This window comes from Salvelinus sp. IW2-2015, linkage group LG9 (assembly GCF_002910315.2).
Source record: "Salvelinus sp. IW2-2015 linkage group LG9, ASM291031v2, whole genome shotgun sequence".
NCBI lineage: Eukaryota > Metazoa > Chordata > Actinopteri > Salmoniformes > Salmonidae > Salvelinus > Salvelinus sp. IW2-2015.
In genome coordinates this window covers 21,557,357-21,628,970 of record NC_036849.1, presented here as the reverse complement: position 1 = coordinate 21,628,970, position 71,614 = coordinate 21,557,357, and the positions used below count along the sequence as shown (strand labels likewise).

General features: G+C 43.8%; 5 protein-coding genes across 6 annotated transcripts; 4 read left to right on the top strand and 1 right to left on the bottom strand.

Moving 5' to 3' along the window:
- Positions 1–11,570: 11,570 nt before the first annotated feature.
- LOC111968822 (C-type lectin domain family 4 member A-like) lies at positions 11,571–27,098 on the top strand. The gene is made up of 6 exons (XM_023994710.2): positions 11,571–11,760; positions 12,327–12,416; positions 12,810–12,893; positions 15,177–15,301; positions 21,756–21,858; positions 22,001–27,098. Exons 1-5 carry the CDS (start codon positions 11,628–11,630, stop codon positions 21,798–21,800), a joined length of 477 nt encoding a protein of 158 aa, XP_023850478.1. The 5' UTR covers positions 11,571–11,627; the 3' UTR covers positions 21,801–21,858; positions 22,001–27,098.
- A 9,638-nt stretch (positions 27,099–36,736) lies between these two features.
- Positions 36,737–42,394, top strand: gale (UDP-galactose-4-epimerase). Its single transcript, XM_023994709.2, has 11 exons — positions 36,737–36,901; positions 38,382–38,515; positions 38,695–38,810; positions 39,003–39,116; positions 39,422–39,598; positions 39,749–39,862; positions 40,786–40,852; positions 41,022–41,107; positions 41,246–41,323; positions 41,542–41,656; positions 42,014–42,394. Exons 2-11 carry the CDS (start codon positions 38,395–38,397, stop codon positions 42,079–42,081), a joined length of 1,056 nt encoding a protein of 351 aa, XP_023850477.1. The 5' UTR covers positions 36,737–36,901; positions 38,382–38,394; the 3' UTR covers positions 42,082–42,394.
- Positions 42,395–42,498: 104 nt separating this feature from the next.
- zbtb8a (zinc finger and BTB domain containing 8A) lies at positions 42,499–47,092 on the top strand. Its single transcript, XM_023994708.2, has 4 exons — positions 42,499–42,984; positions 44,702–45,561; positions 45,656–45,825; positions 45,936–47,092. The coding sequence occupies exons 1-4, from the start codon at positions 42,929–42,931 to the stop codon at positions 46,254–46,256; spliced, it is 1,407 nt and encodes a 468-aa protein (XP_023850476.1). The 5' UTR covers positions 42,499–42,928; the 3' UTR covers positions 46,257–47,092.
- A 714-nt stretch (positions 47,093–47,806) lies between these two features.
- Positions 47,807–51,130, top strand: LOC111968819 (hydroxymethylglutaryl-CoA lyase, mitochondrial). 2 transcript variants are annotated; one of them, XM_023994705.2, is made up of 9 exons: positions 47,807–47,944; positions 48,327–48,416; positions 48,645–48,752; positions 48,953–49,048; positions 49,266–49,414; positions 49,583–49,646; positions 49,815–50,003; positions 50,123–50,248; positions 50,512–51,130. In XM_023994705.2, exons 1-9 carry the CDS (start codon positions 47,846–47,848, stop codon positions 50,611–50,613), a joined length of 1,023 nt encoding a protein of 340 aa, XP_023850473.1. In that variant the 5' UTR covers positions 47,807–47,845; the 3' UTR covers positions 50,614–51,130. The 2 variants fall into 2 exon arrangements, with proteins under 2 accessions (XP_023850473.1, XP_023850475.1); XM_023994707.2 differs by having other exon boundaries at positions 49,815–50,013.
- Positions 51,131–52,798: 1,668 nt separating this feature from the next.
- Positions 52,799–58,715, bottom strand: gjb3 (gap junction protein beta 3). The gene is made up of 2 exons (XM_023994704.2): positions 58,551–58,715; positions 52,799–56,667 (listed from the first exon to the last, which is right to left on the bottom strand). The coding sequence occupies exon 2, from the start codon at positions 56,587–56,589 to the stop codon at positions 55,753–55,755; it is 837 nt and encodes a 278-aa protein (XP_023850472.1). The 5' UTR covers positions 56,590–56,667; positions 58,551–58,715; the 3' UTR covers positions 52,799–55,752.
- Positions 58,716–71,614: the final 12,899 nt, after the last annotated feature.

The following is a 71,614-nucleotide window of genomic DNA, read 5'->3' as shown; positions in this document are numbered from 1 at the left end:
GTCAGGGAGCTGAAAGTGGTGTTGAACTCTGGTATTACCAGGGCGCTTACCCGTTCAGCTAGTTGGGATTCTGCTAGTATTAGGTAGGGTCAAAGAACCTGGAAGATAGTATAGTTTAGTTTACATATGTATGTGTTTCAATTTATCTTGTGGCTTGAGGTCCTCCTTTAAAAACAATGCACTGTTCTGGGCACATGGTAGTGGGCCTTTTTGTCCTACCTAACTACAAACAACCTGCATGCATTTGGCAGAGGATTAAAAGACCCAAATCACCTCCCACTTAAACCCTTCTGATGTTAACAGTTATTGTTAAGAGATTGTTGCCCTATGTTGAGTGCACTAGGGATCGGATTTGGCTGAAATAAACTCTGTGTCTGTTAATTGTGTGGTTCATCAACACTATTCTGTAGTGTAGTGTATGGATTTAGGTTCCTTGAGCTGATTTGCCCCATACTAATCATGTGTTGTGTGATTGGAGTCCACAGCCATGCGTTGCACTCCATGGCCGAGTGGGATTACAAAGAATATGATTAGTTAATCAAATCAAGATCCTCCACTCTCTAGTTTTCTATCCTTTCTATGTTTGTGTGCATACACCTTATCTACATGGAAATGAAACTGCATTGTACTTCAGGGAGGATTCATTTGATGTGAATGATGATTTTTAGTAGACAACATAGTGGTGAATATATAATGGAATCTTTCACTTTTAATCAGTGTTACATCTTTACATGTTAGTCATTGAGCAGACACTAATTTAGCAGACTTACAGTGCTTTCATCTTAGATATCTAGGTGAGACCACCACATATCAGTCATAATAAGTACATTTCTTCTCAATAAAGTAGCTATCAGCAAACAGTGTTATGGCATCAGGAAGTTTAACTACCACAATTATCCATATCATTCTCAACTGAGGACACAATCACTAACTCAATGGTGAAATAAATCCTAGTTTACTAGAAAGCCGCTCTTCAAATGTATGTAATGACAATAATAGTGTCATTCAAGAAACATAGAATAGAGTGAAAGACAGAGACAATAGTGCAGCACAGAAAATCCTGTTAAGGCTGTTGTATTGGTGTGTTCCCCTGATGTTCAGGACAGCCTGTGGTTTCCAGGAGGACAGATAGCTATCCCAACAGAGAAGTGGGGTTCCGTGCAGTGCCTTCTGATACTTCCTTCCAGGGCCAGCCAACTTGACCTGAGCACCATGCCTGGGACCACCTCTATTATCTGCCAATGACAGAAGCCCATTGTTAGAGTGACATTACCAAGAAAATGCAGGGTCCAGGATGCCCCCCATCCATCTCTGTCTGGGGGCCGATTGATTTTGACTTGGGGTAGGAGGGATTCCATTCTTAYGACTGATGGAGGGGACCCCTTTGACTGTCAGCACATGATGAGCATAGGCAGMGGTATGATGAGGGGTCAGGGCAGCTGGTGGGGGTAACAGGGGTTGGATGGGGGGGTTGCCAGTATCACAAGATTGAGGGGTGCCTGGACAAAGCGCCCCAACCAACCCCCTGAGTCTATCAGCTACCCTATCCATCACCCGCTTGCCTTGTGATTAGCCTAGCGTCCGCTAATCATTTCATCATCAGAGGGATATAATGGTTGTGACAATAGATGCAGGCTGACTGTGAGGTCCCGCTAGGAGTGTCAGCCCACGGGGCTAAGTGCCAGCAGTGAGCCGTATGCCAGCTGTATAGCGTATGTGCCCCTGTGTGCTTTCTGCCTGGGGTTTCTGACTACTTGAGAGTCTGACGGCGCATGCATGGCCAGATGCTAGGTAATATTTGTGTTTGAACAGTGGTTAACGGTCACACAAGGAAGAGGTCTATTGAGTTTGGGTATTCTGAAATGAACAGCTGCCTTGCTCAGTCCATGTAATCACTGCATTGCAATGGTGTTTTTGTGTTTCACAATAATATTTTTTTTATTGAACATCTATTGCCATACACAACTTTAGAGGATTTTAAGAAAATTATATAAAGAAGATCTCTAAATCTCATTACACATGGCAGTGTTCCAGTTTGTCTCCTCGTCCTCCAGTGCTCCAAGAGTCTGCCAGTGAGAGTATGACATTAGTGTTAACCGGAGGAGAGAGGCTGCCCGGCCTACTCCAGCAGCTTAGCACCCTAATCAGCCTGAGATGCCTCATTATAACCAGCTCTGGAGCTCCACACGGAATATGGTGTTGCTGTTCGGAATATGGTGTGGCTGTTCGGAATATGGTGTGGCTGTTCGGAATATGGTGTGGCTGTTCGATATGGTGTGGCTGTTCGGAATATGTGTAGGCTGTTCGGAATATGGTGGGGCTGTTCAGTATATGGTGCGGCTGTTCGGAATATGGTGCGGCTGTTCGGAATATGGTGCGGCTGTTCGGAATATGGTGGGGCTGTTCGGATAATATGGTCGGCTGTTCGGAATATGGTGGGCTGTTCGGAATATGGTGTGCTGTTCGGAATATGGTGTTGCTGTGGAATATTGTGGATAGGCTTGTTCGGAATATGGTGCGGCTGGTCGGAATATGGTGGCGGCTGTTCGGAATATGGTGCGGTCTGTTCGGAATATGGTGGGCGGCTGTTCGGAATATGGTGTGGCTGTTCGGATATGGTGCGAGCTGTTCGGAATATGGTGCGGCTGTTCGGAATATGGTGTGCTGTTCGGAATATGGTGTGCGCTGTTCGGAATATGGTGTTGCTGTTCGGTATATGGTGTTTTTGCTGTTCGGAATATGGTGTTGCTGTTCGGAATATGGTGTGACTTTGTTCGGAATATGGTGTGGCTGTTCGGAATATGGCGTCTCTGTTCGGAATATGGCGTCTCTGTTCGGAATATGGCGTCTCTGTTCGGAATATGGTGTGGTCTGTTTCGGAATATGGTGTGGCTGGTCGATACATGGTGTGGCTGGTCGATACATGGTGTGGCTGTTCGGAATATGGCGTGGCTGGTCGGAATATGGTGTGGCTGTTCGGAATATGGTGTGGCTGTTCGGAATATGGTGTGGCTGGTCGATACATGGTGTGGCTGGTTGGAATATGTTGTTGCTGGTCGGGAATATGGTGTTGCTGGAAGGATGTAGTGAGATGACCTTTGGGCTAGGAGTTTTTCGGTACAACATGACTTACCTGACTAGAACAAACTCTGGGCTCTAGTCACAAATCAAGTGTGATTAATCTGTCTATAGTTGTGATATTATTGTTATATAATAAACACACAAGTAAATATCTTTCAGTATATGTAATTATATCACAGTCAATTATGTATTAAATTGATGCTAGTACAGGTAAACAATGAGTCAGTGAATGCAATTGTGGTATGAAGGCACTACCAAACAGGGACAGTCTATTGCAGTGCTTGACTTGGGCAGGAGCTCACCGGAACTGAGTACCAGCACCACCAATTTTCTACTGCTTTAATTCCTACACCTCTTATAGAATATTAGCTAAAACGTATTGCAGCTAAATATAAATAGTACCAGCACTCAAAATGAGTACTGGCACCTATTTCAGTCCAAGTCCAGCACTGGTCTATTGTAATAACAGGAAATGGTGTAACCTTTTGAGAGGTTACCCAGCCAGCCAGGTGAGAGAAGGGTGAGGTTAGGAGCTCCAGGATCAGGATGGAGCAGGTAACCTGATCTGATGTTGACACAGAGTGGACAGGTGCTCTGAGTCTGACTGAACCCAATTCATATGTGCTGCTAGTAGACACAGGTCAGCCATTTGGCAACTAATTCAGACCTCTCCCCTCTGCCCTCCCTTACCAGTCTGGTTGCCATGATACCACATTACAGTAATGCAGGATGGCCTGGCTTAAAAGGAAAGCTCCATGTTTATTTACCTTATGTTCACAGTGGAGATTTCTCTGAAACATGAATAAGCAGAAAGACTGGACTAGACGGGCACAACAACATAGGTTGAAACTGAAAATGGCTTTTTAGTCTCATGTTTCTAATAACTATTGAATTAACTTGATTCACTTATTTTGGGACAGTTAAAGGGACAACCTCCCAGCACTTTATTATGTTTTGTTTGCTGCTCAATAGGCCTACAAATCATTTATCATCATCCAATCATATTCAGAGCCATCAAAAAAGCAACCTGGTCTCAGAGCATTTCGTATTCTTCTGTACGTAAAACCTAGACACGCCATTTAGTATGGTATGTTACGTTTGGTACGTTTGGTTACATTAGACAGATGGTTGCTTAAGGCAAAAACGAAAGTAGGATGGTTGGTCGGGGTCGATGGGTATACGTTTAAACCATCCATAGACACCCAAAGGTTGTGAGTTTGAATCTCATCACGGACAACTTTAGCATTTTAACTAATTATCAACTTTTTAACTACTTACTACTTTTAGTTACTTTGCAACTACTTAGCATGTTAACTCTTCCCCTAACTCTTTTAGCTAACCCTTCCTCTAACCCTTTAACCTAACTTGTAAACTTAACCTTAACCCGAACCCTAACCCCTAGCCTAGCTAACGCTAGCGTGCTGGATAACATTAGCCACCTAGCTAGAATTCGTAGTATACCATATGTTTTGCAAATTCGTAGCATATTGTACGTTTTGAAAATTTGTAACATATAATACAAATTGTAATTCGTAAAACATATCATACAAAATGGCCGATTGACATCCACAAATTATAACATACTATGCGAAATGGAACATATCATATTAAATAGAGTGTCTCGGATTTACGTAAAGAATAGTCCGAAATGCTCTGAGACCAGGTTGCAAAAAAAGATTTAGTCTTGATGGCATAAATAGTTGATGGGATAAACCTTGACAATTGTCCTGATCAAATGTCCTTCCCTCTCCTTCCAGCCCCATGCTGGAATAGCCAGCCCCATGCCAAATAAAGGTTAACAGGCAGAGACGTGACATCTGCTGAGTCCTGATTGGCTGATGGGGATGCCATATGCTCACCTGTTATCCCCACACCAGTGCATGGTAAACACTCCCAGTCCGACCTGTAGGAGAGCCCATCTGGTGCAGCGCATTAAAACCACCTTTTTAACAATGGCATCTGGGAAGGGATTGTGCCACAACGCCCAATAAAAACAGGCTATGCATAACATTTCGCTCCTAATACAGGGCTGTAGCTCCTCACAGGTTACTCCCTGTACACTGTCCTTTACCAATAAAAGACTGGCAATTTCAGAGAGTGTGGATTACTTTGTGTAAAACAGTCTGTTTTAGGCATGGATATCATATTTGTCTTTGTGGGGATGGGAGAGGTTATATGATTAAAGGCACTGAAGGGGATGATTCTCATGTTGTTGTCAAATAAATTTCATGTGAACTAATAGCCAATAGCCTTTGTTACAAGAAGGAGAATATCATCCTATTCTTCATTTAGAGTTGACCCATTCAGAAAATCTTATGGTACAATAAAGTCAAACATTACTTTTAAGGGTGTAATGACGGGCATTTACCCAGGTGCACAGTGTGTGTTTTGTTGACAACTGAATTGTAAATAATGTGGTCCTATAGGTTGAATGTGGGCTCTAATTTACCAAATCGAATGCAAATCTAAGCGCTGGCGGCAGCGCTTTTGGTCCAGGGGTGTGTCAGAAATATTTTTGCTATTTTCACAGCGGTTATTATGAGCGCAATAACTGGCGATGGTGCGAAACGGACGAGTTTTGAATAATAAACAATTTGTAGGTGTGAGGAGGGCTTGGCCACGCACTGGCCAATCAAGGCGTTCCATGGCTAGTGCCACTTTCAAGACAACTGGGAACTCGTGGAAAAAAACATGCTCGGACTGGGAAAATCGCTTTTAATGGTCATCCAACTCGGAATTCCAAGTCAGAAACCAACTTTCCGACCTGAAGATCACTGCCGTCATGATTTGAGCACCATACTACTGCCTGTAAGCGTTTGTCCCAAGTTCTGTAGGTTATGGACAGTCTTTGCTTTGTCATCAACTCCAATTCAGCTGGGGGCACGGAATATTGCAACCTGGACTCAGAGGTAGACATAACATAGTAAATATAAATCCGGGACACTCCAATTAGTATGATATGTTACATTTCATATGGTATGTATTAATTTGTGGATGTCCATCATCCATTCATATGATATGTTACGAATTACAATTGTTATGATATGTTACTAATTGCAATGTGTACAACATCTTACAAATTGAAATTAGTACAATATTAAAATGTATGATATGTTACGAATTCCGATATGTTGTGGCTGACATTAGCTAGGTGGCTAACACTAATGTTAGCTAGTTGGCTAACCTTAGCTAGGCTAGGGGTTAGGAGTTAAGGTTAGGGTTAAGGTTAGGGTTAAGGGAAGGGTTAGCTAACATGCTAACTACAGTGCATTTGGAAAGTATTCAGACCCCTTGACTTTTTCCACATTTTGTTACATTAAAGCCTTATTCTAAAATTGATCAAATAGTTTTTTTCCTCATCAATCTACACACAATACCCCATAATGACAAAGCAAAAACAGTTTTTTCAAAATGTTTGCTAATGTATTAAAAATAGAAAACAGAAATACTTTATTTACATAAGTATTCAGACCATTTGCTATGAGACTCAAAATTGAGCTCAGGTGAGTCCTGTTTCCGTTTATCATCCTTGAGATTTTTCTACAACTTGTGTAAATTCAATTGATTGGACATGATTCGGAAAGGCACACACCTGTCTATATAAGGTCCCACAGTTGACAGTGCATGTCAGAGCAAAAACCAAGCCATGAGGTCAAAGGAATTGTCCATAGAGTTTCGAGACAGGATTGTGTCGAGGTACAGATCTGGGAAAGGGTACCAAAACATTTCTGCAGCACTGAAGGTCCCAAGAACACAGTGGCCTCCATCATTCTTAAATGGAAGAAGTTTGGAACCACCAAGATTCTTCCTAGAGCTGGCCGCCCGGCCAAACTGAGCTCCTCTGTGGAGATGGGAGTACCTTCCAGAAGGACAACCATCTCTGCAGCACTCCACCAATCAGGCCTTTATGGTAGAGTGGCCAGACGGAAGACACTCCTCAGTAAAAGGCACATGACAGCCCGCTTGGAGTTTGCCAAAAGGCACCTAAGGACTCTCAGACCATGAGAAACAAGATTCTCTGGTCTGATGAAACCAAGATTGAACTCTTTGGCCTGAATGCCAAGCGTCACGTTTGGAGGAAACCTGGTACCATCCCTACGGTGATAGCTTGTAGCTTGGCACATCTGAGAGTGTAATCACCTGAGAGTGTAATCGCTGCCAAAGGTGCTTCAACAAAGTACTGAGTAAAGGGTCTGAATAATTATGTAAATGTGATATTTCAGTTTTTGAATAGATTTGCAAACATTTCTAAACATTTCTTTTTGCTTTATCATTATGGGGTATTGTGTGTAGATTGATGTGGGAAAAAAAACAATTTAATCCATTTTAGAATAAGGCTGTAACGTAACAAAATGTGGAAAAAGTCAAAGGTTCTGAATACTTTCCGAATGCACTGTAGTTGCAAAGTAGCTAATTAGTTAAAATGCTAAAGTTATTTGAGATGAGATTCGATTCATTCAACTTTTGGGTTACTAGACGTTTGTGTTATATTCATTGAGAGGCTATGCTTGGTTGTTAATCAAATTAAAAGAAGTGGGAAAACACATTTGTTTTATATGTTTCTAAATACGAGGTTTACGGGCACAAAAACACATCTCTCTTGTTGCATGTCCATATGGGCACTGTGCCTCACAGCTGGATAGGCTACACTTCCGTTGTCAAAATCCATGCCATAACCAACCATAAGACCAGCTTCCGGTTGGTCTTAAAAACTTCTTATGGCTGCATCCCGCTACCGGGATCATATGACAGCAGCCAGATAAAGTGCAGGGCGCCAAATTCAAAAAACAGAAATCTCATCATTAAAATTCCTCAAACATACATGTCTCTTATATAATTTTAAAGGTATTCTTGTTGTTAATCCCACCAAAGTGTCCGATTTCAAATATGCTTTTCAGCAAAAGCACTACAAATGATTATGTTAGGTCACCATCAAACCACAATAAGCACAGCCATTTTTCCAGCGAAAGATAGCAGTCAGAAAAAGCAGAAATAGAGATAAAATTAATCACTAACCTTTGATTATCTTCATCAGATGACACTCATAGGACTTCATGTTACACAATACATGTATGTTTTGTTTGATAAAGTTCATATTTATATTAAAAAATCTGAGTTTACATTGGCGAGTTAGATTCACTAGTTCCAAAACATCCAGTGATAGTGCATAGCCACATCGTTTCAACAGAAATACTCATCATAAATGTAGATGATAATACAAGTTATACACATGGAATTATAGATATACCTCTCCTTAATGCAGCCGCTGTGTCAGATTTGAAAAAAACTTTACGGAAAAAGAAAATCATGCAATAATCTGAGACGGAGCTCAGAACAATAGCCAAATTAGCCGCCATGTTGGACTCAACAGAAACCAGAAAATACATGATAAATGTTTCCTTACCTTTGATGAACTGCATCAGAATGCAGTCCTAGGAATCCCAGGTCCACAATAAATGCTTGATTTGTTCGATAATGTCCGTTATTTATGTCCAATTAGCTACTTTGGTTCACGCCTTCGGTAATCAATTCCAAAGTCAGAAAGCGCCTCCACTATAACAGGACGAAATGTCMAAAAGTTCCGTAACAGTCAGTAGAAACATGTCAAACGATGTACTGAATCAATCTTTAGAATGTTGTTAACATACATATTGAATAACGTTCCAACCGGAAAATTAAATTGACTTCAGAAGAGTGGTGGAACGGACGTCCTCCTCATGTGAAGGCGCATGGTGAATGCGTGATCAGCCCGTGGAAGTGATTACTCATTCCTGTCTCCTTCGGCCCCCCTTCACATTAGAGTCATCAGACAAAGTTCTGTTGACTGGTGACATCTAGTGTAAGCCGTAGGAAGTGAAAACTCATCTATATCTCGCTGTCATTTCAATTGAGAGGATGGTTGAAAATCTGACACCTCAGAAACAATTCAAACAGGAAGTGGAACCTCTCAGGTTTTTTCCTGCCATATGAGTTCTGTTATACTCACAGACATAATTCAAACAGTTTTAGAAACTTCAGAGTGTTTTCTATCCAATATGAATAATAATATGCATATACAGTGGGGAGAACAAGTATTTGATACACTGCCGATTTTGCAGGTTTTCCTACTTACAAAGCATGTAGAGGTCTGTAATTTTTATCATAGGTACACTTCAACTGTGAGAGACGGAATCTAAAACAAAAATCCAGAAAATCACATTGTATGATTTTTAAGTAATTAATTTGCATTTTATTGCATGACATAAGTATTTGATCACCTACCAACCAGTAAGAATTCCGGCTCTCACAGACCTGTTAGTTTTTCTTTAAGAAGCCTCCTGTTCTCCACTCATTACCTGTATTAACTGCACCTGTTTGAACTCGTTACCTGTATAAAAGACACCTGTCCACACACTCAATCAAACAGACTCCAACCTCTCCACAATGGCCAAGACCAGAGAGCTGTGTAAGGACATCAGGGATAAAATTGTAGACCTGCACAAGGCTGGGATGGGCTACAGGACAATAGGCAAGCAGCTTGGTGAGAAGGCAACAACTGTTGGCCGAATTATTAGAAAATAGAAGAAAATAGAAGAAGTTCAAGATGATGGTCAATCACCTCGTCTGGGGCTCCATGCAAGATCTCACCTCGTGGGGCATCAATGATCATGAGGAAGGTGAGGGATCAGCCCAGAACTCACGGCAGGACCTGGTCAATGACCTGAAGAGAGCTGGGACCACAGTCTCAAAGAAAACCATTAGTAACACACTACGCCGTCATGGATTAAAATCCTGCAGCGCACACAAGGTCCCCCTGCTCAAGCAGGCGCATGTCCAGGCCCGTCTGAAGTTTGCCAATGACCATCTGGATGATCCAGAGGAGGAATGGGAGAAGGGTCAGTGTGGTCTGATGATTCAAAAAATAGAGCTTTTTGGTCTAAACTCCACTCGCCGTGTTTGAGGAAGAGAAGGATGAGTACAACCCCAAGAACACCATCCCAACCGTGAAGCATGGAGGTGGAAACATCATTCTTTGGGGATGCTTTTCTGCAAAGGGGACAGGACGACTGCACCGTATTGAGGGGAGGATGGATGGGGCCATGTATTGCGAGATCTTAGCCAACAACCTCCTTCCCTCAGTAGAGCATTGATGATGGGTCGTGGCTGGGTCTTCCAGCATGACAACGACCCGAAACACACAGCCAGGGCAACTAAGGAGTGGCTCCGTAAGAAGTATCTCAAGGTCCTGGAGTGGCCTAGCCAGTCTCCAGACCTGAACCCAATAGAAAATCTTGGAGGGAGCTCATGCCAGGTAGTCCTGAGGCATGGTCATAGGGCTCAGGTCCTCCGAGAGAGAGAGAGAGAAAGAAAGAAAGAAAGAAAGAAGAAAGAAAGAAAGAAAAGAAAGAAAGAAGAAAGAAAGAAAGACAGAAAGAAAGAGAGAATTAGAGAGAGCATACTTAAATTCACACAGGACACCGGATAAGACAGGAGAAATACTCCAGATATAACATACTGACCCTAGCCCCCCGACACATAAACTAGTGCAGCATAAATACAGGAGGCTGAGACAGGAGGGGTCAGGAGACACTGTGGCCCCATCCGATGATACCCCCGGACAGGGCCAAACTGGCAGGATATAACCCCACCCACTTTGCCAAAGCACAGCCCCCACACCACTAGAGGGATAHCTTCAACCACCAACTTACCATCCTGAGACAAGACAAGTATAGCCCACAAAGATCTCCGCCACGGCACACCTAAGGGGGGGCGCCAACCCAGACAGGAAGACCACGTCAGTTACTCAACCCACTCAAGTGACACACCCCTCCTAGGGACGGCATGGAAGAGCACCAGTAAGCCAGTGACTCAGCCCCTGTAATAGGGTCAGAGGCAGAGAATCCCAGTGGAGAGAGTGGAACCGGCCAGGCAGAGACAGCAAGGGCGGGTCGTAAAGAACAGGAAATGTAAAAATAGCGGCCATAGAACAGATCTACCACTTCTTAGGCTTGCTTTCAATGAGAATGACAGATCTATAACTCACATTTCAATGTGAATTTGGTCCTGTCACCCAAAAAGTTACATATTGCAGCTTTAACAGTTCGAGATTGTAAACTAGCATGCATTTGACAATTGCGCTGGATTAACACCAGCCGAAAATAGAGCACTTTATGTCAAATAGAAGTCTGTGGAATTGTACCAAAGAATTGTCAAGATGTTGCCATTGCAGAACTGTGTCCTCTTGTGTTAGATTTTTTTTCTCAGAATAAGTAAAGGTTCAATGTGTGTAGATGTTGGACAAAATGATGATCACTGTTCAGTCAGTATACTTTGTACAATCAAATTCTAAAGTTAAATATCACACAACTCATTTCAGCCTCATCTCATGGTAAATCTAAGCCTAAACCTTTGCATGTAGGCTAAGCCTACGTGCACTTAGTTCCCCCCGTCTGATATGACAGCTTCCTGCATTTAGATGGGTTAAAACTCCCACACACAGAGCGGTACATTTCAGTGTAGAGAAACACACTGTAACATTCAGATACACACAAACCAAGATAACAAAGATGGCCGTGTCTGTCAGTGCAGGGGATTCTGAAATCATTGAGGTTGAAACAAACCTTTCTGAGGATTCGGCAAACTATGTCAATAGGAAGACAAACACAGCAAAAAAAGAGGCAGAGGCAGTCCAAAAATCGGGTAAGAGAGCAATTGCACTGTAGCCTACACAATTGTGTTTGTTGGCTGCTAAAATGGGAAGGTGAAATATTTGAACCACAGTCCTTGCATCCCCAAAACTTTCTTGCTATAGAAGGTCCAGATTCCCTAGCATTGTAAAATGGATGTAGGTTGTAATATTTTCCAATACATTGCTGTTCTTTCTTCTTTTCCTTGTATTTGTGAAGTCAGTATTGAATTCATTGTCAAAAAATAAATGAAGACTAAAAACCATGGGCTGGTKGCCCAGACACAGATTAAAAATCCTGGATTAAAAATGTATATCCTTTGTTTTTTAGGTGAAATACTAAAGCATAATCTGGGTCTGATAAACCGGCCCTATGAGTTTTTGAAGTCAGTAACTCCACTCCAACCATGTTCACTGATGCAGGGGCTGTGTCCCCAAATGCAACCATATCCCCTATGTGGTGCATTAATTTTGACCCAAGCCCTATGTGCCCTGGTAAAAAGTAGTGCACTACATAGAGAATAGGGTGCAGTTTGGGGCACAACCAGGTTAAATGTTTGTTGGTCTTCATTTCTTGCAGGTAAAATGCTATATATACTGTTTGGTGTCAGCTTTGGGCTGATGTGTGTTCTGCAAGTCACTCTGAACATCTCCTTGCGTCTTGCCCACTGTGAGTTTAATGACTTCTGTTTATAGTGTGCTTTTAGAATTATATACTCTATAGCTAGATAGCAAAATTAAGACATTAAAATATACAGATTCATTAATTAACTTCTTCAGGCTAGGGTCTATTTTTCTCCACTTCCTGTCTGACGTGCCCAAAGTAAACTTCCTGTTACTCAGGCCCATTCTGTTTATAGTGTGCTTTTAGAATTATAAACTCTATAGCTAGATAGCAAAATTAAGACATTAAAAGATACAGATTCATTAAGCAGGACAGTAATGTGGAATGTAACCTTTCTGAAGTTCTCAAATAATAAGCATATGTTCTGTCCACTGATGAAATAAGAAACACACAGCTTCTTTCAGCAAACTCAACCACAGCTTCTCTGTATTATTCCAGCTAACTTCTTGGAGGAACAGATAAAATGGTTAGAGACCAGTTACAACAACCTGACTAAAGAGAGAGACAAGTTCCCCGAGCTAAGTGAGTAATAAAGTGTCAAGTGTGTGCGTGTCAGTGTTAAAGACCTTTCTTCTGAAACTCGTCAGTCTATTCTTATTCAGAGAAATGAATGCTATTCCATGCGAGAAATTACCAAGAAACTGAAGATCTCGCACAACACTGGGTACTACTCCCATCACAGAACAGCGCAAACTGGCTCTAACCAGAATAGAAGGAGGAGTTGGAGGCCCCAGTGCACAACTGAGCAAGAGGACAAGTACATTAGAGTGTCTAGTTTGAGAAACAGACACCTCACAAGTCCTCAACTGGCAGCTTCATTAAAATGTACCCGCAAAACACCAGTCTCAACGTCAACAGTGAAGAGGCGACTCCAGGACGCTGCCCTTCTAGGCAGAGTTGCAAAGAAAAAGCCGTATATTTGTCATTATGGGGTATTTTGTGTAGATGGCTGAGAATTTTTTATTTTATTCAGGCAACAAAATGGGGAACAAATCAATGGGTATGAATACTTTGGACACAACTACTATTGTTCTCAACTTTCTGTGCGTTTGCTTTTTATTTGTCATCTGTTAATATTGAAGTCAATAGTTWAAAAAATTATGAATATACAGTTGAAGTCGGAAGTTTACATACACTTAGGTTGGAATCATTAAAAATACATTTTCAACCACTCCGCAAATGTCTTGTTAACAAGCTATAGTTTTGACAAGTCAGTTAGGACATCTACTTTGTGCATGACACAAGGAATTTTTCCAACAATTGTTTACTGACAGATTATTTCACTGTATCACAATTCCAGTGGGTCAGAAGTACATACACTAAGTTGACTGTGCCTTTCAACAGCTTGGAAAATTCCGGAAAATTATGTTATGGCTTTAGAAGCTTCTGATAGGCTAATTGACATAATTTGAGTAAATTAGAGGTGTACCTGTGGATTTATTTCAAGGCCTACCTTCAAACGCAGTGCCTCTTTGCTTGACATCATGGGAAAATCAAAAGAAATTAGCCAAGACCTCAGAAAATTAATTGTAGACCTTTACAAGTCTGGTTCATCCTTGGGAGCAATTTCCAAATGCCTGAAGGTATATGTTCATCTGTACAAACAATAGTACGCAAGTATAAACACCATGGGACCACGCAGCCATCATACCGCTCAGGAAGGAGACGCATTTCTGTCTCCTAGAGATGAACTTACTTTGGTGCAAAAAGTGCAAATCAATCCCAGAACAACAGCAAAGGACCTTGTGAAGATGCTGGAGGAAACAGGTACAAAAGTATCTATATCCACAGTAAAACGAGTCCTATATCGACATAACCTGAAAGGCCGCTCAGCAAGGAAGAAGCCACTGCTCCAAAACTGCCATGAAAAAGCCAGACTACGGTTTGCAACTGCACATGTGGATAAAGATCGTACGTTTTGGCCATAATGAATATCATTATGTTTGGAGGAAAAAGGGGGAGGCTTGCAAGCCAAATAACACCATCCCAACCGTGAAGCACGGGGGTGGCAGCATCATGCTGTGGGGGTGCTTTGCTGCAGGAGGGACTGGTGCACTTCACAAAATAGATGGCATCATGAGGGAGGAAAATTATGTGGATATATTGAAGCAACATCTCAAGAGATCAGTCAGGAAGTTAAAGCTTGGTCGCAAATGGGTCTTCCAAATGGACAATGACCYCAAGCATACTTCCAAAGTTGTGGCAAAATGGCTTAAGGACAACAAAGTCAAGGTATTGGAGTGGCCATCACAAAGCCCTGACCTCAATCCCATAGAACATTTGTTGGCAGAACTGAAAAAGTGTGTGCGAGCAAGGAGGCCTACAAACCTGACTCAGTTACACCAGCTCTGTCAGGAGGAATGGGCCAAAATTCACCCAACTTATTGTGGGAAGCTTGTGGAAGGCTACCCGAAATGTTTGACCCAAGTTAAACAATTTAAAGGCTTTGCTATCAAATACTAATTGAGTGTATGTAAACTTCTTACCCACTGGGAATGTGATGTAAGAAATAAAAGCTGAAAGAAATAATTCTCTCTACTATTATTCTGACATTTCACATTCTTAAAATAAAGTGAGGATCCTAACTGACCTAAGACAGGGAATTTTTACTCTGATTAAACGTCAGTAATTGTGAAAAACTGAGTTTAAATGTATTTGGCTAAGGTGTATGTAAACTTCCTACTTCAACTGTATATATTTTTTTTACTTTTTACCCATTTTTCTACCCAATTGGTAGTTAGAGTCTGTCATATTGTAGAAAGCACTTTCATGTTTTCATGTTTTCTCCTGGTCTCTGTGTGAAAGAATGGAGGAAGTTTAACTCCAGCTTGTACTACATCTCCAACGAGTATAAAACTTGGGAAGACAGCAGACAGGACTGTCTGAAAAGAGGAGCGGACCTGGCAGTCATAAACAGCGAAGAGGAACAGGTGAGTGAGAGAGAGCGAAAGAGAGAGAGAGAGAGAGACAGAGACAGAGACAGAGACAGAGACAGAGACAGAGACAGAGACAGAGACAGAGAGACAGAGAGACAGAGAGAGACAGACACAGAGAGACAGAGAGAGAGAGACAGAGAGAGAGAGAAACACAGAAAGACAGAGAGAGAGACACAGAAAGACAGAGAGAGAGACAGAGAGAGAGAGAGACAGAGACAAAGAGAGACACAGAGACACAGAGAGACTTTGACTTTTTGTCTTTCTTTATTGAAACATTCTCATTTCATTTAACACTCACCCCCCCCTAAAAATAAAAAAAATAAAATATATCCTGTACTGCATACATGTACCATACTCACCTTTCCATCTACCACATGATACAAACCAACATCACCATACACAAAAACAATACCCTCTCCTACAACCGTATATCCAAAACATCTTCCCCAGCAATACAGACAGCCCCCCCAACACACCATATCTCCTCAAACATCTCCACACATTTGATCAGTTTATAGAACTCAAACTCAACCCTAAGGCGCGCAGAGACCATCCCATTAAACAATAGTAAAGGGTCTGTTATCCCCCCACCTTTGACCCTGTTTCTCCTTGTTAGCCAAATAGCTAATTTTGCCTGAGCCAAACAGGAAAAATCAACAAAACCATTTTTCTTTCTCCTTACTCGAATACCTGTATCCCATTATAAACATCCCAACAGCAAAAACCACCCCCAACCTCTCACACAGACATTCCAACAGAGACATTAATGGCATTAACCTGGTTGCAACACAGAAAACACATGAATCACAGTTTCATTCATTTGACAGAAAGGCACCCCTGCCCAATTCCCGGATCAACACGTGCCAACCAGCTGTTAGTGGCCAGGGCTCCATGAAGAACCCTCCAGCTGGAGGTCCCCTGACCTCTTTGGTACTGGGGGTTTGTAGAGCCGCCCTCCATCCTAAAACCCACCATACTCTCCGCCCCACATACCCCCTGCCACTGATGTGCCTTCACTCCTGTTAGACTTCTAATGTTCCTAACCTTAACGCAGAGTTGTAGAGAGCTTTACCCCCACCCCCTCAAATTCCCCCAGGCTCGGAGTGTTAAAATCTAACAAGTCCTCCAGACCCCCTTGCCAGTCTCCAGTCTTCTTGCCGTCACACTGCAGTGGCGGAAACATTGGTGGCCCCTCTCCCTTTGGCCTCTCAAACACCCCCTACCTGCTCAGACAGTGCCTCCTGGACCTCCTCCAGGAATCTCTCCAACAGTCTTAGAGACGTTATTCCTGTTTGTTGCGCCAAGACCTCCGGGGTTTTCCACCCCTCCTCTCCCAGCAGTCTCAGGTCACCTAGCCTTCGTAAACCCCCTGCCATCAGTTGCCTCTGCAGGTGGCAGACTGAACCGATCTCAAAGGGATGGCTGGGTTGTGGAAAATAGGCTCCTCCCACACCCACTGCCCAGGCTCCCACCCCCTTCTCGTATGGGCCTTAGCAGCTGCCAGGCCCTCAGCACCGCAGAGTAAAACTCTGAGAGACCTGCTGTACTCAGCCTCTCCCAGCTTCATGAGGAACAGCTGCCGGTCCAACCCTAATCCACCAGCTCTCCTCAGCATTGCGCATGCTGGTTCCTCCAGCCAACATCGGTATGATACAGCAGTCTCTGCACCGCCTTAGCCGGAAAGCAGCCATCCTGCTCTCCAGTTCCACCAGGCCCTGTCCTCCTTCGTGGACGGTCATGTACAACACTGCTGCCTTCAGCCAGTGATGTCCCGACCAAAAGAAATCCACCAGCTTGCGTTGCAGGTCTGCAAGCAGACCGGCGGGGGGGTTGAGGACAGCCAGTTTATGCCACAAGGAAGATGCCACCAGGTGTGTTAATTATCAGCACCCTCCCTCCTATATGACACTTGGGATAGGAGCCACCTCCACCTGGCCAGTCTTGACACCACTGCCTGTGACAGCCCCTCCCAGTTCTTCCTGACCCACCTCTCCGAGCCAGGTACACCCCCAACACTTTAAGCCCTTCACAACCCCACTGCAAACCCCCTGGAAGCAGAGGAGGAGCCTATCCCCCCATGCCCCACATAACAGAGCTTTGCTCTTTCCCCAGTTTACTTAGCTGATGAAGCTCCCCTGTACACCTTCAGACTGGTCTCTAGTTCCTGCATATCTTGCCCATCCCTGACCATCACAGAAACATCATCTGCGTATGCTGAGACTGCTATTCCTGTCACCACACCCATGCCTGTCCAGCACACTCCCTGCAGTCTCCTGCGTAGCAGTCCTAAAAAAGGCTCAATGGCTAGTGTGTATAGCTGCCCAGATAGAGGGCATCCTTGTCTAATGCCCCGTCTCACCCAGACTGGCCTACTGAGCCCCCCTCCCACCTTAACCATACATGACACCCCAGCATACAACAGCTTCACACAGGTCACAAAACTCTTCCCAAACCCAAACACAGACATCACATTAAACAGATACTCATGATTCCACTCTATCAAAAGCCTTCTCTTGATCTAAAGAGACCAGTCCAAAGTTCACATTAGAACCTCTCGACAAGTCCAACATGTCCCTAATCAAGAACAAGTTGTCCGTGATTGAGCGTCCGGTACACAATATGTCTGGTCCTTGTGTATTATAGAGTCCAGATGGGACTTCAGCGTGTTAGAGAGGACCTTGGCAAAATCTTGTAGTCCGCACAGAGTAATGCCACAGGCCTCCAGTTCTTAAGTTCACAAAGTCCCCTTTTTTGGGCAGGAGAGTCAGAGCCGCCCGACGGCAGCTCATCGGCAACTCTCCTACCCCGATGCATTCACGCAAGACGCAAAAGAAGTCCTGTCCAATTATTCCCCAGAATTTTTTTGTAAAACTCCACTGGGAGTCCATCGACCCCCGGTGCACGACCGGGGGACATCTGGGTTACGGCCTCTGCCAGTTCATGTGACAACAGAGGAATGTCCATTTCATCCCTCTGTTGCCCGAGAGAGCTTAGGGAGTCCGCGAACAAGACCTGAGCACACATAGGATCACACAGTTTCTGCCCTATACAATTCAGTATAAAACTCCACAGTCCGCTCCCGCATCTCCCCCACCACAGAGGTCACCGCCCATCAGACAGCCGTAGGACAATGCATTACCCTTGGCTTCACTGCTCTGTCTTTCCAAACCAAAGAAGAAGGAGCTGGGAGCATCCATCTCCTGAGCATGGAGAACCTAGCTCTTACAAGTGCTCCCTTTGCTTTAACCTGGAAAAAAACTGCCCAGGTCCCTACGTTAATTCGGCTAAATTAGCCTGGAGGCCTACATTGCCTTGCCCCACCATCTCTACCTCCATCCCACTAATACACCGCTCTAGTTCCCCCAATACTCTCCTAGCCTCTGATGATAGGAGAGCTGTGTACTGTTGACAGAAAAGCCGAATAATCTGCACTTTCCCCACATCCCACCATTGACTCAGAGACTCATACTCCTCTCTTCGCTGCCCCCACCTTTCCCAAAAGGTCTTGGAAAACTGAGCAAAAAGTGGCATCTTGTAAGAGCTTTACATTGAACTTCCAATAAGATGCCTGCCGGGGCCCTGGTGAAATAGACAGCCGAGCCATGGTTATTGATGGTTCCGAAAACCCCACTGGGAGAATGTAGCGCCCAGCAGCCTATTGCTCTGATTCCTAGATATGTAAAAACGATCAAGTCGGGCTGCACTCACCTAGCCCCAAAAAACCTTCACCCATGTATACTGTCTTGTGTTTGGATGTTTAGTTCTCCAAACATCCACTAGGTCAAACTGATTAATGATGTCCCCTAACACTCCCACTGACACTGAATGAGGCTCTTCCCCATTTCTGTCTTTTGTAAAATCCATTGTACAGTTCCCGTCACCTCCGATCACCAGCGTCTCCTCAGGCGCTACTTGTGAGAGTTCCTGTCTAAGACTCCCAAATAGAACCCCTCTTTCTCTCCCTGTGTTAGGCGCATACACATTTATAAAAACAAAACCCATGCTGTTAATTTCTGCTTTAACAACAAGCAACCTACCCTTACACACTTCCTTTGAGGAGCAAATTTTTACAGACAGACCCGGTGCAAAAAGGACTGCCACCCTGCACTAAGATTTGTCCCATGGCTCAACACACTTGCCCCTTTCCACCAGAGCCCCCAATCAACTTCATTCACCACATCACTATGCGTCTCCTGCAGAAATAACACATGTACTTTTTTTGTTTTACATATTCACCCAACACACTCCTCTTTCCCGCATCTCTGGCGCCATTTTATATAAGCGAGCCTACCGAAGAGTCTCCATAACAAGTGGGAGAAAAGCCAGCAGAGAAATAGACCAATAGCAAAGCTCAAAAAGCCCCAGTGTCAGAAAGAAATTAAACATTTTAACAGTGTCTGAAGGTAAACCTTTACGCACTGTTGTGACCCACTTCCTCAACCTAACCGTTTCTTGGGTGAGAGGACACCATGCCCCTCATTTCTCATAGCATGTTGTACTGATCTTACAAACTTTCTAGGATCAGGAAAAAAAGCCTCAAGATTAACTTTTTCCCCTTAGTCTCATTCAGGAACCTTGTCAGTTCTCTCAACGTTACTTAGACCCCTCTGGTTGACTGGCTGTCAGCTCCGGCCAATTGAAGAGGAGTCTGAAAAAAATAACTCCTCATCCTCTTCCTCAGACTCACTTTCCTCCTCTTCTCTATCTCCCACCCTGACCACCTGCTCTTTCTCTCTGGTTAGGGCCTCACCCACAGCAACAGGCAACATTTCCATGGTGCCTTTTCCACACCCTTTTTCCTTTTCCGCTTGACACCCTCCTCCTCCCCCCCTAATCTCTTACACTTCCCCACTATACTCTCCTCATCCACTAGAATAACCTGACTAGACCCAGTATCATCTACACCACCCTCCATAGCATGACTAGGGCCAGCCTCAGCTACCCACCCTCCATAGCATGACTAGGGCCAGCCTCAGCTACCCCACCATCCATAGCCTGACTAGACTCAGCCCTCTGCTATACCACCATCCATATCCTGCCTAGACCCAGCACCCTCCATAGCATAACTAGGCCCAGCCTCAGCTACCCCACCATCTCTAGCCTGACTAGACCCGGCCTCTGCTTCCCCACCATCTCTAGCCTGACTAGACCCATCCTCCACTACCCCACCATCTCTAGCCTGACTAAACTCAGCTACAGCTACCCCACCATCTCTAGCCTGACTAGGCCCAGCCTCATCTACCCCACCATCTCTAACCTGACTAGGTCCAGCCTCTGCTGTCTGCATCTCCTTACCCCTGCACTTTGACCTCGATTCCCCCACTGGCGCTTGTACCCTCACCTTTTCTACGGCCTTTGTGTGGGCACGCAAAACTCTTGTGCCCCAAATCCCCACATTCAAAACACCGTAGACTATCTGTGCTGGCAAAACCTGCATAGAGCCTCCCCCATGTCTCACTTTAAAGTGCACATTTAGCTGTTGCTCGTTGTTGTTCAGAAACATAAACACTTGCCTCCGGAACGAAACACGTGTTTAACGGCATCTGCCTGAAACCCTGCTGACAGTACACGGAAACCGCTAGCAAACTTACCAAAACGACTCAGCTCTTTCCTAATTTGATCATCCCTAATAAACGGAGGCAAATTTGCCACTACAAACTCTTGTTGAAGGGGTAGAGAGAGGTGAAATTGACACCAACACATCCCTTACAAATATTCCGCTAGCAATTAGCCTACCAACCAAATTAGCCCTTTTCATGAACACAACCACAGCTTTGTTCATTCTAGAAGCAGAATGTATAAACTCAGCTCCTACCTGTTCACCGACCGCGAGCAGAACCTCCTCCACCTTAACTCCGTTCTCAGGAACACACCTGAATCCATGCTGTATAGACAGCGTCTCCTCCGCGCTAGGCTGAGAAGCCATCGCGCACACCACAACTTCCAAACCCCAGGAAAGTTTCTCTGTCCTCTTCCACCCTAACTTTGAAAAAAAACTTTGGATACCGCTAAAACAAATATTGCATTAACCCTCCACCATAGAAAATAACATGTAAAGAAAGGAATCAAGAAAGTTAGTTAGGATAGAGCTTTCCACACCAAACACTCAAACTCCAAAAACACCCAGCATGCACTGCGAGAGAGAGGAGAGAGAAGAGAGAGAGAGAGAGAGAGAGGAGAGAGAGAGAGGGAAGAGAGAGGGAGACGACAAGAGAGAGAGAGAGCGACACAGAGAGAGAGAGAGACACAGAGAGAGAGAGAGAGAGAGAGAGACACAGAGAGAGAGAGAGAGAGAGAGAGGAGAGAGAGACAGAGAGAGGAGAGAGAGAGAAGAGAAGAGAAGAGAGAGAGAGAGAGAGAGAAGAGAGAGAGAGAGAGAGAGAGAGAGAGAGAGATTGCCTGCCTGCCTGCCTGTTGTATCATGATGTAACTGTTGCTTTCTTCCAAGGTGTTTATCAGTCAAACTGAAACAACAAGCCCTGGATTGGTCTGACCGACAAGGATTCTGAGGGGACCTGGAAATGGGTGGACGGAACCCCACTGACCACAGCGTAAGAGATAGTAACGTTTTCTCATAACATCATTTTTTAAATGTATTATTAAACCATCTCTTGACCAGCCTCCGGCACAGTCAAAGTATTTTTAACACATGATTTGGGATGAGTTGAAATGTAACATCAGTATGGTTTGTAGGTTTTGGTTTACTGAAGAGCCTAATGATGGAGCTGTGAATGGAGAGGACTGTGTCAACCTTTATTACCATACCCAGTCTGTGTTGAAGAACTGGAATGACCTAGCATGCAACACAGAGTCGATATGGATCTGTGAGATTGTAAATGGCTGATCCACAGACAAACAGACACACAGATTCTGTAAATACACACATGCAGGGAGACACACACACACACACACACACACTCACTCACACACACAGCTTTGACTTTTTAGGTGGTAAGAATGTATACACACCCTTAGAGATAGCTTTTTACATGTATTCTTATTTCTTGTTTATAATACATTAATTACAAATGTTATTTGGCATTTTAATTATTTGCTTTACTGTTATTAGCCGTTATTGGATTGCATTATATATTTTTTCACTGTGGTACTATTTTCACAAGTATGTGGTACATTTCCATAACTCTTATTACAAAACTCCAAACTGGTCACACTTGTAACGGAGCCGGTCTTTCATTCAAAACCTGTCATTGTGCATTCATTTGGATTGTAAACATCTCTCACCACATAACCATTGATTCAACATATGTTTATTGTGAAATGTAATGAGAACATTGGTTTAATCACCAAAACAACATAATGATATCTTTTCAATTGAGTCGTTTTAACTACCAGTTAATCCAATTGCAAACAATGCGAGATACGTGTTTCAAATCACCCTYAGAAGTGCTGAAAGTAATATGCTACAGTACTGTAAATTACARTAGMTTACAYAGTTTTCACATTAGGCAATACWCTTACATTACCCAAAAAAATTGACAGAAATGTGTAGTCAAAGGTGTGATCAATGAAGACATCCTCAATAATCAGTCATGCAAAAAAACATAGGTGTACTGTCTGTAATTAAAAACATAGGTGTACTGTCTGTAATCAAAAACATAGGTGTACTGTCTGTAATCAAAAACATAGGTGTACTGTCTGTAATCAAAAACATAGGTGTACTGTCTGTAATCAAAAACATAGGTGTACTGTCTGTAATCAAAAWCATAGGWGTACTGTCTGTAATCAAAAACATAGGTGTACYGTCTGTAATCAAAAGGAAGAAATTAAATGCAACAAATTAAATGAATGAAAATGAAACATAACGTTTAGCAAGCGTTAATTTGCATCAAGCCTGTTTTGTGCATTTGGCCATAAATTCTCATCCACATCACAGTGAATTGTTCATGCACCTCGGGAACAATATTTTGGCATGGTGAATCCAAGCTTGACATTGGTCTGCATTGATGTTGTCGCATGCCTCATCCATTGTCAATAGAAAGGGTGGCACGCTCATGGGGATGGTGATCGTACACCTTCCACCTCCATGCTGAAAAGAAATCCTCAATACGGTTGAGGAAGGAGAGTTTTGGGGCATGTACTGTATAGGGTCACGAATTGGGGATGGGCCCGTAACCATGCGTGTACCACGTCTGCATTGTGGAACCTGACATTCTACCACACAATAACATAAGTTAATCCTTCCCCTTGTTAGGCCTGCTCATTGGGAAACACAATGAGGTGTGCAGTTTTGTAGGATACAAGTAATGGCCTACGTACTACCACACCATCTTCAGAGATAGCTGCACGCATGGATGTGTGTCCAGGCACTTGAACTTTGTCCAGGCACTTGGACAATCGCCCGTTGGCCAATGAGGTTCCGCCCACGGCGCCGAGTATTCATCTTCATCAACAAAGACATACAGTGCATTCGGGAAGGATTCAGACCCCTTGACTTTTCCCACATTTTGTTAGTTCACAGCCTTATTCTAAAAATGATGAAATAAAAACATTTCCTCATCAATCTACACACAATACTGTAATGGGTGCGTGCTGGTGGCAGGGAAGTCAGGCGCAGGAGAACGAACTTGGTATAAACGGATCGTGGTGTTACCCTGTGAAGGAGGAAGATCGATCAGGAAATCTACCGACAGGTGCGACCACGGCCGTTGTGGAACGGGTAAGGGTTGTAACTTACCTCTGGGCAGGTGCCTAGGAGCCTTACACTGGGCGCACACTGAGCAGGAGGAAACATAAACCCTCACATCCTTAGCCAAAGTGGGCCACCAGTACTTCCCACTAAGACAGCGCACCGTCCGACCGATCCCAGGATGACCAGAGGAGGGTGACGTGTGGGCCCAATAGATCAGCCGGTCGCAGACAGCAGACGGAATGTACAGATGCGCAGCTGGACACTGGAGGGGAGCGGGCTCTGCACGTAACGCCTGCTCAACTCCCACACTACCGGCGCCACCAAAGCAGGATCCATGGACCGCTCCTCTGTGTCATACAGCCGGGACAATGCGTCTGCCTTAACGTTCTGGGAGCCTGGTTTGTAAGAAAGGGTAAACACAAAACGGCTGAAAAACATGGCCCACCTTGCCTGGCGAGGGTTCAGTCCCSTCGCCGTCCGGATGTACTCCAGATTGCGATGGTCAGTCCAGATGAGAAAAGGGTGTCTAGCCCCCTCAAGCCAATGTCTCCACGACTTCAAGGCCTTGACGACAGCCAACAGCTCCCGGCCCCCTACATCATAGTTTCGCTCCGCCGGGCTGAGCTTCTTCGTGAAGAAGGCACAGGGGCGGAGCTTCGATGGCATACCCGAGCGCTGAGAGAGCACAGCTCCTATCCCAGCCTCGGACGCGTCCACCTCCACTATGAACGCCAAAGAGGGATCCGGATGGGCCAACACGGGAGCCGAGGTAAACAGAGCCCTCAGTTGACTAAAAGCCCTGTCTGCCTCAGCTGACCACGGCAAGTGCACCGGGCCCCCTTCAGCAGTGAGGTAGTAATACTACTCCGGTAGTAGTTGGAAAACCCTAAGAACCGCTGCACCTCCTTTACCGTGGTGGGAGTCGGCCAATTACGCACGGCTGCAATGAGGTCACTCTCCATCTCCACCCCTGTAGTGGAAATACGATACCCTCAGAAGGAGACGGACTGTTGGAAGAACAGGCATTTCTCAGCCTTGACTTACAGGTCATGCTCCAACAGGTGACCAAACACTCTGCGCACCAGGGACACATGCTCAGCGTGTGTAGCGTATATCAAAATGTCATCAATACACCACTACACCCTGCCCGTGCAGGTCCCTGAAAATCTTGTCTACAAAGGCTTGGAAGACTGATGGTGCATTCATCAACCCGTGCTCAGAGGTGGTACTGAAAGCCGTCTTCCACTCGTCTCCCTGTCGGATACGCACCAGGTTGTAAGCGCTCCTGAGATCTAATTTGGTGAAGAAGCGCGCCCCGTGCATTGACTCTATCGCTGTAGCTATGAGCGGTAGCGGGGAACTATACCTCACAGTGATCTGATTCAGACCCCGATAGTCAATACACGGGCGCAGACCTCCCTCCTTCTTCTTCACAAAAAATAAACTCGAGGAGGCGGGTGAAGTGGAGGACCGAATGTACCCCTGACGCAGGAATTCGGAGACATATGTTTCCATAGCCTCCATCTCCGCCTGTGAGAGGGGATACACGTGACTCCTGGGAAGTGCAGCGTCTACCAGGAGATCTATCGCACAATCGCCCCGTCGATGAGGTGGTAATTGAGTCGCCTTCTTTTTGGAGAAGGCGAGAGCCAAATCGGCATATTCAGGGGGAATGCGCACGGTGGAGACCTGGTCTGGACTCTCCACCGTAGTAGCACCAACGGAAACCCTTAAACACCTACCTGAGCACTCTCGCGACCACCCCATGCGACCCCTCTGTGGCCAAGAAACAGTGGGGTTATGACAAGCTAACCAGGGTAGGCCCAGCACCACGGGAAACGCAGGAGAGTCAATAAGGAAGAGACTAATTCTCTCCGTATGACCCCCCTGCGTCACCATGCCCAACGGCGCGGTTACCTCCCTAATCAACCCTGACCCTAAACTATAGGCTAAAGCTCTATCAATAAAAATCCCAGCCGCGCCTGAATCGACGAGCGCCTTATGCTGGGAATGCGGGGAGAACTCAGGGAAAGTGACAGATAAACATATGTGCAACAGAGGGCTCTGGGTGAGAATGGTGCCGGCTCACCTGGGGTGACACCAGAGCACCCTGCCTGCTGCCTCGATTCCCAGAGGAACCGACCGGCAGTATGACCTCTGCGGCCACAGATGGTGCACGAACGGGAACCACCTCCGGTCTCCCTGCGCACCGCCCCTCACAGCTCCATGGGTATCAGAGAGGGGGTGCGGGAGGATGGAACYACCAGACCCCGATCAGAACGTCCGCGAGTAGCCAGCAGGTTGTCCAGCCGGATGGACAGGTCCACCAGCTGGTCAAACGTGAGGGTGGTGTCTCTGCAGGCCAGCTCCCGACGGACGTCCTCGTGCAGACTTGCAGCGGTAATGGTCGATCAGGGCTCTGCTGTTCCATCCCGCGCCGGCAGCCGGGTACCTTCTCCTGCTGACTCCATAGTTTGGGTCGGTGATTCTGTAATGGGTGCGTGCTGGTGGCAGGGAAGTCAAGCGCAGGAGAATGAACTTGGTATAAACAGAGTCGTTTAACCTCTCTGGGATATTCGGAACGCAAGCGTCCCACCTCAACAACGGCCAGTGAAAATGCAGGCGCCAAATTCAAAACAACAGAAATCCCATAATTAAAATTCCTCAAACATACAAGTATTTTACACCATTTTAAAGATAAACTTATTGTAAATCCAGCAACAGTGTTCGATTTCAAAAAGGCTTTACGATGAAAGCACACCAAATGATTATGTTAGGTCAGTACCTAGTCACAGAAAAACATTTTCCAGACAAAGAGAGGAGTCACAAAAAGCAGAAATAGAGATAAAATGAATCACTAACCTTTGATGATCTTCATCAGATGACACTCACAAAACTTCATTTTACACAATACATGTATGTTTTGTTCGATAAAGTTCATATTTATATCCAAAAATCTCAGTTTACATTGGCGCGTTATGTTCAGTTGTTCCAAAACATCCGGTGGATTTTGCAGAGAGGCACATCAATTTACAGAAATACTCATAATAAACATTGCTAAAAGATACAAGTGTTATGCATGGAATTTTAGATTCACTTCTCCTTAATGCAACCGCTGTGTCAGATTTCAAAAAAGCTTTACCGAAAAAGCACACCATGCAATAATCTGAGTACAGCRCTCAGACAACAAAACAAGCCATACAGATATCCGCAATGTTGTGGAGTCAACAGAAGTCAGAAATAGCATTATAAATATTCACTTACCTTTGATGATCTTCATCAGAATGCATTCCCAAGAATCCCAGTTCCACAATAAATGTTTGATTTGTTCGATAAAGTCCATCATTTATGTCCAAATACCTCCTTTTTGTTCCCGCGTTTAGTACACATTCCAAACTCACGAGGCGCGGGCAAGTCCAGGCSAAAGTTCAGACGAAAAGTCATATTACAGTTCGTAGAAACATGTCAAACGAAGTGTAGAATCAAACTTTAGGATGTTTTTAACATAAATCTTCAATAATGTTTCAACCGGAGAATTCCTTTGTCTGTAGAAATGTGCTGGAACGCAGCTAACTCTCACATGAGCGCGCGTGATCAGCTCATGCCAGACTCCTGACTCAATCAGCTCTTATTCCCTCATCCTTCACAGTAGAAGCATCAAACAAGGTTCTAAAGACTGTTGAAATCTAGTGGAAGCCTTAGGAAGTGCAATATGACCCCATAGACACTGTATATTCGATAGGCAATGACTTGAAAAACTACAAACCTCAGATTTCCCACTTCCTGGTTGGATTTTTTCTCAGGTTTTTGCCTGCCATATGAGTTCTGTTATACTCACAGACATCATTCAAACAGTTTTAGAAACGTCAGAGTGTTTTCTATCCAAATCTACTAATTATATGCATATTCTAGCTTTTAGGACAGAGTAGCAGGCAGTTTACTCTGGGCACCTTTTTATCCAAGCTACCCAATACTGCCCCCCAGTCCCAAAGAAGTTAATAAGTGCTCACAAGACCCCGAAACACAAAATATACAAAATAATAAAAGTGGGTACAAAACCCGTCGCACACCAGAACATAACTTGCACATAACATACAATCAAACAATCCCCAACAAGGACATGAGGGGAAACAGAGGGTTAAATACACAACATGTAATTGATGGGATTGGAACCAGGTGTGAAGGAAGACATGACAAAACCAATGTAAAATGAAAAATGGATCAGCGATGCCTAGAAGGTCGGTGACGTCGACCGCGGAAAACAGCCCGAACAAGGAGAGGGACCGACTTCGGCAGAAGTCATGACAAATACCCCATAATGACAAAGCACAAACAGGTTTTTAGACTTTTTAGTAAATGTATAAAAAAACTAATAACAGAAATACCTTATATACATAAGTATTCGAACCATTTGCTATGAGACTCAAAATTGAGCTCAGGTGCATCCTGTTTCTATTCTATATCATCCTTGAGATGTTTCTAAGTCCACCTGTGGTAAATTCAATTTATTGGAGATGATTTGGAGAGGCACACACCTGTCTATATWWKGTCCCACAGTTGACAGTGAATGTCAGAGCAAATACCATGCCATGAGGTCAAAGGAATTGAAAACATTTCTGCAGCGTTGAAGGTCCCCAAGAACACAGTGGCCTCCATCAATCTTAAATGGAAGAAGTTTGGAACCACTCTTCCTAGAGCTGGCCGCCCGGCAAAACTGAGCAGTCGGGGGAGAAGGGCCTTGGTCAGGGAGGTGACCAAGAACCCAGTGGTTACTCTGACAGAGCTCCAGAGTTTCTCTGTGAAGATGGGAGAACCTTTCAGAAGGACAACCATCTCTGCAGCACTCCACCAATCAGGTATTTTTGGTAGAGTGGCCAGATGGAAGACACACCTCAGTAAAAGGCACATGACAGCCCTCTTGGAGTTTGCCAAAAGGCACCTAAAGGACTCAGACCATGAGAAACAAGATTCTCTGGTCTGATGAAACCAAGATTGAACTCTTTGACCTCAATACCAAGCGCCACGTCTGGAAGAAACCTGACACCATCCCTACGGTGAAGCATGGTGGTGGCAGCATCATGCTGTGGGGATGTTTTTCAACGACAGGGACTGGGAGACTAGTCAGGATCGAGGGAAAGACAATGAAAAAAATATATAATTTTGCATGAATGATTGTAGAGGATTCTTCATTGATTACACCTTCGATTACACATTGGATTGACATTATGGAAATTATACATTTTCTGTAAATTTTTTGGGGTAATGTAAGAGTATTGCCTAATGTGAAAACTATGTAAGCTATTGTAATTTACAGTACTGTAGCATATTACTTTCAGCACTTCTRAGGGYGATTTGAAACACGTATCTYGCATTGTTTGCTATTGGATTAACTGGTAGTTAAAACGACTCAATTGAAAAGATATGATGTTGTGTTTTGGTGATTAAACCAATGTTGCCATTACATTTCACAATAAACTTAGATTTTGAATCAATGATTGTGTTTCCAATCCAAATTAATGCACAATGACAGGTTTTGACTGAAAGACATACAAGTGTGACCAGTTTGGAGTTTTGTACTAAGAGTTGTGAAAATGTACCACATACTTGTGAAAATAGTACCACAGCGATTAAAACAAACTGTACCCACTACACCACTTCCTCTTCTGCTACCACTGTTTCCTCTCAGACCACTCCTTTTCCACACCAAGCTTCATTAAACAGAAGGGCATTCAGGCCGATGGTTAAAGGCATCAAAAACATTACAGTTGTTGGGTGTAGATATATTAGTTCAATTCAAAGATATTCATCCCATAATATGCAATTCTGCTGGCCAACTAGCTCTATGAGTGTATTACTATAAGTTAAATGGCACAGATGAGTATTATTGTACATCAGTCAAGGGAGATCTAATGAGAGAGATGGTTGGGGTGGGGTCTTGAAGACTAGCCACACTGAGCTCTACTGCTGCTGCCACTAATGAGGATAATTACCACAAGTAATGACATTACCGTATCTGAGGGAATGGATGTGTGTGTGTGTGTGTGTGTGTGTGTGTGTGTGTGTGTGTGTGTGTGTGTGTGTGTGTGTGTGTGTGTGTGTGTGTGTGTGTGTGTGTGTGTGTGTGTGTGTGTGTGTGTGTGTGTGGTGTGTGTGTGTGTGTGTGTGTGTGTGAAGTTTTGTCCTGCTTTGAATGAATTACAGTAAATTGACAACTATCTTCAAATAAAAGTTATTTGTCACATCGCCGTATGCAACAGTGAAATGCTCACTCTCTCTCTCTCTTTTCTCAGTTTTTTCTTGCTCTCATTCTGTCACTCATCCTCTGCATCTCAATCTGTATTTGTTAGCCCATAATAATTGTATTTGTGACTCATATCCGTTATATCAGATTCTAGTTTGTACAAGGTAATTAGCAGAGGAAGGGAAGCCTCCACACCATGAGGAAATGTCCATGACATCCTCAATTAGCATGCCAAATGAAAGGAACTTTTAGTTCCGGTTGGTCCCTTCAGAGATGAGTGTCAATAAAGGTTAGGAGAATGGAGGCGGTAATGGGAAGACAAAGAGAGGGAAGGAATACATGTGTGAGAAATAGAGGGGATGAGAGAGAGAAAGGAATGAGAGATGGAGGGAAAGAGAGAGATTAAGATTGGATAGACTGTGCCTCCCCACAGGTTTCTAATCTCTAATCAGCATTGACTAACACAGACTGCTGTGAAAGGTTCTCAGTGCTAATGCAGGCTGCCATTCATATTGAGCCTCTATATCCAGCAGGGACCAGTGGATGAGCTGAAGAGAGGAGAGGATTAAACAAGCACTCGGGCAGAGAGACCACACACACACCACACCACACACACACACACACACACACACACACACACACACACACACACACACACACACACACCACACACACACACACACACACACACACACACACACACACACACACACACACACAGTCCCTCTGGATGGTCACCTTTTTCAGTCTTTCAGAAAGACTCTCTCTCTCGCTCTCTTATTCTCTCTGTATGGGAAGGGACCAGTGATTTCTTTTGGACCATGCAAGTATTTACACACTCTCAGTGGGTATTGCACCCTCTACTGCTGTGATTTGAACAACATGCAGAGTGCAAGCAAATTGAAAATGTTGCAATTCAACGGCATGTTGCAAATAATGACATAAAAACATACAAAACGTTAACAACAGTGTTTTATTCTCTTTGTGCCATAAAATACAAACTAGTCTATTGATATGTGGTATTCTACTAAGTATGATAACATTTTGTTAAGAAATGTCATGCTCTAGACTACGTGCTCCTCCTAACACTTCCCCTTTGGTCAGTTTGTTACATTTTTCTGTAAGTTAAACACTGTTGTTGTTGTATAGACCCACAGCTCACCAGGTAGTCTCCAGATTCTGGCCGCCTGTCATCGCTGCCTTCCACAGTATCATCATAGTAATACCCTCATCCTCCTCTTCGTCCAGACGGCCTTCAGAACCCTCAGGTCTGATGGAGAGACATATCAAAAAATGTCAAAGGTCAGTGTTTGACTGGAAAAACATAATTTCTTACATATTGAGTCCCTTATGGTTAATATCTGCAGCTCTGACTCACACTGTCTGAGCGTGTTGAGACGGGTGGACGCAGATGTCTCCCACAGTGCATGGGGAGATGCAGAAGTAGATCCCTGCGTCTGAGGGTGAAGATTCTGTATCTGCAGCCAGTAGAGACTGTGTACACTACCGGTCAAAAGTTTTAGAACACCTACTCATTCAAAGGTTTTTCTTTATTTTTACTATTTTCTACATTGTAGAATAATAGTGAAGACATCGAAACTATGAAATAACACACATGGAATCATGTAGTAACCAAAAAAGTGTAAAACAAATCAAAATATATTTTATATTTGAGATTCTTCAAATAGCCACCGTTTGCCCTGATGACAGCTTTGCACACTCTTGGCATTCTCTCAACCAGATTCACCTGGAACGCTTTTCCAAATCTCTTAGTTCCGGTTGGTCCCTTCAGAGATGAGAGTGTCAATAAAGGTTGGTAGAATGGAGGCGGTAATGGGAAGACAGATCTCTGAGGGCTCTAACACTCCTGGCTGTAATGCAGAACCCTTACAGCCAAACACAATGTCGTTCCCAAGTGTAGTTGGACAGGTCTCTGGGGCCTCTAACAAGATGTTGTTCCCAAGTGTAGTTGGACAGGTCTCTGGGGGCTCTAACACAATATTGTTCCCAAGTGTAGTTGGACAGGTCTCTGGGGGCTCTAACAAGATGTCGTTCCCAGTGTAGTTGGACAGGTCTCTGGGGGCTTCTAACACAATGTCGTTCCCAGTGTAGTTGGACAGGTCTCTGGAGGCTCTAACACGATGTCGTTCCCAGTGTAGTTGGACAGGTCTCTGGGGGCTCTAACGCAATGTCGTTCCCAGTGTAGTTGGACAGGTCTCTGGGGGCTCTAACGCAAATGTCGTTCCACAGTTGTAGTTTGGGACAGTCTCTGGGTGGCTACTAACGCAAATATGTCGTTCCCAGATTAGTTGGAACAGTCATTCTGGGGGCTCTAACCAAATGTCGTTCCCAGTGTAGATTGGACAGTCTCCGAGGGCTCTAACGCGATGATACATGTTTCCCAGATGTGTTGGACAGGTCTCTGGGGCTCTAACGCGATGTCGTTCCCAGTGTAGTTGGACAGGTCTCTGGGGGCTCTGGAGATGCGAGGGGCTGTGCGAGTGTAACGCTCGTCGGAAGAAGACCAAGGTGCAGCGTGGTACGTGTTCATGCTTCTTTATTTWAAAAAAAACGAATACCGAACAACGAACGTAACGTCTTGAAGGCTCATCAGAGCTAACAAAAACAACACCTCACAACCTAAAGTGGCAAAACAGCCTGCGTAAGTATGATTCCCAATCAGAGACAACGATAGACAGCTGTCCCTGATTGAGAACCATACCCGGCCAAAACATAGAAAACCAAAACCTAGAAATAAAGAACATAGAATGCCCACCCAAATCACACCCTGACCAAACCAAAAAGAGACATAAAAAAGGCTCTCTAAGGTCAGGGCGTGACAGTAAGCTTACATTCTGTCTGTTTTGACACAAATATCCACATGGCTTTTCAGAAATGTAATAATGTAGTGAATTTAAAAAATATAATCTATAGTTAAGCACTAAGTTATAAACCTATAAACCATGTAAAAGCAACAATCTCTCTACTGTATTCATGGTCCAATAGCTTCTACCTGACTGATGCTATAATAAGAATTGATTATAGTCACCAGAGTAGCATGGTCCCTGTCCAGTGAGCCTCAGAGTGGTCCCTTTCCGGCTGGCTGCCTCTCTCAGCTGACACAGGTTGGGGTAGGTACATCCATCAGAGCCACACACAGAACCATGTGCCTCAGGTTCTCCCCTCCCATGGCCCCTCCCCCGCCGTCCTCTCCTGGTTCTCCTCTAGACGCAGCCAGCTAAGGTGCTGGAGGGGCACCCCAAGGATCAGACTAACACACACACACTCACACAGACACACACAAGCACACCCCAGCCCAAGCCATAGCACCTGCATCCCACAGCAAACACACACACACACAAATGCTCCCTGAGTCAAACACAGACAGAGCAATTTCTTATTAGAAACTTACAGAGAGAGGAGACACCAAAGTATATCCAGCACCAAACGGCAGAAGGGTTGTTTCTGTAGAGTCAAATCCCCTGACTCAGTCCAAAGCTCGTGAAAGTTGATCCGGCTGTTAATCTGTGAAAGCATGTGGTTCATGGGACGGCAGGTAGCCTAGTGGTTAGAGTGTTGGGCCAGTAACTGAAAGGTTGCTGGATCGAATGCCTGAGCTGACAAGGTACAAATCTGTCGTTCTGCCTCTGAACAAGGCAGTTAACCCACTGTTCCCAGGTAGGCCGTCATTGTAAATAAGAATTTGTTCTTAACTGACTTGCCTAGTTAAATAAATAAAAACATGTGTTGCTCTTCTCTGAGCTGAATAATAATGTTCCCTTTTGTATTTAGTGCCACGCTTTGTTTGGGCCTCCTGGATTGTTGGATTTTTATTTCTGTTTATCTGTGCTTGTTCCAAAAGTATTTTGTTTACCTTTCTCATATATTTCCCCTCAGTTCATGTTTCCTGTCACGTTCTGACCATAGTTCTTTTGTGTTTTCTTTGTTTTAGTGTTGGTCAGGACGTGAGCTGAGTGGGCATTCTATGTTGTGTGTCTAGTTTTCCCGTTTCTATGTTTGGCCTGATATCGTTCTCAATCAGAGGCAGGTGTTAGTCATTGTCTCTGATTGGGAACCATATTTAGGTAGCCTGTTTTGTGTTGGGTTTTGTGGGTGGTTGTCTTCATGTCTTCGTGTGTCTGCACCAGACAGAACTGTTTCGTTTTTTTTCAAGTTTTGTATTTTGTAGTGTTCACGTTTATTGGCTTTAATTAAACATGATGAACACTAACCACACTGCGCTTTGGTCCGATCCTTCGTCCACAGAAGAAAGCCGTTACATTTCCCCAGGTTTAGAGAAAGCAATTGAGGTGTGAGGAAATTGTACCCCCCAAATACTCATCTCTTCTTTTCTCCCTCTTCTCTCCTCCGTCACAGTGTCTGCCTCCGTCACAGTGTCTGCCTCCATCACAGTGTCTGCCTCCATCACAGTGTCTGCCTCTGTCACAGTGTCTGCCTTGCTTCATGTGCCAGTGTTCCTTGGCAAGGCAGGACTGCCGCAAGGGTTTCAAAAATGGCACAACATATAAAAGAATGCCACTCAATGTTTTATTTCATATAGGCATTCATGTGGGGATGCCTCCACTCCTTTATATCTGTCAACTGCACAGACCATAAGGACCTTACAGATGACACACTGAAACACACATGTACAATAATATGACATCTAGATTTTATGATGAAATCCTTTCGGTTGTATCATCCCTCTCTCTCCCCTTGTCTCAGAGCCACACTCTCTAGTGGGGCAGTGGGACATTGCTGGGTCTGGCAACACTTCGTGTTCGTCAGTGAATCTGTCTGCATTTTGGGAATAGACGGGAAAGAGTGTTATTTAATATCAGTTGTACTGTGCAATTTTGAAACATGTTTTTTATTCTTATTTGTTAAAGAAATTGTTTTAGGCCTACAAACAAAGAGGCATTGTTCTGCCTTGAGGGTTCGTGTTTCATTAGCGAAGACCCACTGGGCACAGATGTCAATTTAATGTCTATTCCACATTGGTTCAATGTAATTTCATGGAAATTACGTGGAAACAACATTGATTCTATCAGTGTGTACCCATTGGGGAGAGCATCAACAGCTTATAAATGTATTGTGTGTGTGTGTGTGTGTGTGGTGTGTGTGTGTGTGTGTGTGTGTGTGTGTGTGTGTGTGTGTGTGTGTGTGTGTGTGTGTGTGTGTGTGTGTGTGTGTGTGTGTGTGTGTGTGTGTGTGTGTGTGTGTGGTGCGTGCATGCATGTGTGTGTGAGAAAAATAGAGAGAGAGACTAGAGATCTGTCGACAAAGGCAAGAAGGGTCTTTGATGCCATCAAATGGAACATCAAATTTGACATACCAATTAGGATCTGGCTTGGAATACTTGAATCAGTTGTAGAACCTATGGTCTTTACGGTTGTGAGGTCTGGGGTCCGCTCACCAAACAAGAATTCACTAAATGGGACAAACACCAAATTGAGAATTCTGAAAAAATATCCTCAGTGTACAACGTAGAACACCACATAATGCATGCAGAGCAGATTAAGGCTGATACCCGCTAGTTATAAAAATCCAGTAAAGAGCTGTTGAACACTACAACCACCTAAAACTAAGCGATTCCCAAACCTTCAATAACAAAGCCATCACGTACAGAGAGATGAACCTGTAAACTCCCATATCTATTGGGTGAAATACCACAGTGTGCAATCACAGCAGCAAGATTTGTGACCTGATGCCACAAGAAAACGGCAACAAGTGAAGAACAACCCATATTTATTTGTATTTATTTTCCATTTTGAACTTTAACTATTTGCATATCGTTACAACACTGTATATCAACATAATATGACATTTGAAATGTCTTTATTCTGTTGGAACTTTATGAGTGTGATGTTTACAGTTCATTTTGTATTGTTTATTTCACTTCTGTTTATTCTCTACTTCACTTGCTTTGGCAATGCCAATAAAGCCCCTTAAATTGAAATTGAGAGAGAGAGAGAGAGAGAGAGAGAGAGAGAGAGAGAGGAAGGGTTGAATTGTTTAACTTTTTTTCTGAAGTTTCCATGCCTTAAATGTGGGCATAGATAGGTACATCTGGCCACTGGCCAGTAGTGCCCCAAGCTCTCTGCCACCACAGTCACTGTACTGTCTAATTGTCAAAGGCGTGGTTTCCATCGAGTGATTTCTGACGTCAGAGCATGTGAGGCTTCCTTGTTTGATGCCATTCGCGTATCAGTGCCAGGAAGTTAGCGCAAGTGGTCCGTAGATTTTCTAACTGAACCGGGTGACTTTACAAAAATAAAAGTCCTCTCTGATAAATAGAAAATAGACAGTATTTCTGTAAGTCAAATATTATAATTTCTGATAATAGAATTATAACATCTTAAGTCTCCACGAAGAGAAAGCTCTACTGCAGGAATATCTGCTTAAATAGTCAGGAGGAGGCACAAAAAAGTGAATATTATTCATTACAGAAAACATGGCTTTTATTTTGAGAAAAAAAACAGACATACGCTACCGGATGTAGTATCTGTTTGTTTTGACTTAACACAGCTCCACGTAGCTCTCTGAACAGGAAGCAAGAAATATGTCCAAACAGGACAGGGAGAGACGTCCCTTGTTTCAGGTGATAGCTTAATTCTGTCTAAGCAGTCCTTTACACACTCCTATATTCTTCGGACGTCTTCCTTCCCGCGAATACAATTCATTTGGTGTAAAGGACTTACAAGTAAGTATTTTCATTCATGAAGGATTTTCTGGGTGAATGACAGTGTTAGAATTTATCCAGTGATGACAGCTTAGCAATAACTAAAATCAGAAGAGTTGAATGAATGTTTACTTGTTTACTGCCGCTATAAGCTGTATAATGGACTTAAGACTTTAATGGCTGATGACTTATTACAGACAGGATTGAGAGAGTCAAGCATAACATAGCAGTCCAATGACATTTTATAACTGACTGATTATGCTGATGTGTCTCCTTGATGTCAGGAAATGCACAAAAAAAAGGCCAGGAATCAGTCATATTGCAGATAATGTTCAATGCAACTACAGTGTAATCTGATATTAGGGACACTGGCAGTGTTCAAGAGGATCTAAACCGTAATGTCTCATGGGTAAATTGTGACTGACGGATCTACAAATAATAATGAGTAGTTATTTATGATGTAAAGTTATAAATAGGTTTGTAGATTGGTCAGTCAGTCACAATTTACCCATGATACATTACGTTTTTTATCCTCTCGAACACAGCCTCTCTTTACTGCACCAATGTTATCTTTTCATCCTCTATATCCTGGTCAAACAGGTGCACTGACTGGTGACGTGGGACTGGGTGGGGTGGGGGACTGAAATTGAATAGTCAAACCGCATACCTCTTTAAAAAATCCTAGCTTGACAAGCCCTCCAGGTTTTATGGGTTGCTCTCTTAGACAAAAGGTAACCTGGGCTGTTCCTGAAATACTATTACAGTCTAATGAAAGTTAGATCAAATCAAAGTTTATTGGTTGTGTACACAGTTTGTGTTACAGCACAAACAAAAATATAAACGCAACATGCAACAATTTCAAAGATCTTGAGTTACAGTTCATATAAGGAAATCAGTCAATTTAAATAAATAAATTAGACCCGACTCTATGGATTTCCCATGACTGGGCAGGGGTTCCGCCATAGGTGGGCCTTGAAGGGCATAGGCCCAGCACTTGGCAGCCAGGCCAACCCACTGGGGAGCCAGGCCCAGCCAATCATGAGTTTTTCCCATGAAAGGGCTTTGTTACAGACAGAAATACTCCTCTGTCTGTAATACCAACACTTTACGTTGGGTTTATATTTTTGTTCAGTGTAGCTCCTAACAATGCATTAAAATGTCAAACAATTCAAATGTATGGGAAAAAATACAAGAAATTAAGAATGGTGGGTCAAATCTGATTTAGGAAACCAAATAGCACTGTAGCATTAATCAAATGCAATCTATACATATGTACACCGGGAGAAATGACACAAGATAAGCAGGGAACATAAACTCTTAAGGGTTTGTTCATTCCTATAATCACACCATGAGTTGTTCATCATAAAACATGCTCCTCCGCATTTGTTTTTCCTTAGGAATTCAATAAGGTAGATCTGAGCACGTCTCTAGTATGTTGCTGTGTCCACTAATGTTGTTGTCATGTGTGTTGCTGTTGTGTGATGTGTTCTGTCTTTGTAAGGCAGGCATTCAGGATGGCACAGAAGGTCCTGGTGACTGGGGGAGGAGGCTACATCGGCAGCCACTGTGTGGTGGAACTGATTGACGCAGGATTCTGCCCTGTGGTCATAGATAACTTCAGCAATGCTGTCCGAGGTAAGTGTCCTTAGTTTGCCCGGCGTAACTTTGAGAGTGAAAGTGATGTAACGCACGTTATCTGTTTGACAGTTACTGTTTGTTTTGGGTGAGAACAGTTAGAGTAAAGGTGTGTTTCTGTGTGTGTGTGCACATGCATGTGTGTTGATCATTGTTCCACATTCTGATGTTTTATGGAGGAGAAGGAGATGTCCCTGAGAGCCTGCGGAGGATAGAGAAGATCCTGAACACCAGCATTGAGTTCCATGAGCTGGACCTGCTGGACCGCCCAGGCTTGGAGAAGCTTTTCAAACAGGTTAGAAACTACACTCATCCCTGCTGAACAGTGTTCCAATGCATTTGCTTTAACTAGGCACCAGAGTTTTACTCTTCAGGTCATGTGGTCCGTGACAGCTCCTGGTCCTATGATGAGTTTTGCTCAAGACATCACTCACCTTTGTCTTTATTAAGTGTTTATTTGTTTGTCTCTGTCTTAATCTCTTAACAGCATTCATTCAGTGCTGTAATGCATTTTGCTGGTCTGAAAGCGGTGGGTGAGTCAGTTGATCAGCCATTGAGGTACTATCAGGTTAACCTCACTGCAACCATGAACTTGCTTGAGGTAAGTTAGAACACCTCAATCTCAGCTTGCCTTGCATCATTTAATGTGACCTATTCTGTAATGGCTGCTTTCCGAGAACTGCTACCTAAGTGCATGGGTGCCGGTGTGTATTGATTTTATAACTTTGTAGCACTGTTCTTGTGTCTTACTTTATGACCAGCTACTAATGTTTACATGTTGCTTGCAATAATCTCAACCAACCTCGGGATGTTAGTCTGTATGCTGAAGCGTGTGTGCTTTAGATTGCTGTCTCAACGGCTGCTGTCCGTGTGTGTGTGTCGTGTGTGCATCTGCATGTCTCCCAGGTGATGCAGACTCATGGCGTGCGCAATCTGGTCTTCAGCAGCTCAGCCACAGTGTATGGAGACCCCCAGCGGCTTCCCATAGATGAACAGCACCCTGTTGGGGGGTGCACCAACCCCTAYGGCAAGACCAAGTACTTCATAGAGGAGATGATTATGGACCAGTGTAAGGCAGAGAAGGTACTGTACCTACCCCAGGCTCTCTATTCTTCAACACACACCCTGACCATCTGTCACATACATCCCATGCATGATAGATGTCATGAATAACAGTTTGTATAACAATGTGTATAATGATAATAATGCCCATACTACTTAATGTATTCCCAGGACTGGAACGCGGTGCTGCTGCGGTATTTCAACCCTATTGGGGCTCACTCCTCTGGGCTCATCGGAGAAGACCCTCAGGGCATCCCCAACAACCTGCTGCCCTATGTCGCCCAGGTAACCACAAATAATGTTTATCCACCATGAATTATGTGGTATCCCACTTCCAACTATTGCTTTTCTAATTTCTGTTCTTTTCACCGGGATGTAGTTTTGTACTCTGAACAAAAAATATAAACGCAACATGTAAAGTGTTGGCCCCATGTTTCATGAGCTGAAATAAAAGAACCCAGAAATGTTCCATATGCACAAAAAGCTTATTTCTCTCAAATGTTGTGCACAAATTCGTTTACATCCCTGTTAATGAGCATTTCTCCTTTGCCAAGATAATCAATCCACCTGACAGGTGTGGCATATCAAGAAGCTGATTAAACAGCATGATCATTACACATGTGTACGCAATGCCACAGATGTCTCAAGTTGAGGGAGCATGCAATTGTCATGCTGACTTCAGCAATGTCCACCAGAGCTGTTGCCAGATAATTGAATGTTCATTTCTCTACCATATGCCGCCTCCAACCTCGTTTTAGAGAATTTGGCAGTACATCCAACCAGCCTCGCAACCGCAGACCACGTGTATGGCGTCGTGTTTTGCGAGTGGTTTGCTGATGTCAAGGTTGTGAACAGAGTGCCCCATGGTATCGGGGGTTATGGTATGGGCAGGCATAAGCTACGGACAACAAACACAGTGCATTTTATCAATGGCAATTTGAATGCACAGAGATACCATGACGAGATCCTGAGGCCCATTGTGAGGCCCATTTCTTTTAAGGTATCGGTGACCAACAGATGCATATCTGTATTCCCAGTCATGTGAAATCCATAGATTAGGGGCTAATGAATTTAATTAAATTGACTGATTTCCTTATGAACTGTAACTCGGTAAAATCTTTGAAATTGTTGCATGTTGCATTTTTATATTTTTGTTGAGTATAATTGACTTAACTTTAGGTGCTGTGGCTCTCTCTTCTCTAACCCAGGTTGCCATTGGGAGAAGAAAACACCTCAATGTGTTTGGGAATGACTACGACACTATTGATGGAACAGGTAATGATGACTGACTTTATGCTTAAAGTAAAAAGAGGTTTGATTGACATTGAATTCTATTCAATGCTGTTTTAAATCAATCAGTCATAACCTTGTCTGATGGTAAATGTCAAATCATATTTATTTTACAGAAATGCATCCAATTGTGAATAATCCTTCTTCTCTTTAGGGGTGCGAGATTACATCCATGTTGTGGATTTGGCCAAAGGACACATAGCTGCTCTCAAGAAACTGAAGGACAATTGTGGATGCAAAGTACAGTATATAGGCTGGCTTACCTGACCCCACTGTTACATGTTTCATGTGTCCTGTCTTTCCTCATTCATTCACAATTGCTCTTTTCTCATCCATTGTCTTATAGAAACGTGACATTTTCCCCTTATCTCCTTCTAGGTGTATAACTTAGGAACAGGAACAGGTTACTCTGTGCTCCAGATGGTAAAGGCTATGGAGAAGGCCTCAGGGATAAAGGTGAGTGACTTAACCCTCTTTTAAAAACTTCAGAGCCTTCATCCATCAGTATTCCTGTATTTTATATTTATTACTTCTTAATTACTGGGAATGGAATCCTTTTTAGGTCTTCATGTGTAGAAAGCAGCTACTTCAAGCGATACCTATCTGACCGCTAATTTCAGACCAAACAGTTTCATGTGGGGGTGGTTGTACTGTTGTGATTGTCTTTGCCACAGATCATGTACCTGATTTCCCCCCGACGAGGAGGAGATGTAGCGTCCTGCTATGCTGACCCCTRTCTGGCTGAGAAAGAGCTGGGCTGGAAAGCTGACTTCAACCTGGAGAGAATGTGTAAGTAAACCTTTATTGAACTACCTACCACTTACTGTAACTGTTAATCTGACTTGATACATCATTTGTCAACACAACATGACAGCCCCAGTCCTCAGCACAATCCTGATTCCATAGAGCATAATGTATAATAATAATACGGGGCGTCAGGTAGCCTAGCTGTTTAGAGCGTTGGGCCAGTAACCGAAAAGTTGCTGGTTCTAATCTCCGAGCCGACTAGGTGAAAAACTGTCAATGTGCCCTTGAGCAAGGCACTTAACCCTAATTGCTCCTGTAAGTTACTCTGGATAAGATAAATTATCTTCTGCTAAATGACTAAACTGTAATAATGTCATGCCTCTGGTAATGTCTTCCAAGGTAAGGACCTGTGGCGCTGGCAGTCCAAAAACCCAACTGGATTCACCAATAACGGCCCGTCTTCATGAGATGTTCATCTCATTGAGTACCTTCTTCACTTCCTCCTAAATTACTGGGCCAAAGCACATTTTTTCTATCACATTCACACATGAAGAGACCTCAAGACAAAATGAATGATTTATATTTCATAATGATTTAATATTATGTTGTTGATTCCTTACAGCTACTTTCACTAAGATGATTCTCTAATGCTTAGATAAAAAAATGCCATGTCTTATCTCTGTTTGTCTTGTCATTTATACTATTGTCATAGATATGTTCTGTAATTATTTAATAGTTGAGTCTATAGCCATAAAATGGGGAAATAAAGAAATTGTGTTGATTTCATTGACCTCATTGATGACCCTGGTAAGAGTTGGTTTGTTGGGGGGGATTATTTGAAGAGTATTTTCTTGCTAATACAGGAGTAATAAAGGCCAGGTTCAACATTTTTGTTGAACAATATTTATTTCTGTTATTTTTATTGATTATTTGTTTTAAATTTCGATTTATCAGGGGGCGCTACAGCACCATACTTCCTGCGGCTATGGGATTGGCTATGTTTTTGAAACAAATAATCTGTTCAAATTGTGTTTTAAACAAAAACGAGGAGGATCAGGTATTTTAGGAATGTTACTATTTCAATACTTTCCCATTTCAAGGCCGAAAAAGGCGAGTATAGTCTCTAAAAGGGGCACTTGTACTTTAAGTGGCTCCTTGGCCCTCGGGCGCTCAGTTAAACACCCACGTCAGCACTGCCGTTTTTTCTCGGTCTATAAACGGGTTTCGGTCTTTAGGGCTGAGCAGGAAGTGGAGCGAATGTGTACCCCGAACCAGTAAAAGAAGGAGTAAAATTGCCAACTAAAAATAAAAAAAATGGCAATGGTGACAGAGATGGGGGCATATCGGGCAACGGGCGAACCAAATCACCTGTGAGTATCGATACCTTTGTCGTGGGTAGAGCATTGGCAGAAGCAGGGAGCGCGGGTAAGCAGTCTAGCCTATAGGGCGTAAGCGGGTCCTGCGGACATCGCTCGCCTGAGGAAAATGCACTAGGTTCCGCAGCACGGAAATTCTCCTCGCTGCTCGCAGCCTACTGAGGTCTGGAGTTTGGGCATGAAAGGGGTGATCAATGGATCCAAAATCGGGTGTGAAGGTGATGCGGTCCGTTGGCACCTGGGATATAACTATGATTCGTATTTGTTTGTGCTTGATCGAATGAAGTCTACCATAATATCTCTGTTTTACTGTAATTCCATTGTGCGGGAGCTGTAAGTGGGCGTCTCTCCTGCGCTCGCGCACAGGCACTGAAGCTACCCGATTTTATTTCGATGCGCTGTAGTAGCCTATTATTGTTCACAGTAATTTTAAGATATGGATGCGTAAATGCTTTTGAATTAAATGGTATATTGATTTATATATATTGGGGGGAATTAGTTCGTTGTTTTGATTTATAGGGTATCCACTCCAACCGGGCGTTAAGTGGGCGCAGTGCTGCATGCAGCTCTTCGTGTATTCCATTTATTTATTACGAAATGCTGATATTTTTTWAAATCGTTATCAGCTAATTAGATATAAGTAATTAGGGATAAATACATGGCTAAACGAGAAAATTTTGACATGGTTTTAAATAACCAAAACCTCCAATAAATCCACAAAGCAAATATACCCTCTGTGTATGAGAGCAGCACACATTCATAATCTCTCATTACTGTCATTTTCTATTTGTGAAGGGTTTTCTGGTGAGGGTTTATATTCTCCTGTGGGATGGTTGCAGGGTTTCGTTACCCGATGGTGTCAGTGAGTCGGGTGTAGCCCCTCAGATAATAAAGCGCTTGATTGACGGCTGAGGCAACCACTCACGGTGCAGGTTGGGGACTAGTAGGCTGACTCTCGGAAGAGTTGGATCAATGACGTATATAAACCCTGGATTGTAAATGTATGTATTGGCCATTGAGAGGCTTTGAAGCCATGAGTCGGCCATATTGGCACTCCCTAGTAGGCCTAGTCCTCCATAGGAATGAATGGAATACTGCAGTATTTCAATTAAATGTTTCAAAGACTTAAATACATGTACTTTTGTCCATCTTTTTTTTGCTGTGGTGGGGACAGTAACATTAGTAATCAAAAAAATATATAATACTTAAATTAATTTTTTATAATATCGTTTACAGTTATTTTATTTGTATGTTTAGCTCACATAATAGAGTTTAAAAGTATGGATTAAAATTTATGTTGCAAAAATGAATGTGGACATTAATAAAGTAATTATTATAGCTTTCAAATATTTTTTACAACGTGGGGGAGTGCCAAGATAGAGGCACAGTGGCTTCAACACAGCGCCCCACTAGTCATCTAGTGTTTATATAAATCACTGAGTTGGATTGGCTCCACCTAGAAATCAAAAGGCAGTCAGTGATGGTTACACAAGAGGATGAAAATTGCACATTTTGGGGTGTATAATTGTTTTCATAAATAATTAATTGAATTCACTTTTATTTCAGTTTATCTTGGTGGTGTGAATTCATATTTGCATGTTGAATGATTTTACAATCCAGATCATGTGATCAGTCTCAACAATTTTCCTCTTATTATAATTTTTGTGTGACATTATATTCACCTGTCACATATGTCTGTTGTGTGTTGCAGACAGGCCCAGCGGTGGTACCATACGGACATCACAGCCGATCACCAGAGCTATCTGCTGAAGCAGTTGGATAATCAGAGGCGTCAGGAGCTGTTCTGTGACTGCAACGTTCTGGTGGAGGGCCAGCTTTTCAAGGCCCACCGCAATGTCCTTTTCGGCAGCAGCGGCTACTTCCGTATGCTGCTTTCCCATGGGGCCGATGACAACGCAGAGCCGGTCAGCACCTCCTTCGAGGTCTTTAGCCCCGACACGTTCACCGTCATCCTGGACTTCATCTACTCTGGACAGCTGGACCTCTCCAGCCACAATGTGATCGAGGTGATGTCCGCTGCCAGCTACCTGCAGATGAACAACGTCATCAGCTACTGCAAGGACTTCATCAAGTCCTCCCTGGAGATCAGTGCCAAAGAGGATGATGTCCGCTACCTCAGCTTGTCTGAGAACAGCTATCCTCAGGGGGGTAGGGAGGACAACGCCATAGACCACCAAGCAGCCACCTCCATCAGCCCTCCCTCTGCCCTCTGGACCCACGACAGCTCCAGGCCCCAGTCCTCCAGGTACCTGGTGAAGGAGTTGGACCTGGATGCTGCAGTCCTAAAGCAGGATCTCAGCTCGCCTCCGCCCAGCCAGCAGCACAGCCCTGAGGTGGAGGTGTTGCCGGATGCAGAGGAGCCCCAGTTTGCCCGGCCTCGTGCGGAGCGCAGACGGAAAGGGGCTGGCAAGAGGAAACCCTACTGCATGCGCTCCTCAACAGATGAGGCCCTGGCCATACAAGAGGCCCGGTCACAAACGGCACAGAAGGCAGATGAACTGTATGCCACTCTACCTACCATTGTGGGTGTTGTGGGACTCTTTAACAAAGGTGAGTGCGGTGATATTATTATTGACCCTTATTAATTATTAGGTTCTTAGGGTTAACACAGGTTYTAATTAATGTCCCCCTAATCTCACTTTAGACCCTAACCCCTCCATGCGCTTCAAGTGCCCGTTCTGCACTCACACGGTCAAGAGGAAGGCAGACCTGAAGAGGCACCTGCGCTGTCACACGGGCGAGCGGCCGTATCCCTGCCAGGCCTGCAACAAACGCTTCACCCGCCTGGAGCACCTTCGCAGCCACTTCGAGACGGTAGGTCATCTAGGGCTAAAACATGGTGGGCAGATTTACATGTGTAGACATTCTATTAGTGTTTTTCCTGTATAATTTCTCAATTTGTTTCCCTGATTGATGCTCTACAGATCCATCAGGCCAGGAAGCTGGTGTGCAGGAAGTGTAAGCGTCAGGTGACAGAGCAGAGTGGGCGGGTAGTGTGTGAGGGCTTGCGGCGCTACCGAATGTGTACTGAGTGTATCCAGGAGACGGGCTGTGAGGATCTGCCTATCGATGGCCTGGAGGGGGCTAGCGAGGAGCCTACCCTGCTGCTGGGGGTGGACGGGGAGGAGGAGGATGGAGACACACAGAGGAGTTGGCTGGTAACCGATGATGACGACCTGGCAGAAGACTCAGGAGCTGACCTTATCATACAGGAAGTGGAAGACAGCGATGAGGAGCTTCAGTGAAAATGTGCCGTGTGTGTGTGTGTGTGTGTGTGTGTGTGTGTGTGTGTGTGTGTGTGTGTGTGTGTGTGTGTGTGTGTGTGTGTGTGTGTGTGTGTGTTTGCTTGACTGGGCACTTTTGTGTATAAGTGTCTGTGATATTTCTCAACGTTTATTGTCAGTGATTATATATAAGCATCCACATTTTTCATTTTTAATGACTATTCATTGGAGAAAGTTATGTTGAATAATAATTGTTTATAACTGTAAATATTAGAATTTGTAATATAATAGACTGCTTTTATTCTTAACGAGACGTTTTCAAGCTTGTATTTTCAGTTTAATATGAAAAGAAAAAGTGTTTGATATTCAATGTACAATGTATAATGTTACCATTTTGTTTGTCAGCTTTCGTCTTTCTTTGCATCAAGAATATTAACACTTATTTCCAGCCAAATACTCTTCACAACTTTGATGTTAGTGAGGATTTTAAGGGACGTCAAAGGGAAGTCAATGGTGTTTATATATGTTTGCCAATGCCTTTCATGTTAAGTCAACTACTGTGGACAGTGTTTGCACGTTTTTGTGTAGAGAATGTTTTACTCTGTTAATTGTTTACTATTAATTGTTTGTTTTTATTTACAAATTAATTACTACACATTATTTTGACCATGATTATTATTGATGTATCATTCATGTTTATTTATTATCTTTTCTACTTATTTTACACACATAAAATGTATATTTTTATAAGAATTCCAAGTTGACTTTGTTTTATTGATTCATCAGGAAATGTCTTTCAAGTTAAGTTTGATTATCTATGGTGGGGTCTAGGGCCATATTGCGGCTGTTCTTTGCTCACAAATGGTTTATAATGTTGTAAACCATTTGAACCAAAGTCAAAATAAAGGTTATGAGATAGAATAAAACATTAAAGTTAAAGACACTACAGTCAGTCACGTTCATGATGTAACTTCGCTTTCCAATATCATTTTCAAAACATTTTGAGGTGTTTCAAGTCAACTTTACACCTGGTGCAAATGTAGGCTATATCTGGGCTGGTCAGTAGGTGGCGGTAATGTACTACTTTTTTTGTGGAGTAGAGGACCAGCAGAAGAAATTGTTGTATGTTGAGGCAGTGAAGAAAGTACAGTAGGATGGGTCAAGGGGGAGGAATCCTGAGAGTATACGAGATTTGACTTCAGAAGAGTTACAGGGTGTGTTGAGTGGTGGTGTCCCGTCCTCCCAKGCCGTTGGCATGGTGCAGGAGCAGATAGGATCAAAGTAGTGGAATGGGGTAGTGGGTTTTTAATGAGTGTAGGTGTTAACTGTAGAGAATAACCTGGGTGTATGAGATGTTACTGCAGAAGACTTAATGGGGTGGTGATTTGAAATTTTAGGAAATAGTGGTATATAGGGGTAGGGTTAGTTGGTGGTGCAATTTTTTCCTAAGAACAGGAATAATGAAGATAATTTAACGTAGGTAGGCCGTGGCTGGCCTCACACTTCAGTACAGTAGGTGGCGGTGTATGCACCTTAACGTTGGATGCTATCTGCCAACCCAATCCCAAAGAAGAAGAAGAAATTTACGTCACTGCTAAGGCTGGACGAACATGGCGGCTGTCATGAGATTTGTCAACCGAAGCACCTTTGGTTCTAGAATGGGTCATCAATGTTTATTCTTCAGTTGTTCAGCAGCAGTGGCGAAATCAGTAAGTCCGTGTGTTTTCTTTCTTCAACATCTCTCCAGTGCAGTGGCTTTTTTTTAAATACATTTTTTATTTGATTAAACAAGTGCCTGTTATTAGCCTAACTTAGCTAGCTAAGGTTACTAGAGTACTAACTAACTTTTGGTTAAAATTAATGCTAAGGACCGCTTTTAAAATGTGTGTGAAATACTATATTTTGGTATAACGAGCAATGCCATAGCCATAATTGTGTGTGTGTGTGTGTGTGTGTGTGTGTGTGTGTGTGTGTGTGTGTGTGTGTGTGTGTGTGTGTGTGTGTGTGTGTGTGTGTGTGTGTGTGTGTGTGTGTGTGTTTACTTGTAGTTAGCTACGTGTACTGTCTCACACTTACCTCTGTTGTTGACAGGTTCAGGTTGGTGCATCTGCTGGGAAGGCTCTCCCAGAGAGGGTAAAGATAGTGGAGGTTGGACCCAGAGATGGTCTTCAGAATGAAAAGGTATAGTAGTATTCCACTTTATTAGGATTTTATGCTTTTTTTTCTGAGTCCACCGGTGAATTACATATTTTTGGTGGTGCATTGAATTGAGCAGGTGTGGCTGGGTGGGTGTCGCTCAAACTCATGAGGAACCAGGAAGTATTTTTACAGTTCTAGGGAACTGTGTCAAAAGTCACCTGTTGCRGATGTTATTGTCATAACTCATGTCTCTCTTGCTGTCCCTGTCAGACTCTTGTCCCTACTGAAGTTAAGATTCACCTGATTGACATGCTCTCAGAGGCGGGTCTTCCTGTCATTGAAGCCACAAGCTTTGTCTCTCCAAAATGGGTCCCACAGGTGAGCTTACTAGAGTGTTTCGTTTACTCAACAACATCTCCTTTCACATTGTATATTCCAGATCATCACTGAATATCGGTGTCCATGTGACTACCATAGTTTGCTTTACAGATGTTTATTATGGATACTGTATTCATTCAATTATGAAAATAGTTGCAATTGCATAATTTGTGATGTGTCCTGTCCCTCCTGATTGACAGATGGCCGACCAGGTAGAGGTGATGAAGGGGATCAACAGACGGCCTGGTGTGTCCTATCCCGTACTGACCCCCAACCTCAAGGGCTTCCAGGCAGCTGTACATACCTCTGATTGGCTCCATGCACATGTTACTGTGCTTACTGTGTCACCTCAACATCAAATAGACACATAACAGAAACACAGAGATGTTTGAGTAACTCATGTAACTCAGTAACTTAATAATTCCATCAAAGCTAATTATTAAACCATTGTAACCAATGTGGTATTTTTAGACTGTAGGTATTGAGCAAGTATGTTGCTGGTTATTGTCTCAGGTGAAGGCAGGAGCAGCAGAGGTGGCCATATTTGGGGCAGCCTCTGAGCTGTTTAGTAAGAAGAACATCAACTGCTCTGTGGATGAGAGCCTGCAGCGCTTTGAGGAGGTCACCAAAGCAGCCAAAGAGGCCGGTGTGCGAGTCAGAGGGTAAGATTGACAGACAGACATAGGGAGAGGCAGAGGAAGAAAATGGGAGCGGTTGTGATTTTCAATGGGAAAGTCTTTAAAATGCTGTAGGGTTGTTTACAGTTCTCTAAGACGTCAGGTTGTTTGACTCCAGGGCATCAGTCTCACCGCCTTGCTCTGTTCCCTCAGGTATGTGTCATGTGTGCTGGGATGCCCATATGAGGGCCAGGTGTCACCAGACAAAGTGGCTCAGGTGAGTTCCTCTGACTCAGACCAAGCCCAGCATTCTATTACTTGTCACTGAGAACTGTCTCTTCATTTTCCCTTATAAATGTAATTATACTCCAAATAGATTTTATTAACAGTGTCATAGAGGTTTAAACCTGCTTGAAGATTTCACCTSTTGCTTTCTCTAATGCAGGTAGCCAAGCGTCTGTATTCCATGGGTTGCTATGAGATCTCTCTGTGCGACACCATAGGTGTGGGCACACCGGGCGGCATGACTAAGATGCTGGAGGCAGTGAGCAGGGAGGTGCCTGTTGACRCCTTGGCAGTCCACTGCCATGACACCTATGGTCAGGCTCTGGCCAACATCCTTATCGCCCTGCAGGTACTGCACAGTAAGACCTGAAACTGAGTGCAATATAGAGGAGGACTCTGATTTGGTGTATAAAAAGTACTGCAATACTTCTGGCATACATTTGATGAAGATGCTGTTTATTTTTGCAGATGGGCATCAGTGTTGTGGACTCGTCCGTGGCTGGCCTGGGCGGGTGTCCATATGCACAAGGGGCTTCTGGGAATGTGGCCACAGAGGATGTGGTGTACATGCTGCATGGACTCGGCATTCAGACAGTGAGAATTCACCTCTTCCCTCTCTTTCTTTATCAGTCTCCCTCTTTCACTTCCTCCCTCAGTCCAATAGAGTCTGGCAATCTGTTACGAGAAAATGTTCTACTTCCTGTGTATTGAAAAATTAATTGTCTTCAGTGTTTACTTTTAACACAACACGTTTGATCTGGAGGAKTCCCAGTTCTCTTTATAAACTGGTCAGTACACATGTAAAGTTCCCTGTTTCAGTGTGTGACTCTGTTGTCCTCCTTCTCCCTCTGTCTCAGGGAGTGGACCTGCCCAAGCTGATGGATGCTGGAGCGTTCATCTGTAGTTCCCTGAACAGAAAGACTAGCTCTAAAGTGGCCCAGGCAACCTGCAAACTCTGAACCTGGCTCCACGAAGGCCTATAAGAGGGATGTCACGAATGATACCTACAGACATGGCCAGAAGGCATTACCAAGGCAAAGCACACACACACACCTGTGCCACTTAGATGTAATATACTTTGATTTAGCTGTAGGTAAAAACGGTTGTAAGAATTGTGTGTGTTCCGTTATTTGATATAAGTAAAGTACCTTTCTTATAAATGAAAACATCAAAATAGTTGGAAAGCCTTGCTCAAGTGGTGCCTTCTCATTCTTGTCATGTCCTCCATACACCTGGTGCCTTGTTGTCCTCTCCCTCTGTGTGTTACATGATCATTGCTAATGCACAAACGGTTTATTCAGAGTATATTATGCTGTTGAATATGTATCTCATACCAAACTTAAATCAACAGAAAGTTAAATGAAGGGATTATTGACACTTATTGTTGTATTGACCATTTGGGTGTACAAACAGCCTTGTCCTTATTTGTCAATCTTCATGTTCAGACAGCTGTTGGAACTGTGGCTAAAGGATGGGTAATGGCAGTATATTGCAGTAGGTATCTAAAACAGACCTTGATGTTTGTAGAGTGGAATAGAAAACAGATCTATTGATGAGAATCAACAAATTGATTTCTATTATGGGACAGGGAGTCACAGGATTTAGCCATTGTGTTGTCATGTTTGTTATTGTCATCTTCCAAATCTTACGACTATCCTTACTTGAAAACCACTTGGGATTTGCAAACCTACCATATTAGGGCAGTAAAGTCCGTCATTCCAGCAGTTGGAATAGAATTGTAATGTTTTCGTCTGTTTAATTCTTGGTTTTGGTGTGTCTCATTGTGAATGTAAATATTTATTGTAAAAGGTTGCACTACTGAAATGACGCTGTTAGAAAAGTTTATCACAAATCTAAGGAAGCTAAATTCTTGGCTGTATTTAAATAAATAAAATACTTACTCTTTAATGAATGTGTTATGCATATTTAATCGAACAAATGGCATAACCCTGTGCATTTACACAGCCAGTGTCTGTGACACAGCTACGGAAGTGTAGCTGAAATATCTACCAGCATGACACTGCCTACCCAACCAGGACATAGAGATGAATCACCTAGAGTTCTGGTGAGTTTATAACACTAGACTAGTTGAGGAATCCACATTGGGGCGGCAGGTAGCCTAGTGGTTAGAGCGTTGGGCGATCTAGGTTGCTAGATCGAATCCCCGAGCTGACAAGGTAAAAATCTGTCGTTCTGCCCCTGAACAAGGCAGTTAAACTAGGCTGTCATTGTAAATAAGAATTTGGTCTTGACTGACTTGCCTAGTTAAATAAAGGTTAAAAAATATATATAATTATTCATTCATGGCACTTCAAAACCAATCAAAGGTGGTACCATTGAGATACTTGTAAACCATAGGACGTACTGTACAGGAATCCAATCGGATTCTTCTAAAGACTTCATCTGTATCGCAATGTTCCCGCGTTAGCGGAGACTACATTCACGGTAAACGCTGCATATGTCAGCTCAGTCGAAAAATTAGATCACGCGATACTGATTGAATGGAACCCGAACCGACATCTCAGTGGTGGGAGGTAATGGTTGAGTCATGTTCTGAGAGGTTGGGATTTTGCACTTAATGTAAAGCAAGAGATACAGAACAAACAGGCAGTGTTTGTCTTCCACACCTAGTAGTAACCGACAGAGAACCTGACGGAGAAGCTGGACCTGCTATACTGAGATTCCTTTAGCTTGCTTACACTTCAGAGTCCCAGAGAAACATTCAAATAAAATGTTGTCCTTTCCTGGTTGATACGTATGAGCCAACAATGACTTGGACATAAACATCAGAGAAATTCTGACTTCTAAATTAAAATGAACCCTAAAGCAATGGTATGCCAAAAACCAAGACTGTGTTGGGAACATCTATTCACTCTGTGCATGTGTGTACATTAATTAATTAAACATCCTGTATAACAGGACGTCATTGCCCTGTGCTGCTGGCTTGGTCCTGTATGTCACGTGGGGCTGTTTTAAGGTCCTGATTAGATATGTTCTGATCTAGTCACTCAGGCTAAGTCAGACAGAAATGGGGCCAAATATCTAATATTACTGAATACCGAGTTACCTGAAGAGTAACTTTCCAGATAAAGTGAAACAGGAACAGGAATTAAGTCCACTACTGTAATATGAATGATGCCAAAGTAAAATAAATGTTCATATTTTATTTATACAAAATAATGTACAAAACAGAAGTTTGAAGCTGATTGTGAAGGTTCTGTTCATGACAATGTGAGGCTATCAGGTGTCCACACCATTGTTCACTGAGAAACACTGTTTTATCCACGTTTCTCTGTAGTCAGATGTTGTGCTCCAACTTTCCAAGATGCCAGCATTTACTTGCATACGTGGACTTGATAAATTAAACAGCAGCATTCCGGGTCTCTCATCTGAATCAACATAGGCCTTGGATGAGGAACGTTTGTGTACAAGTATGTACAAACACAGACAATCTGTTGTGGCATTACAACATAAATATGAGAGGAACCATGCAGATGTAGGACCTGAGCCAGATGTAGGACCCGAGCCAGATGTAGGCTCAGAGGACCTGAGCCCTAGGACCATGCCTCAGGACTACCTGGCATGATGACTCCTTGCTGTCCCCAGTCCACCTGGCCGTGCTGCTGCTCCAGTTTCAACTGTTCTGCCTGCGGCTATGGAACCCTGACCTGTTCACCGGACGTGCTACCTGTCCCAGACCTGCTGTTTTCAACTCTCTAGAGACAGCAGGAGCGGTAGAGATACTCTTAATGATCGGCTATGAAAAGCCAACTGACATTTACTCCTGAGGTGCTGACTTGCTGCACCCTCGACAACTACTGTGATTATTATTATTTGACCATGCTGGTAATTTATGAACATTTGAACATCTTGGCCATGTGCTGTTATAATCTCCACCCGGCACAGCCAGAAGAGGACTGGCCACCCCTCATAGCCTGGTTCCTCTATAGGTTTCTTCCTAGGTTTTTGGCCTTTCATGGGAGTTTTTCCTAGCCACCGTGCATCTACACCTGCATTGCTTGCTGTTTGGGGTTTTAGGCTGGGTTTCTGTACAGCACTTTGAGATATCAGCTGATGTAAGAAGGGCTATATAAATACATTTGATTTGAAATTTGATTTGATGTAGTCTTGTAATAGAGTAAAACAATTTAAAAAGTGATTAAATGATAGAGGAGCTTCTATTAGAATGCATGCTTTAAATAAAACCAAATAAATGATTAATTATGTTGATGCACCATTGCCAAGTAGTGGTAAGCCACTGTCCAGTTTAGACTAATCTTGCACCAACACTGTCAAAGCAAAGATATTTGTTATCATTCTGTTGTCTCATATTGAAGTCATAAAACAGAGAGTATACAAATATCTTTGAGGCAAGTAACAACACATTTCAGTAATTAATAAGCAAACCTCTGAAATGCATTTTCTTTCTAGTAGTCCCTGTTTCTATAGCGCCTTAGCACACCTCCAAAGTATTGGTGATGTGGGTGAATACACGCCTTCGTGTGTCTTGAATACATGCTTGTCACTCTGACAAAATAGTTCCCTATGAGCATTTCACCCTATATTCCCTCAAATATTTTTGGCACAGAGCAAATTTCAGGTCTGCTGAGCGCAAACTTGACCGTTGTGAAAATTCTGTGCAACTTCCAGCGCGCGTTTAATGTGAACGCTGAGGCTGTACCCACTTCAAGTTACAGGTTCAGACGGTAGTCAAAAGGGCTATTGTGGCTATTTGATCATAATGTAGGCCTACCAGAGTGGCCAACCATAAATAAACAATGGAGAAAATGCGTCTCATAACATTTTAACATTGAAATAGCTGTTCTATCATTCACCCTACAGTAGCAGCCAATGTGTGATGTTCAATGTAGCCCTACATTCCATGAGACTTTAAAAAAAAACATGCAGGGCTTGACATTACCTTGTCCTTCAGACAAGGAGGTGACTGAAAAGGTTATTGTATTGTTTGATGTAAGAAACCACTTTACAAAATAACATGCAGTATTATTCCCATAACACTATTTCAGAGAATCAGACAAATGATGTTACCCTCTGCTGCCTATTGGCTACTTAGTTTAGTCAAACCTGTCTCAAAATACAACACTGCCCATTTAAGACAAAAAAAAGCTCATACTCGACTCACATTTTCAAAGAAGTTTACACGTTTTGTGCTCTTGTATGAAGCAATCACTCCCCCATTGCTGACTATACATTATTTATAACTGGGCTAATAACTCACTAACTAGCAAAGGATATGAACAAAATGTGCACATGTGGCTACATACAGCTCTCGCTTTGATAAATAAAAAAGCGCATCTACTCACGACCGCTCATGCTGTAAACACAGTCAAGTTCAAAGCGAATGGCACAGATCCCTATATGGCAATGATCAATTTGCATTTATAAACTGGGTGGTTCGAGCCCTGAATGCTGACTGGCTGAAAGATGTGGTATATCAGACCGTTCTAATTACATTGGTAACCAGTTTATAATAGCAATAAGGCACTTTGGGGGGTTGTGGTATATGGCAAATATATCACGGCTAAGGACTGTGTCCAGGCACTCCGCATTGCGTCGTGCWTAAGAACAGCCCTTCTTATGCACAATGTATATTGGCCATAAACCACACCCCAGCAGGACTAATTTCTTAAATAGGCCTACTGCAGCTCTGATTGGTTATGCCACACCGGTCTGTGTAGAGTACGGTCTGAGTCGTGCGTGTCAATGCAATAGTAAAATGAACTTGCATAGTTCATTTTGTTTCGCTATGTTGCATTGAAAGGGAAACGTTGATWGTGAAGGGAAATGGGTTGGAAGGGCTGGTTATTCAGTCTGGCAGTAAGAGTTTAGTTGTATAAAATKGAATGTGGCTCACGACAGGGTTGTCTAGCCCCAGGGTCATGGACATCAATACAAAGCCTTGCTCCATGGCAGTATAGGGCAGTAATAGCTAGGGCAGTAGAGACTTTGAGAAAAGTCTGTCTCTCATACAAAGTCTTACAGGAGGACCAGCTTGAACAGGCTTGACCAATGAGGTGAGGCCTGGCTCCATAGGCCTCCATGTTTGGTTCAGTCTTGGGATAGAGTGGACATCCACTCTAGGACAGGTTAGGGGCAGACGCATGCATGTGAGCCGGTAAGGTGGCTTGTAGGTGGCCTGGAAACTGGGGCTTTAAGGATTGTTTCTCCAGCCTAGACATAGGTAGAGTGCTGCAGGCACTGCAGGAATTATCCYTGTTGTACCGTTCATGCAAGGCCAAGGTGCGCTCTCTTCTCTTCATCTTTTGTGCCATGCGAGCGACGCCCTTGGAGACGAGGTAGATGATCTCACAGACGTTGAGCACGATGCAGAGGGCCGAGGCGCCCACCATGAAGTAGGTGAAGACCTTCTTCTCTGTGGGGTGGCCGATGTAGCAGTCCACCTGATTGGGGCAGGGGCTGACCTCACACTTGACCAGCCTGGGCAGGTAGAAGCTGTCATAGATTTTGTGGAGGATGTAGAGGAAGGAGATCTCGATGCCTGTCTTGACGAAGAGGCTGAGCAGGTAGGTCCACCAGAGGCCGCCGTGCTTTTTGCCTGTGTTCTCGTACAGCTTGGCCTTGTTGCCATGCTTGGCGTGGTACTTCCGCTCACGTTCATCGCGATACGCCACATGCATCACCACCATCAAGGAGGGGCAGGTGACGAAGATGAGCTGCAGGGCCCACAGGCGGATGTGGGAGATGGGGAAGTAGTGGTCGTAGCAGACGTTAGCACAGCCGGGCTGCTTGGTGTTGCAGTCAAAGTCCTTCTGCTCATCGCCCCACACGCGTTCTGCCGCCACCACGTACACCATTACCCTGAACACAAACACCACAGAGAGCCAGATACGGCCGAACGCAGTGGAGTACTTATTCACCCCACTTAGGAGGGCTTGGAAGGTCTTCCAATCCATGATTGGGGCTGGATGTTGACAGCCCCCTTTTTAGAATGAGCTTTCTTTAGTTTGATTACTATGGATTACTGGAGCAACCTGAGTAGATAAAAGAGAAGATGGGGGAGAGAGGCATCAATATAACCTGGATCATGGTATGAATTAATTTCACAATCTTCACAAACACTTGAAGATTGTTGGGTGTAGGGCTATTACTTTGATGTGCCTTTTATAGGAACCAGAAGTATAATATCTATTTTTTGAGAAATTGACTTGAATGCACTGGCATTTTGTTTCCCCTTTTCAATAGATTTGTCATTAGTTTACTTCCACATATCCCACATGTTGACATGCATAAAAAGTGAACTTTATCAACAAAGATCACTTTTTATCCTTGTAATATTTACCTGAGGAGGTTTACACAACCAAAAGCTTTACACACAGGTACAGCGCATTCGGAAAGTATTCAGACCTTTTGAATTTTTCCACATTTTGTTGCAGCCTCATTCTAAAATGTATTAAACCCCCCCCCTCAATCTACACACAATACCCCATAATGACAAAGCAAAAACAGGTTTTTAGAAATGTTTGCACATTTATAAAAAATAAAAAATAATAATATCACATATCACATTTAGATAAGTATTTAGACCCTTTACTCAGTACTTTGTTGAAGCACCTTTGACAGCGATTACAGCCAAGAGTCTTCTTGGGTATGATGCTACAAGCTTGGCACACCTGTATTTGGGGAGTTTCTCCCATTCTTCTCTGCAGATCTTCTCAAGTTCTGTCAAGTTAGATGGGGGGGGGGGGGGGGGGGGGGGGGGGGGGGGGGGCGTCGCTGCACAGCTATTTTCAGGTCTTTCCAGAGATGTTCGATCGGGTTCAAGACCGGCCTCTGGCTGGGCCACTCAAGGACATTGAGATTTGTCCTGAAGCCACTCCTGCGTTGTCTTGGCTGTGTGCTTAGGGACGTTGTCCTGTTGGAAGGTTCTCCCATCTCCACAGAAGAACTCTGGAGCTCTGTCAGAGTGACCATCGGGTTCTTGGTGGACTTCAATCAAGTTGTAGAAACATCTCTAGGATGACCAATGGGAAACAGGATGCAAATGAGCTCAAATTCGAGTCTCATAGCAAAGGGTCTGAATACTTACAGGACCAGTCAAAAGTTTGGACACACCTACTCATTCCAATGATTTTCTTTATTTGTACTATTTTCTACATTGTAGAATAATAGTGAATACATCAAAACGAATCAAAATATATTTTATATTTGTTTAAAACTTTTTGGGTTACTACATGATTCCATATGTGTCATTTCATAGCTGTGATGTCTTCACTATTATTCTACAATGTAAGAAAACCCCTGGAATGAGTAGGTGTGTCCAAACTTTTGACTGGTACTGTATGTAAATAAAGTATTTATTTGTAATACATTTGCAAACATTTCTAAAAACCTGTTTTGTCATTATGGGGTATTTAATTTAATACATTTTAGAATAAGGCTGTAACGTAACAAAATGTGGAAAAAGTAAAGGTGTCTGAATACTTTGTGGCAATTGATCAATTCGAATTTTTGGGGGGAAATTACAATTGGGCAAGGTGGGAATGCAAATGAAGGCATATGCTGCTATAGTAGGTCTTCGTTTAACTTGCTTTACCACATTATCCCCAAAAAAGGAATGGATACAGTTCAACGTACAGGCACCATGGTTCTTCATCAAACTAGCTTTTTCTTCTATTGCGCATTTTCAGGTGGCTGAGTATAAACTTTTATGATACGTTGGTACAATGTACGGTAAATCTCCGAATTTTGTCAAACAACGTAAATGTAATAGGTGACGCATGTCAAAACGTAGGCTACAATTCAACATCAACGCAATAAAACAATACAAATGCCTACACCCCATGCTCAACTCATTCACACACCAAAATTAAGTAACAGATTACATTTAAAAATAGATAGCCTACATTCCACTTACTTAACAAATGTTAATCCGTTGTTTGTGCTTTTGTTCATAAATCACTTTTCTTTTTCTGTAGATTTATCTTGGGCTAATTCGTTTTACGCAGAGATTTAGCCCGCTCTACAGGTAGAACGTCGTTGTCTTGAGTAATGGGTCTTTGGAGTATGCCTGTGGGTGGGGGAAAATAAATCTTGTAGCTTTAGGATTTACAGATTTTTTTTCGCTGGAATACACAACTCTTCGCTCTTTTATGATCGGTCTGATGCATCCACTAATCACACTAGTTCGATAGATATCTGCCTCCTGACAGTCCAGACTGCACTTTTACAATGATAAAGAAATTGTGACTTTGTCCTTCACATGGCCTATTATATGTCAAATACAATAAAAACACATCTGGTTTGGCTAATTATCAAACTATCCTGTGTTAATCCCTTAGTAGCACAAAAGCAAATAGACCCATTTTATATAGTTTACTGTGTCCATCAATTAGAGCTCAGATATTATGGTTAATGTCAGATGATTCTTAGTGACAACAATGGTTTAGCCTAATAATGTTTTACATTTACATTTTACATTTAAGTCATTTAGCAGACGCTCTTATCCAGAGCGACTTACAAGTTGGTGCATTCACCTTATGATGTCCAGTGGAACAACCACTTTACAATAGTGCATCTAACTCTAAGGGGGGGGGGTTAGAAGGATTACTTTATCCTATCCTAGGTATTCCTTAAAGAGGTGGGGTTTCAGGTGTCGCCGGAAGGTGGTGATTGATTCCGCTGACCTGGCGTCGTGAGGGAGTTTGTTCCACCATTGGGGTGCCAGAGCAGCGAACAGTTTTGACTGGGCTGAGCGGGARCTGTACTTCCTCAGAGGTAGGGAGGCGAGCAGGCCAGAGGTGGATGAACGCAGTGCCCGCAGTTTTGGTGAAAGAACTACAATACTCAACCCAATTTTTTTTWAATTACTAACACAATAAATAGTTTCCATGCACAGTCCTTTCTTCCAGTTAAAACTTGTTCCAGAAGGCCTCCAGCCCTCCACTAACGTAAGAGACCACCACACCCAGAGGTGAATAACAGTTGTTGTTCTGCTGTTCCTCACACCTGATTGGTGGAAAGTATCAAAGGTTTACCTGGTGCAAGGTAACTCTATTGTGGGATGAAGAGGTGGGTCGTGGCAGTGGGTGAGAGGGAGGGGGCACTCTCAAATCATCAAGGGAATTAATCCTTTCAACTTTTTCCATAAAGGCAAAACAATTACTTATCATATTACCTGTTACTTACTGTATCTTCTGCCTGTGTGAAGCAGGATGGGAAATCTGACACCACTTGAAGCTGGGATGTCACTCCTACCATTTCATTCCCTCTTCCGACAGTCCATCCACTCCTGGCTGAACCCTACATCACAGCCACTAACAACGCATATGCCTGGAATCCTTACATCACAACGCAGCAGGAGAGAGTAGTTTCGCTGTAGCACATTCAGATATCGATTTACAGACATGTTCTCTAACACTAAATATACAAATACATATTTTACAGTTATAAGGAAGGTGAAATCTTATAGTTAGTCATTTTATAAATTGATTATACTATATTTAGAAAAAATTCATACAGTTTTGTTAAATAGGAAATACAGTGCATTCAGAAAGTATTCAGACCCCTTCCCCTTTTCCACATGTAGTTATGTTACATSCTTATTGTCAAATGTAGTTATGTTACATCCTTATTGTCAAATGTAGTTATGTTACATCCTTATTGTCAAATGTAGTTATGTTACATCCTTATTGTCAAATGTATTAAATACACATTTTTACTCATCAATCTACAACAATATCCCATAATGACAAAGAGAAAACAGGTTAAGAAATGTTTGCAAATTTATTACAAATAAAAAAAACAGATATACCTTATTTACATAAGTATGCAGAACCTTTGCTATTAGACTTGAAATTGAGCTCAGGTGCATCCTGTTTCCATTGACCATCCTTGAGATGTTTCTACAACTTGATTGGAGTCCACCGGTGGTAAATGAATTTGATTGGACATGATTTGGAAAAGCACACACCTGTCTATATAAGGTCCCATAGTTGACAGTTCATGTCAGATCAAAAACCATGTCATGAGGTCAAAGGAATTGTCCATAGAGCTCCGAGACAGGATTGTATCGAGGCACAGGTCTAGGTAGCATTGAATGTCTGGAGCATTGAAGGTCCCCAAGAACACAGTGGCCTCCATCATTCTTAAATAGAAGAGGTTTGGAACCACCAAAACTCTAACTAGAGCTGGCCGCCCGGCCAAACTGAGAAATCGGGGGGAGCTTCAGAGTTCCTCTGTGTAGATGGGAGAACCTTCCAGAAGGTCAACCATCTCTGCAGCACTCCACCAATCAGGCCTTTATGGTAGAGTGGCCAGACGGAAGCCAAACAGCATAGGCAGGGGTCCCCTCGATGTCCGGGGTGGGGGGGGTGGCATCAGCCAGGGGACCAGGAACCATCGGCCTGAGGAGGGAAACATGAAAGGAGGGTGAGATCCGGTAGTTGGCGGGGAGTTCTATCCGATAGGTTACGTCATTGACCCTCCGGAGGACCTTGAAGGCCCCACAAACCAGAGGCTCAACTTCCGGCAGGGCAGGCGGAGCGGAAGATTCCTGGTGGAGAGCCAGACGCAATCACCAGGATGTAACACGGGAGCCTCACTGCGGTGGCGCTCCGCCTGATCCTTCTGATGAAGGACGGCGCACTGGAGCTTCCCGTGAGCGATGTTCCACACTGCTGATATTCCAGGACACACTGGAAGGGAGTAAGCCCGGTGTAGGAGTGACGGTAAATTGAGCATATTCCGCCCAGGGAAGGAAACGGGCCCACTCCCCCTGCCGGTCCTGGCAGTGACTCCTTATGAACCTCCACCTCTCCTGGTTGGTCCTCTCCACCTGCCCGTTACACTGAGGCCAGTACCCGGATGTGAGGCTGACCATGGCCCCCAGCTTCTCCATAAAGGCTTTCCAGACCCGTGACTTGAATTGGGGACCACGGTCGGAAACTAAACTCAGCAAAAAAAGAAATGTCCTCTCACTGTCAACTGAGTTTATTTTCAAGCAAAACTTATATGTGTAAATATTTGTATGAACATAACAAGATTCAAAACATCTGAGACATAAACTGAACAAGTTCCACAGACATGTGACTAACAGAAATGGAATAATGTGTCCATGAACAAAGGGGGGGGGGGTCAAAATCAAAAGTAACAGTCAGTATCTGGTGTGGTCCAACAAGCTGCGTTAAGTACTGCAGTGCATCTTCTCCTCAGGGACTGCACCAGATTTGCCAGTTATTGCTGTGAGATGTTATCCCACTCTTCCACCAAGGCACCTGCAAGTTCCCGGACATTTCTGGGGGGGAATGGCCCTAGCCCTCACCCTCCGATCCAACAGGTCCCAGATGTGGTCAATGGGATTGAGATCCAGGCTCTTCGCTGACCATGGCAGAACACTGACATTCCTGTCTTGCAGGAAATCACGCACAGAACGAGCAGTATGGCTAGTGGCATTGTCATGCTGGAGGGTCATGTCAGGATGAGCCTGCGGGAAGGGTATCACATGAGGGAGGAGGATGTCTTCCCTGTAATGCACAGCATTGAGTTTGCCTGCAATGCCAAAAAGCTCAGTCCGATGATGCTGTGACACACCTCAGTATAACGCTCATTCCTTCGACGATAAACGCAAATCCGACCATCCCCCCTGGTGAGACAAATCCGCGACTCGTCAGTGAAGAGCACTTTTTGCCAGTCCTGTCTGGTCCAGCGATGGTGTGTTTTTGCCCATAGGCAACGTTGTTGCCAGTGATGTCTGGTGAGGACTTGCCTTACGACAGGCCTACAAGCCCTCAAGCCAGCCTCCCTCAGCCTATTGAGGACAGTCTGAGCACTGATGGAGGGATTGTGCGTTCCTGTTGTAACTCGGGCAGTTGTTGTTGCCATCCTGTACCTGTCCCATAGGTGTGATGTTCGGATGTACCGATCCTTTGCAGGTGTTGTTACACGTGGTCTGCCACTGCGAGGACGATCAGCTGTCCATCCTGTCTCCCTGTAGCGCTGTCTTACGTGTCTCACAGTACGAACATTGCAATTTATTGCCCTGGCCACATCTGCAGTCCTCACGCCTCCTTGCAGCATGCCTAAGGCACGTTCACGCAGATGAGCAGGAACCCTGGGCATCTTTCTTTTGGTGTTTTTCAAAATCAGTAAAAAGGCCTCTTTAGTGTCCTAGGTTTTCATAACTGTGACCTTAATTGCCTACCATCTGTAAGCTGTTAGTGTCTTAACGACCGTTCCACAGATGCATGTTCATTAATTGTTTATGGTTCATTGAACAAGCATGGGAAACAGTGTTTAAACCCTTTACAATGAAGATCTGTGAAGTTATTTAGATTTTTACAAATTATCTTTGAAAGACAGGGTCCTGAGAAAGGGATGTTTCTTTTTTTGCAGGTAGACCAGAGAGAGGGATAAAAACAGCAGGATTTCGAGAATCTTTCAACAACAACCAGATAGTGGTAAAACCATCAGAAAGCGGGAGATCCATTACAAAGTCTATGTACAGATGTAACCAAGGCCGCTGAGGCACAAGAAGGGGAGGTAGTGTACCTGCTGGAGCGTGCCGGGGAGATTTGGATTGAGTACATACAGAACATAAGTAGACATAGTTGGTGACGTCCTGCGCCAAGGTGGGCCACCAGTATTTATCTGAGAGGGATTGGATGGTGCGGGTGATACCTGGGTGTTCAGTGGCGAGGGATGTGTGTGCCCAAGTCAACAGCCGATCTCTCATCCCCATGGGGACGTACATGCACTCTGGAGGGCAGATGGCAGGAGCGGGTTCCCCCTGGCCGATGTCCACATTTACGTCCCAAAACACGGGGCCAACGATACAGGAGGACCGCTTGATAGGCTGGAGGACACTCACAGGACCCTCCACTGACGTGGAACCACAGGGTGTGGGAAAGAAGGTCTTCCGGGATCCTGGTCCCCAGGCGGAGATTCTCATCTTTGACCAGGAGACCGTGAGGTTATGGAGTTCGAGCCACAGGAGGCCAAGGGTGACTTTGTGTGCGGGTACGGTGATGAAGAAGGGAAGGCTTTCCTGGTGCTTGGGTCCCATGGTGAGGGTGAGTGGTGCTGTGACCTGAGTAATTGTGCCGGATCCCAATGGTCGCATATCCAGGGCTTGGACAGGAAAAGAAGAGGAGAGAGGGTATGAGGTTAACTTCAGGGAGGAGGCAAGGGCCTGGGATAAAGTAGAGACAACACCTGAGGGACAGCCCGCCAGTGAAATGGGAACCAGAAAGGGTTTGGTGTTAACGATAATGGAAGACTCACGCCTACCCTGCTCTGCTCTAGTGGGTTAGGACGCACCGGACACCACTGAAGCTGGTGCCTCTCCTGGCCGCAATAGGGACAGAGCCCCAGCTGTCTCCGGCAACGCCGCTCTGCCGTGGAGAGGTGTGTGGCCCCTACCTCCATGGGTTCAGGCTCTGCATCAGGACAGCCAAAGCAGGGAGGTGAGTGGCGAGGCGGACACCGACGCTCCCGAAGAAGGTTATCCAGACGGATGGCCATTGCGATGAGAGCATCCAAGGATGTGTTGTAATCTCGACATGCCAACTCCGTTTGGACCTCTTCGTGCAGTCCACTGCGGAATAGAGTGCGGAGCACCGGCTCATTCCATCCTCTGGAGGCTGCCAAAGTCCGAAAGGTGAAGGCGTACTCCACAGCGGTCTGGGCACCCTGCTGGAGTTGGAAAAGTTGCTCACCTCCCCTCTCTGAAGGATGGTCGAAGACCGCCCTGAACCTCTCATAGGAGAGCTCCTCATCTCCTCTCTCCCAGATGGCCATAGCCCACTCCAATGCCAGTCTGGTCAGCAAGGAAATGACCGTGGCAACCTTGGCCCTCTTGGTGGTGGGGGCTCCCATCTGATAGGCGAAACAGAGGGAGCACTGGAGTAGGAAGCCACAGCAKTTCGATGGAGTGCCATCATACTTCTCCGGRAGGGACAGTTGGGCATCGCTGACCTAGGTGGACGGCTGGGTAGGCTGAGGGACTGGCTCACTGTGACGACCCGTTGTAGGAGGCCCTCCGTCAGAGGTATGGAGAACCTCGCTTGTGGTGTCAAGGCGGTGGAGAACGCGGAGGACCTCCTTCATGGTCGTACCCAGTAGAGCCAGCTGGTCGTGGTGTTGCTGCAGTCGAGGACACTGTTCTTCGACCGTCTGGAAGATGGTGTAATCATCTGCTGCTTCCAGAATTTCTGAGGCAGTATTCTGTAACGAAGACGCAGGAAGCAGGTGCAGATGATGAGTTTAATAATAACAAGCATGGCGAGTTACAAAACAAGAGAAGCGTCTGGACATGAAAAACAGAACCAGTACTGCCTGATGACTGAGGGTGGTGAGAGCTATATGAAGGGAGAGTAATCAGGGTGGTGATGAAGTCCAGGTGTGCTTAATGATGGGGAGCAGGTTTGCGCAATGAGGGTTGCCAGGGATGGTGATTAGTAGACCGGAGAGGGAGCAGAAGTAGGCGTGACGATTGTGGGAGCACCTCCTCTAAGAGTATGAATTAAGCTGGTTGTGAAGGTTTGAATCCTAAGCAACCTGCATACACATTGTTTGAAGAACAATAAATCAACATAGCTACTGTAGTAGGTCAAAGCTGTGTGCTGGAAAACCTTGGTAGAGCTTGGGTGGAGTAGGCATTGTGGTGCTCATGTGAATTTCCTTTATTTTTCGGCTTCAGAMAACTTCACTTAAAACATAGTTTTTTTGTTTTTAGTTAGTTAATAGACAACTAAGAAAGAGAGTTCTCTGCCAATAACAGCTAGTTTTCAGTTTTCCCCTCCCCACTTCCAGACAGTCCAAGCAATATTCTTGCTTGAGAAATTTCTCTTTGCTAAGAAGCTATATATATATATTTTTTTTAATCATTTTAATTGAAAATCACAGTAAGGTACTTCATTGTTACCCAGAAATTATTTGATATTGAGATAAAAACGTCTGCATTGGACCTTTAAGTTACCTGCATTTTCGTTGTGTTTCTTTACCCTCTATTCATTGAACAAACATTATTTTGACTTTTGTTTGTTGCATTGACATGGTTGCTTTAGAAAACAATAGTTGAGAGGTATCATCTGTCCTATGTGGTCTCTTTATTCCCTTCCCTTATTCTTATTATTCATGGACATTGAGAGGCCAGGGGTGGCTTACTATGGAAAATGGAGATCAATCCAAATCCAAATCTCCAAGAAAATGGGATGTGGCTAATCTCTTTGATACCACACCCACTTTYATATAGAGTGTTCACAATAACTTTTACTGTATTGCTGGGTTGATGTTCGTAGGACAAAGTGTCTCAGTATCTTTTCAGGTGGCCATAAGAGCATCTTTGTTGGGATAATATTTGTGGGCAACCACAAACATTGTCATTGGTGAATGGAAAAGAACATCTGTCTGCTTGCGCTAATGCCCAATCCATGTCAGAACATGTTAGCTCTGTTTGGAGATTTGCTTCTATTCAACGCTATCACGTTACTGTACAGTTGAAGTCGGAAGTTTACATACACCTTAGCCAAATATATTTAAACTCAGTTTTTCACAATTCCTGACATTTAATCCTAGTAAAAATTCCCTGTCTTAGGTCAGTTAGGATCACCACTTTATTTTAAGAATGTGAAATGTCAGAATAATAGTAGAGAGAATGATTTATTTCAGCTTTTACTTCTTTTATCACATTCCCAGTGGGTCAGAAGTTTACATACACTCAATTACTATTTGTTAGCATTCCCTTTAAATTGTTTAACTTGGGTCAAACGTTTCGGGAAGCCTTCCACAAGCTTCTCACAACAAGTTGGGTGAATTTTGGCCCATTCCTCYTGACAGAGCTGGTGTAACTGAGTCAGGTTTGTAGACCTCCTTGCTCACACACACTTTTTCAGTTCTGCCCACAAATTTTCTATAGGATTGAGGTCAGGGCTTTGTGATGGCCACTCCAATACCTTGAATTTGTTGTCCTTAAGCCATTTTGCCACAACTTTGGAAGTATGCTTGGCGTCATTGTCCATTTGAAGACCCATTTAAGACCAAGCTTTAACTTCCTGACTGATGTCTTGAAATGTTGCTTCAATATATCCACATAAYTTTCCTCCCTCATGATGCCATCTATTTTGTGAAGTGCACCAGTCCCTCCTGCAGCAAAGCACCCCCACAACATGATGCTGCCACCCCCATGCTTCACGGTTGGGATGGTGTTCTTCGGCTTGCAAGCGCCCCCCTTTTTCCTCCAAACATAACGATGGTCATTATGGCCAAACAGTTCTATTTTTGTTTCATCAGACCAGAGGACATTTCTCCAAAAAGTACGATCTTTGTCCCCATGTGCAGTTGCAAACTGTAGTCTGGCTTTATTATGGCGGTTTTGGAGCAGTGGCTTCTTCCTTGCTGAGCGGCCTTTCAAGTTATGCCAATATAAGACTCGTTTTACTGTGGATATAGATACTTTTATACCTGTTTCCTCCAGCATCTTCACAGGGTCCTTCGCTATTGGTCTGGGATTGATTTGCAATTTTTGCACCAAAGTACGTTCATCTCTAGGAGACAGAACACGTCTCCTTTCTGAGCGGTATGACGGCTGCGTGGTCCCATGGTGTTTATACTTGCCTACTAGTGTTTGTACAGATGAACGTGGTACCTTCAGGCGTTTGGAAATTCCTCCCAAGGATGAACCAGACTTGTGGAGGTCTACAATTTTTTTCTGAGGTCTTGGCTGATTTCTTTTGATTTTATCCATGATGTCAAGCAAAGAGGCACTGAGTTTTAAGGTAGGCCTTGAAATACATCACAGGTACACCTCCAATTGACTCAAATGATGTCAATTAGCCTATCAGAAGTTTCTAAAGCCATGACATCATTTTCTGGAATTTTCCAAGCTGTTGAAAGGCACAGTCAACTTACTGTAAGTGAACTTCTGACCCACTGGAATTGTGATACAGTGAATTATAAGTGAAATAATCTGTCTGTAAACAATTGTTGGAAAAATTCCTTGTGTCATGCACAAAGTAGATAACCAAGTCCTAACCGACTTGCCAAAACTATAGTTTGTTAACAAGAAATTTGTGGTGTTTGTAAACTTCCGACTTCAACTGTATGTCCTCACACATGACACAACAACAAAGGCAAAAAGGCTCCTATATGTACAGTACCAGTCAAAAGTTGAAACACCTACTCATTCAAGGGTTTTTCTTTATTTTTACTATTTTCTACATTGTAGAATAATAGTGAATAATAGTGAAGACATGAAATGAACTATGAAATGTTATACATATGGAATCATGTAGTAACCAACAAATTGGTAAACAAATAAAATATATGTTATATTTGAGATTCTTCAAAGTAGCCACCCTTTAACTTGTTGACAGCTTTGCACACTCTTGGCATTCTCTCAACCAGCTTCWCCTGGAATGCTTTTCCAACAGTCTTGAAGGAGTTCCCATATATGCTGAGCACTTGTTGGCAGCTTTTCCTTCACTCTGCGGTCCAACTCATCCCAAACCATCTCAATTGGGTTGAGGTCGGGTGATTGTGGAGGCCAGGTCATCTGATGCAGCACCTCATCAAATCAAATCAAATTTTATTTGTCACATGCGCCAAATACAACAGGTGTAGACCTTACAGTGAAATGCTTACTTACAAGCCCTTAGCCCTTAACCAACAATGCAGTTTCAAGAAAATACCTAAAAAAAAGTCAGAGATAAGAATAACAAATAATTAAAGAGCAGCAGTAAATAAAAATAGCGGGGCTATATACAGGGGGTACCAGTACAAAGTCAATGTGCGGGGGCACCGGTGTCGAGGTAATTGAGGTAATATGTACATGTAGGTAGATTTATTAAAGTGACTATGCATAGATAATAACAGAGAGTAGCAGCAGCGAAGAAGAGGTGGGGGGGGCAATGCAAATAGTCTGGGTAGCCATTTGACTAGATATTCAGGAGTCTTATGGCTTGGGGGTAGAAGCTGTTTAGAAGCCTCTTGGACCTGGACTTGGCACTCCGGTACCCCTTGCCGTGCAGTAGCAGAGAGAACAGTCTATGTATAGGGTGGCTGGAGTCTTTGACAATTTTTAGGGACTTCCTCTGACACCGCCTGGTATAGAGGTCCTGGAAGGCAGGGAGCTTAGCCTCGGTGATGTACTGGGCCGTACGCACTACCCTCTGTAGTGTTTTGCGGTCGGAGGCCGAGTAGTTGCTATACCAGGCAGTGATGCAACCAGTCAGGATGCTTTCGATGGTGCCTTTTGAGGATCTGAGGACCCATGCCAAATCTTTTCAGTCTCCTGAGGGGGAATAGGTTTTGTCGTGCCCTCTTCACGAATGTCTTGGTGTGCTTGGACCATGTTAGTTTGTTGAGGATGTGGACACCAAGGAAGTTGAAGCTCTCAACCTGCTCTACTACAGCCCTGTCGATGAGAATGGGGGTGTGCTCTGTCCTCCTTTTCCTGTAGTCCACAATTATCTCTTTTGTCTTGATCATGTTGAGGGAGAGGTTGTTGTCCTTGCCCAACACGGTCAGGTCTCTGACCTCCTCCCTATAGGCTGTCTCATCGTTGTCGGTGATCAGGACTACCACTGTTGTGTCATCTGCAAACTTAATGATGTTGTTGAAGTTGTGCCTGGCCGTACAGTCATGAGTGAACAGGGAGTACAGGAGGGGACCTGAGCACGCACCCCTGAGGGGCCCCTGTGTTGAGGATCAGCATGGCGGATGTGTTGTTACCTACCCGTACCACCTGGGTGCGGACCATCAGGAAATCCAGGATCCAGTTGCAGAGGGAGGTATTCCACAGATGTGGCATATCAAGAAGCTAATTAAACAGCATGATCATTACACAGGTGCACCTTGTGTTGTGGTCAATAAAAGGCCACTCTGAAATGTGCAGTTTTGTCACACAACACAATGCCACAGATGTCTCAAGTTTTGAGTGAGCGTGCAATTGGCATGCTGACTGCAGGAATGTCCACCAGAGCTGTTGGCAGAGAATTTAATGTATATTTCTCTACCATAACCCACCTTCAACATCGTTGTAGAGAATCTAGCAGTACATCCAACCGGCCTCACAACCACAGACTACGTGCAACCACACCAGCCCAGGACCTCCACATCTGGCTTCTTCCCCTGCGGGATCGTCTGAGACCAGCAACCAGGACAGCTGATGAAACTGYGGGTTTGCACAAGAGAAGAATTTCTGCACAAACTGTTATAAACCACCTCAGGAAAGCTCATTTGCGTGCTCGTCATCCTCATCAGGGTCTTGACCTGACTGCAGTTCGGCGTCATGACCGACTTCAGTGGGCTCACCTTTAATGACCACTGGCACGCTGGAGAAGTGTGSTCTTCATTCTTTCTTTCAACTGTACATGACAGATGGCAGACAGGATGTATGGCATCAAGTGGGCAAGCTGTTTGCTGATTTCAACGTTGTGAACAGAGTGCCCCATGTTGGCATAGGGGTTAATGATATGGGCAGTCATTAGCTACGAACAACAAACACAATTGCATTTTATCGATAGCAATTAAAATGCACAGAGATAAAGTGACGAGATCCTGAGGCCCAATTGTCATGCCATTCATCCTCCGCCATCACCTCATGTTACAGCATGATAATACACGGCTCCATGTCGCAAGGATATGTACACAATTCCTGGAAGTTGAAAATATCCAAGTTCTTCCATGGCCTGCATGCTCACCAGACATGTCACCCATTGAGCAGGTTTGAGATGCTCTGGATCAACGTGCACGACAGCATGTTCCAGTTTCTGTCAATATCCAGCAACTTCACACAGCCATTGAAGAGGAGTAGGACAACATTCCACAGGCCACAATCAACAACCTGATCTACTCTGCAAAAGAGATGTGTTGCGCTATATGAGGCAAATGATGGTTACACCAGATACTAACTGGTTTTCTGATCCACGCCCCTTCCTTTTTTTTAAAGGGGTCTGTGACCAATAGATGTATATCTGTAACGGCCGTCCCTCGGTGAGTGAGTAGACCAAGGCGCAGCGGGTGATGAATACATAATGTTTATTTGACAAGACGGAAAAACACGAAACGAAATACACTTGAATGATTAACAAAATAACAAAACGAACTAGACAGACCTAAACTATGAACTTACATGAAACGAGGAACACATAAACAGGAACGACCGAGACGAGACAGTACCGTGTGGTGCAAAATACACAGACACAGCGACAATCACCCACAAACAAACAGTGAGAACAACCTACCTTAATATGACTCTCAATTAGAGGAAAACGCAAAACACCTGCCTCTAATTAAGAGCCATACCAGGCAACCCAAAACCAACATAGAAACAGCAAACATAGACTGCCCACCCAAAACTCACGCCCTGACCATCACACACATACAAAACAACAGAAAACAGGTCAGGAACGTGACAATATCTGTATTCCCAGTTATGTGAAAGCCATAGATTAGAGCCTAATGAATTTATTTAAATTGACTGATTTCCTCACTGTAACTCAGTAAAATCTTTGAAATTGCTGCATGTTGCGTTTATATTTTTGTTCAGTGTTAAAGACATCTGCCTTGGAAACACTTGCTGTATTTTATGCACTTAAGGAGACAGGGAGTTCCTTTTTTTGCTCCAGTTCGAGAACTGGTCCAGGCAGTTTGCTGGGTGCACCTGACAGAATGCACACCATGTCTCCACACGCTGAGAGAACAGGAAAATGACTACAATGTTCTGTGTCTGTCTGTACACCGCTCTATTAGACAGTGAAAACAGCAGGGGCAAGTGTTAACAGGGAAAATGAGGAGTTAGGGCAGAACTAAAAGACAATCCTGTACAGTCTTGCTGCTGCCAACATGTGTATTTTCTTTGTCTACATAGTGAAAGACCCACAAGTCCTGATTCAAGAGGCTGAATAGAGAGAAATAACATTCTGTGTCAACAGACCAGGTCCAACCTTGATTCCTGGTTGATTATTACAGAGTTAATTTTTT

Bases quoted from the DNA above. Each gene is read 5' to 3' on its own strand.
- LOC111968822 (XM_023994710.2), top strand. From the start codon at position 11,628: ATGGCCGTGTCTGTCAGTGCAGGGGATTCTGAAATCATTGAGGTTGAA. The intron at 11,761-12,326 runs GTAAGAGAGCAA...CATTTCTTGCAG, and splicing joins AGAGGCAGTCCAAAAATCGG to GTAAAATGCTATATATACTG. The intron at 12,417-12,809 runs GTGAGTTTAATG...GTATTATTCCAG, and splicing joins CTCCTTGCGTCTTGCCCACT to CTAACTTCTTGGAGGAACAG.
- zbtb8a (XM_023994708.2), top strand. From the start codon at position 42,929: ATGGCAATGGTGACAGAGATGGGGGCATATCGGGCAACGGGCGAACCA. The intron at 42,985-44,701 runs GTGAGTATCGAT...TGTGTGTTGCAG, and splicing joins ACGGGCGAACCAAATCACCT to ACAGGCCCAGCGGTGGTACC. The intron at 45,826-45,935 runs GTAGGTCATCTA...GATGCTCTACAG, and splicing joins TTCGCAGCCACTTCGAGACG to ATCCATCAGGCCAGGAAGCT.